This window comes from Phalacrocorax aristotelis, chromosome W (assembly GCF_949628215.1).
Source record: "Phalacrocorax aristotelis chromosome W, bGulAri2.1, whole genome shotgun sequence".
NCBI lineage: Eukaryota > Metazoa > Chordata > Aves > Suliformes > Phalacrocoracidae > Phalacrocorax > Phalacrocorax aristotelis.
The window spans coordinates 24,858,928-24,931,016 of record NC_134310.1 but is presented as its reverse complement, the minus strand read 5'-3'; the positions used below and the strand labels follow the sequence as shown (position 1 = coordinate 24,931,016).

At 40.4% G+C, this 72,089-nt stretch overlaps 1 protein-coding gene and 1 non-coding gene across 5 annotated transcripts; both read left to right on the top strand.

Annotated features, from left to right (window-relative positions):
• The first annotated feature begins 21,486 nt into the window (after nucleotides 1-21,486).
• LOC142049338 (zinc finger RNA-binding protein-like) lies at nucleotides 21,487-71,346 on the top strand. Of its 4 annotated transcripts, none has more exons than XM_075076971.1 (20): nucleotides 21,487-21,621; nucleotides 21,891-21,975; nucleotides 39,926-40,208; nucleotides 43,294-43,438; nucleotides 44,231-44,449; nucleotides 45,761-46,011; nucleotides 47,581-47,772; nucleotides 50,019-50,307; nucleotides 51,211-51,404; nucleotides 53,265-53,384; nucleotides 54,353-54,498; nucleotides 54,891-55,053; nucleotides 56,687-56,892; nucleotides 57,136-57,286; nucleotides 58,793-58,934; nucleotides 63,891-63,988; nucleotides 64,786-64,881; nucleotides 67,887-67,998; nucleotides 68,109-68,206; nucleotides 68,994-71,346. In XM_075076971.1, exons 1-20 carry the CDS (start codon nucleotides 21,585-21,587, stop codon nucleotides 69,171-69,173), a joined length of 3,207 nt encoding a protein of 1,068 aa, XP_074933072.1. In that variant the 5' UTR covers nucleotides 21,487-21,584; the 3' UTR covers nucleotides 69,174-71,346. The 4 variants fall into 4 exon arrangements, with proteins under 4 accessions (XP_074933072.1, XP_074933074.1, XP_074933071.1 ...); XM_075076973.1 differs by having other exon boundaries at nucleotides 21,502-21,621; nucleotides 68,109-68,216; XM_075076970.1 differs by having other exon boundaries at nucleotides 21,502-21,621; nucleotides 50,019-50,319.
• LOC142049918 (small nucleolar RNA SNORA66) lies at nucleotides 37,245-37,372 on the top strand. Its single transcript, XR_012657859.1, has one exon. It is a non-coding gene; the product is annotated as a small nucleolar RNA SNORA66 (small nucleolar RNA).
• Nucleotides 71,347-72,089: the final 743 nt, after the last annotated feature.

The window sequence follows — 72,089 nt, the reverse complement described above, 5'->3', positions numbered from 1 at the left end:
TTAAGCTCAGAAATAAAATCAGCACATCTGCTCCTCTGTCTGGAGACCTGCTCACTGGAAACTGGAACGGCAGTTTTCCTGGAAGAACCCCCGAGTGATTATTTTTCTTTGCAGCTCACGTACCCGTGCCTCTAGGGTTGAGGTAGGTTTTCCATCCCACTTCTTCATGTCCTCTCCATGGTCACGCAGGTAGAACCATAGGGTGCCCTGTTGTGTGTATCCTCTCTTTTGAGCAAAGGGACGCTTATTCATAACAGCTGAGATACTGGTCCGTACTGGTGGGGAGTAGGACATATCTTCTTTGAGTTGCTGGACCTCCCGGGACAGTTTCTCCACAGCTGAGACGAGCGAGGAAGAGATATTTGCTTCATGCTCCCGGAGTTTATCAATCAACTCTTCCACCGTTGGTGTCTCGTCATCTTTCCAGGACATTATTGCGAATGAGTTTGTATACAAGGATGGTGCGCTCCGTACAAACTTCCGCCACATGGGTCGTGTGCACTCGGCTTCATCTGGATCTTTGGATGACTGTTGATCATCCAGGTCACTATAAATCACCTCAAGCACGGCTAGTTCCCTGAGGTACTGGAAACCTTTCTCCATGGTCATCCATTTTCCTAGGTGATTGTCGTGGTTTAGCTGGCAACTCAGCCCCACACAGTCGCTTGCTCACTCCCGCACTGGTGGAATGGGGGAGAGAATCAGAAGTGTAACACTCATAGGTTGAAATAAGAACAGTTTAATAATTTAAATAATAAAAAAAAAAACCAACAAAAATGGAAAGGAAAACAATGAGAGGTCCAAAACCTGGGGGGGGGAAGGGGGCAGGGAGGAAGGAGGATGAACCACTGAAACAAACCGCACGTGACACAGCCGCTCACCACCCGCCGACCCAACGCCACGCCTCCCCGAGCTGCAACTGCCCCCCTTAATATACTGGTCATGGTGTCACATAGTATGGAATGAACGTCCCATTTGCCAGTCGGGGTCAGCTGCCCCAGCTGTGGCCCAGCCTCCCGCCGACGGGGCAGAGTGCAGGAAGCTGGAAAGGTACCCGACAACCACAGTGAAGAGAATTAACCCCTTCTCAGCCAAAACCAGTACAGCAATATACAATATCTTCCTTGAAGGGCTATCTTTCTCTCACACCTGACAGGAGTCGCCTCCAGAGGCTGAGGGCTTGTGTCCCTTTTCCAATTGCTTTGTCAATGCCCCCTTCCCTAGAGAGGGATCCCAGTTGTTTGGCGTCCTTCCCCTCTAATTCCAGACTACTGGCCCCATTATCCCAGCATCGGAGCAGCCAGGTGACAATGTGCTCACCTGTACGACAGCTGAAATCTTTTTGCATATCTCACAGCTCACTCAAGGATAGGGATCGGGTGGTTTTCTGTCTCATTTTTGAGTTATTCCTCTTCCTCCTCCTCTCTTCATGATGGCCCTGCTCTTCCATTATTTCTTTCTAAATGAGTTGACTTTCTCTTCCAAGATTTCTTCTTGTGTATAGGGGCTATTGATACTGGCACAGGTTTATTCTCTTTTCAGCTGCAGTGCCTGTTCTGGGGGTTGGAGTGGCCGCAGCGCCTGTTGCTGCAGTTGGAGTGTCTGCAGTGCTTCTCGCCAGGGTTGCAGTAGCATCAGTGCCTGTTGCTTTCTTTTTCCTTGTCTTCTTAGACCCAGAGACCTTCTCTTCCCCTTGGGGGTACTGAATACTCTTAAACAGGGCTTGATAGGCATGGGCCAGGCCCCAGCACATTGCAGTTATTTGTGTCCCTCTGGAATTGTCTGCGTGACAACATACTTCCTCCAAATATTCTACTAATTTTTCAGTATTCTGTACTTGTTCAGGGGTGAAGTCCCAAGACACAGGGGGTGCCCACCGTCTTAGGCATTTGCCCATACTCTCCCACATACCCTGCCACGCATAGCTATCGAGCCTTGGTGCAGATCTCTGGATGATAGTCTTAAATTGCTTATTAAACTTAGACAGAACTGACACCGTCTCCCAAATTGTGCTGGTTTTGGCTGAGGAGGGGTTAATTCTCTTCACTGTAGTGCCTGTAGTAGTCAGGGACCTTTCCAGCTTCCCATGCTCTGCCATGTGGGCAAGAGGCTGGGAGGGGTGGGGCCACGGCTGGGGCAGCTGACCCCAACTGGCCAATGGGATGTTCATTCCATACCATGTGACACCATGACCAGTATATTAATGGGGATGGTTGGACCTTCATGGGGCATTTGTGGTTCAGGGACTGGCAGTGTTGGGTCAGTGGGCAGTGAAGGGCTGCGTTGCCTGCGGTTTGTTTTGGTGGTTCATTCCCCTTCCCTCCCTCCCCCGCCCCTGGGTTTCGTGCTTCTCAGTGTTTTCCTTTCCATTGCGTTTTTGTTGTTGTTGTTTTATTTTAATTATTAAACTGTTCTTATCTCAACTCCTGAGCTTTACCCTTCTGATTCTCTTCCCCGTCCCACCGGTGGGGGAGTGAGTGAGTGGCTGTGTGGGGGTGAGTTGCTGGCTAAACCACAACACAAAGCAATGCTAACAGATATATCTTAATTACCAAACGATGTTCAAGATACTTAAAAGTTGTTTTAATGAGGGAGGAGGCATTATAGAAGAAGGTAGCTAAGGTGCAATTCTGTATTTTCTCCATAAAAAAAACCTCTCAGAGGAGGAGTATAATTGCTAATTGTCTCCATGAGGTGGTACCTGAAGTACAGTAATGGCTTCAATATAAACCTCGAATACCAAATAAAGCTCAAGGCCAGTGTTTTAAAAACAACTTTCCCAGGCAAAGCATCACTAATCCCCGCAGAGCACAGGAGACTGCAAAAACCAACACCAATCTTTAACAGGCACCGCAAAAGCAAGAGCATGGTGCAGATTGGGTAAACTAATACTGAGAACAGAGTCTATACTGTGACCAGAATCTGTTATTATCTCAACCTTTTGTGCCCCACGTTGGGTGCCAAAAAGGACTGTCGTGGCTCAGCCCCAGTTGGGAATTAAACGCCATGCAGCCGCTCGCTCACTTCCCCCACCCCAGTGGGATGGGGGAGAGAATTGGAAGAGGAAAAGGAAAAACACTTGTGGGTGTACTTAAGAACAGTTTAATAATTAAAATAGTGATAGTAATAATGGTAATGATAATAATAATAATGAAAATATAATAAAAACAAAAATAATGAAAAAGAGAAATGAAACCCAGAAAAAATAAAGGAAAAAAAAAGCAGAAGTGATGCAACCAGTCACCACCCGCTGACCTACACTGCCGGTTCCCGAGCCACGATCGGTGCTTTGCCCAGTTAATATACTGGGCATGATGTCATATGATATGGACTATCCCTTTGGCCAGTTTGAATCCACTCTCTTAGCTATGCCCCCTCCCCTCCCGGCTTCTTGTGCACCTGGCAGAGCATGGGAAGCTAGAAAAGTCCTAGACTAGTACCAGCACTACCCAGCAACAACTAAAACATCTGTGTGTTATCAACATTGTTTTCATACTAAGTCCAAAGCACAGCACTAGGCCAGCTGCAGTGAAGAAAATGAACTCTATCCCAGCTAAAACCATGACAGTAACACTTTTTTGCTTTAATCACTTAAAACCTTGGTGAAAACTTCCTGTCTTCACTGCTTAAAAAAACATAACTTCACTTTAAAAAAGAAGGTTGATAATCTGATGAATGTTTTGTCTCTGTGTAGCTATGTGAAATAATTTCCAGGTGAGAAGATAGCATTGGACTCCTTATACTGATTTTTAAAACTCCTCCTATCTAGGGCTTTTACAAAGAGAGCACTAAGTATGAAATTACCTTTTCAGGAAATAAAAGTGCAGCTTTTGTTAATATGTTCCATACTTCGTAGGAAAGCTTTAATCTTCTGCTGCATCTGCCCTACCATCTGGTGGTCGCACAAAGGCCATCTGAGAGTCTGGTTTTTAAATAAACTGGAAGGCTGCCCCCAAGAAATCTTAGCCACATCTGCTACAAAAAAAACCCCCAGTCTGCTCAGTTTTAGTGGATTACAGAGAAGATACAAAAGATTGAGTTTTCTTCTTGTTTCAACTAGTCTTGCAGTCCTGTGGTAGCAGCTAAGATGTGTCTTGGACATTAAACTAGTAGGACTGATGACACTGCATGTTACTTAGTGCTTCTTCTCACCATATTTTGGAGATCTCCTTTCATACAGATGAAATGAAGGTCAAAGATTTGTTTTTCTGAATGCTAGCTTGCCACTTTTGTCTGTGATAATTTTTAGATGCATTGATCTTTGGATGAATAGAGTAGCTGTACTATTTAATCCCAAATTAAAGTTTTTTTGGAAAAAAAACCAACCAAAACATTCCTTAATAGGAACAAAAATATAAAAGTTTTTTTCCTATTTAAAAAAAAAATCTTTTGAACGTTGCACTAAAGCTTTCCTGCCTTTCTCTCTCTGCCACATGATTTGCATTTTATCACTCCATTTATTTTCCTTCCAGTTATGGGTACAGAAATAGGTAAAGTTCAAAATACCCTAAAGGATCTAATCTGAATTTATTATGGTTTCATTTTGAAGCAAATCTGATACACATCTTGGAGATGCAGTCTTGTTTTATAACCCACTGCGGTTTTTTAAGTATAGACTATGAATCTCATCCTGTGAGCTAGTAGTAACATAAATAGATGTTATGTAATGGTTCACAAAGTCACCAGGAAGCATCAGGTTCTTATTAGGAAAGTGCTGAGGGAAAGTCTTGCATAATACCACTGGGAGATTTTTTTCCAAGAAAATGGGTAACCTTACTTTTTTTGTCACGCTTAGTAAGTGTGACTTCTCATAAAGTATATTGTAATCTTTTTAAAGTGATATATGCACTGAAGATTCAATATGCAAAATTCAACTGGAAAAGTAACCTGAAATTTCTGTTGAAATTGCAGCTGAATCAGGCTGTCAAACAGGAGCTTATGTACAGTCATATGCAGGGCTGAAATCACAAGATATAGAGTGGAATATTTTAATTAGAATGTCTAGAAATTACTTGGGCAAAAGAAGTTATGAAACATAAGACAGACATCTGTACTGTTGAAAAAGAAAGCTTCCCTTCACCCCCACCCCCCCCCAGCTTTTGGAGCAAAAGATTGAAAAGAGGGTAAACATTCCAAATTCACCTCATCAGTCCAGAAGAAATAGGCAATTGCAGGCCTACTCACTTGCAGGATAACTTTGGTACAGTGCTAAAAGGTGTGTGAACATCTGTGTGTGTGTATAGATGCTTATATTTTTAATTAAATGTGTACTGAATATGTATATTTATCAGTATATTGGAAGGTTTATAACTGAAAAAACTTGAAAGTGGAACAAAGAAAACTTCCATTTTCTTTTTGTCCAAGTACTATGAACCAGTGGTCCAATTATGAACAATTCTTCATAAAAACAAGAAGAGGAGACTATAGATACCTCTCATTTATGTATCCCAAATCCACTAAGGCTCTTATGGCAGAGGTCATGCCCTGTAAGTTCTTCTATAGAAGATTTGTGTAGAGCCCTCTCCTGAAGTACTCTTGTAGATAGCTTCACAATTAGGGTTTTTGTTTTTCTAAGTAATAGCAATTAAATGTCATCACCCTACTACTACTTTCTTCACAGAAAAGCACTTTGACTGAAAGTGCACTACAGAGTTTGGAAACTTATTAATTTTCCCATGCAGGATCCTTTTCCTATTGTGCTTGATTAGGATAAGAAAGAACAAGAGGTACAGTACTATTTAGTTCCTATGCAAGCCTAATAATAATGACCAGTAAATTATGCTCAGTGAGTTGGCAAGGATGTTTGGCATCTTAAGTTGCTATACTTCATATGCAGCTGTGTGGTGGGTTGACCTTGGCTGGCGACCAGGTGCCCACCAAAAGCCACTCTATCACTCTCCCTCCTCATCTGGACAGGGAGAGAAAGTATAACAAAAGGCTTGTGGGTCAAGATAAGGACAGGGAGATCACTCACCAATTACCATCACAGTCAAAACAGAGTTGATTCAGGGAAATTAATTTAATTTATTGCCAATTAACAACAGACTAGGATAATGAGAAATAAGAACAAATCTAGAAACACCTTCCCACCCACCACCACCCCTCCCTTCTTCCCAGGCTTAAATTCACTCCTGATTTCTCTACCTCCTCCTCCCCAAGCAGCACAGGGGGATGGGGAATGGGAGCTGTGGTCAGTTCATCACACAGTCTCTGCTGCTCCTTCCTCCTCATGTTCTTCCCCTGCTCCAGTGTGGGGTCCCACCCACAGGCTGCAGTTCTTCATGATCTGCTCCAGCACAGGCTCTCCACAGGGTCACAACCTCCTTTGGGTGCATCCACCTGCTCTGGTGTGGGGTCCTCCACAGGCTGCAGGTGGATATCTGCTCCACCATGGACCTCCATGGGCTGCAGGGGAACAGCCTGCCTCACCATGGTCTTCACCAGGAGCTGTAGGGGAATCTCTGCTCCGGTGCCTGGAGCACCTCCCCCCCCTCCTCCTTCACTGACCTTGGTGTCTGCAGGGTTGTTTCACATATTCTCACTTGTCTCTCTCCCAGCTAAATATGTTATCACAGGCATTACCAACGTTGCTGATTGGCTCAGCCTTGCCTAGTGGCTGGTCTGTCTTGGAGCTGGTTGTGTTATCCTGAAAAGCAGGTTCCTTCGCCTGGTGTGTAAAATGCCAAACTACACACAGAGCGGAGGCATTTGATTTAATGCATTTTTGCACAAAGATGGGCACTAGGTGGTAACTCCACAAAGGTAGCACACCACACCGAGACACTACAAGGCATTTATACAGTGAAATGTGTCAGTCACAGCTAATATTCACATGTCTCAGCTAATAATTGGTTAGCTTCTTTCACTTCACCTTAAAGGTACGGCTCCCTTTTAAATTTACCACGCATGCTCAGAGAGTAAGGGGCTTATTTGAGTAGGGGGTTTTCAGACCTACGGGCATGACTCTTAGTATTATAATGAGGATAGTTCACCTAAAGGACACTTAGTTTTAGTTCTTATCAACATGCATAAGCATCCCAATTAGTTGTCCTCCTTGACTACACTGTCACCCAGCTTTCAGTGTCTTCTGAGGTGGGATGTTCCCTTTTATCAGTCTCTCAGTTCTTCTTCAAGGATAGAGTCGTAAAACAAGTGTTTCCCTGTCTCTCAGCTCCCTTCTCTGGCTGCCAAATTCTGTTTTGCAAGGCTCACATGGTCCATTGTTATTACTTAGTGGAAAATTCCATTTTCTTTGGGATATCAGTTGAAACTGGCTCTGTCAGACATGGGGGAAGCTTCTGGCATCTTCTCGCAGAAGCCACCTCTGCAGGCCCCCTGACTAAAAACCTTGCCATGTAAACCCAATACAAGCTGCAATAATGTAAGCTTTAGACGATAAATTACTTTCCTCTTCTCATTTGTTTTATGAACAAAAATATCTTTGTTGAAGTCTTACTACCGAAGATGATTGCTGGTACTCTGGGATAAGGGAAAGCTGCGCTTTTGTGAGGACTGTGGGAGATCCCAAGCAGGTATGTTTTGAATACGTGTGGCTTATGGAAAACAAATACTTCTAAAATGATCGCTTTTGAATTAATTCAGATGCGAGTGTTTTATGAGTCTTGATTAGTTTAGATGATTGGAAAAGTGCACATCATAGCGAGGAGAAAGTACACAAATGAGGTGCAAGTATTCAAGGATTTAAGTTTTGCAATGTTCAGAGCTTTGAGAGGCATTTACTTCTCAGAGGGAAAGTGGAACAGGGACACAGGGAACAGATGCAAATTCAGTCACTTTGAATGGGAGGTTACTGCACCAACAGTAATATGCTGCCTGACAGTTTTTAGGAGTGATCTGATGGATTGTTGGTTCCTAGAAACTTCAGATAAATGGGCCCTGTATAGGTGAGGCTTTACCTCACATGTACAATAAGCACATAGGAACTACTGCAAAATTAATTTGTGGATGTGTGTCAGCTGTGGTGTCTTGGGGGCAGGTCAGACAATATGCACATGGCTTTAGCTGGATGACAGCTACACTGCTTTTCATATGTGTGATTGTGGTGGTGCACCTCAGGGCACAGGTGAATCTAAAACTTGTTATAAGGTTAGACAAGACCTAGGTCTTGCTGTGAACTCTGCTGTCCTGGTATTGGCTGGGATAGAGTTAATTCTCTTCACTGTAGCTGGAATAGTGTGGTTTAGATTTACTATGAGAATAATGTTGATAACACACTGATGTCTTAGTTGTTCCTAAGTATTTTGGTAAGTAGGTGCTAAGTATTGCTAAGTACACTAGTCAAGCACTTTTCCAGTTTCCCATGCTCTTCCAGGACCACAAGAAGCCAGGAAGGGAAGGGGGCACAGCCAAGGCAGCTTATCCAAATTGGCCAAAGGGCTATTCCATATCATATGACATCATGCCCAGTATATTAACTGGGAGGAGTTCGCCAGGGAAAGCACCAATCACGGTTCCGGGACTGGTGCGATTGGTCGGTGGGTGGTGAGTAGTTGCATGGCTTGTTGTTTGATTGGTTCTTTATCCCCACCACCCCCCCAGGTTTTACCATTCTCTCTTGTTATTTTCCTTTTCACTGTATTATTATTATTACTACTGTTACTGTTTTATTTTAATTACTAAACTGTTCTTATCTCAACCCACGAGTTTTCTTACTTTGGCCCTTCCTATTCTCTCCCCCATCCCACAGGGGTAGGGGGAGTTAGTGAGCAGCTGTGTGGAGCTCAGTTGCTGACCGGGGCTAAACCACCGCCAGTCCCTTTTGCAGCCCAAGGTGGGGCACAAAAGTTTTCAAAAAAATAACAGTTGCTGGTCAGAGCACTGACTCAGCTGTTCTCAGTATTACTTTATCTGATCTGCACAATGCTCTGGTTGTGGCTGTATATGGTAAATACTGGTGCTGGCTTGTGTAGTCTGCTCTGCTCTGCTCTGCAGTGATTAGAGATATTTTGCCTGGTAGATTTGTTATTCAAACACTGTCCTTGAGCTTTACTGGTTATTTGGGTCTTGTATGGAAGCCATTACTGTACTTTGGGTACCACCTCATGGAGACAATTAGCAATTATACCTCCTCCTCTGAGAGGTTTTTTATGGAGGAAATGTAGAATGGCATCTTCGCTACCTTTCACAATGTCTCCTCCTTCATTACAACAACTTTTCAGTGTCTTGAACATCCTTGGGTAGTTAAGATGTTTCACATTCATGGATAACCTGTGCAATAATATCCATGGTCAAGTCCACCCCTCGATCACGAGCCCATCTGAGGTGTCATGGGCCCACTCAGCTATAAATAATTTACCCTTATGTTGCCAGTCCAGATCTACCTCAGCCACTTCAATCTTAGCAGCCTGATCTACCTGCTGGTTGTTTCGATGTTCTTCAGCAGCCCAACTCGGGGACGTGAGCATCCACATGACGTACTTTCACAACCAGGTTCTCTACCTGGGCAGCAATATCTTGCCACAGTGCAGCAGCCCAGATGGGTTTGCCTCTGCGCTGCCAGTTGTACTGCTTCCACTGATGTAGCCAGCCCCACAGAGCATTTGCCACCATCCAGGAGTCAGTATAGAGTACTGACTGGCCAGAACACTGGCCATTTTTCCCGTTCAGCAATGTCTAAAGCCATTTGGATGGCCTTCACTTCTGCAAACTGACTCAATTCACCTTCTCCTTCAGCAGTTTCTGCGACTTGTCGTGTAGAACTCCATACAGCAGCCTTCCATCTCTGGTGCTTCCCCATAAGGCGACAGGACCCATCAGTGAACAGGGCATATTGCTTCTCATCTTCTGGTGGTTCATTATACATTGGGGCTTCTTCAGCATGTGTCACCTCCTCCTCTGGTGATATTCCAAAATCTTTGCCTTCTGGTCAGTCCATAATCATTTCCAAGATTCCTGGGCAACTGGGGTTTCCTACTTGAGCCCGCTGGGTGATCAGTGCAACCCATTTACTCCACGTAGCATCAGTTGCATGGTGTGTAGAGGGGACGTTTCCTTTGAACATCCAGCCCAGCACTGGCAGTCGGGGTGCCAGGAGCAGCTGTGCCTCAGTACCAACCACTTCTGAAGCAGCTTGAACCCCTTCATATGCTGCCAATACCTCTTTTTCAGTTGGAATATAGCGGGCTTTGGAACTTCTCTATCCCCGACTCCAAAATCCTAGGGGTCGACCTCGAGTCTCCCCATGTGCTTTCTGCCAGGGGCTCCATGTAGGGCCATTCTTCCCAGCTGCAGTGTAGAGCACATTTTGTACACATTGTCCTGTCCGGAGTGGCCCAAGGGCTACTGCCTATTGGAGGCAGGGCTCCTCTACTCCTGATCATTCACTACTCCTTGTAAATGCAAATCAGAAGTCCCTCTATTACTATCAGAAAGAAAATTAGCTCTTCTGCTCTCTGTCTGGGGACCTGCTCACTGGAAACTGGATCAGCAGCTTTCCTTGAAGAACCCCCCTGAGTAATTGTTTTCCCTTGCAAATTGTGTGCTCATGCCTCTAGGCTCTTAGTAGGTTTTCTAGGGCACTTCCGCATGTCCTCTCCATGATCACACATGTAAACCATAGGGTAGCCCGTAGTCTGTATTTTTTTCTTGAGTGCAGGGACGCTTACTCCAGATGGCTGAGATAGTGGTCCATACAGGTGGGGAGTAGGATATATCCTCTTTGAGTTTCTGGACTTCTTGGGACAGTTTCTTGACAGCAGAGACGAGGGAGGAAAAAATATTTGCTTCTCTGCTGGTTTTTGCTGAGAAAGACTTAATTCTCTTCACTGTAATACCTGTAGCAGTCAGGGACCTTTCCAGCTTCCTATGCTCTGCCACACAGGCAAGAGGCTAGGAGGGGCTGGACCACAGCCAAGACAACTGACCCCAACTAGCCAATGGGCTATTCATTCCATACCATGTGACATCATGACCAGTATATGAGCCAGGGCAGTTGGTGTGTGGGGGTGTGGTTTTGGCTCAGAGACTGGTCGCATCAGGTTGGTGTGTAGTGAGTAGCTGCATCACATGCTGTTTGTTTTAGTTTTGGTTGTTCATTCACCTTTGTTTTCATTTCTATTGCATTATTGTTCCTGCTGTTATTGTTTTATTTTAATTATTATATGTTCTTATCTCAACCCATGAGCTTTACCCTTCTGATTCTCTTTCTTATCCTGCCAGTGGGGGAAGGAGCAAGCAGCTGTGGGGCTGAGTTGCTGGCTAAACCACAACAGTTTCTTTTGGCACCCAACATAGTGCTCAGATGGTTTGAGAAAATAACAGCTGCTGGTAGCAGCACTATGTTCTCATTTTTGCAGTTTGTTTCAAAGATTGGTGTTGGTTTGTTTAGTCTGCTGTGTTCTGCTGTGATTAGTGATGTTCTGCCTAAAAGATTTGTTATGCAAACAGTGGTTTTCAGCTTTATCTGGTATCTGGGGTTTTTGCTGGAACTCTTTCTGTACTTTGGATACCACCTTGTTGAGGCAATTAGCAATTATACCTCCTCCTCTGAGAGATTTTATATGGAGGAAATACGGAATGGCATCTTTGCTACTTTCTTCTATGATGTCTCCATCTTTATTGCAACAACCTTTTCATACCTTGAACATCCTTGGTGTCATGGTTTTAGCTGGGATAGAGTTAGTTTTCTTCACTCTAGCTGGCATAGTGCTGTGCTTTGAGCTTAGCATGAAAACAATGTTGAGATAACACACAGATGTTTTGGCAGTTGCTGGGTAGTGCTTGTACTACTCAAGGACATTTCTAGCTTCCCATGCTCTGCTGGGTGCACAAGAAGCTGGGAGGGGAGGGGGCACAGCTAAGAGTGGATTCAAACTGACCAAAGGGATATTCCATATCATGTAATGTCATGCTCAGTATGTTACCTGGGAGGGGCTGGCTGGGGCAGGCAGGTAGCAATCGTGGCTCAGGGATGGGCAGCATCGGTCAGCGGGTGGTGAGTGGCTGTATCGTTTGTGTTTCTGGGTTTTTTTTCCTTTTCCTTTTTATTATATTAGCATTATTGTCATTATTATAATAATCATTATTATAATAATTATTTTATTGTAATTATTAAACTGTTCTTAACTCAACCCACAAGTTTTTTTCCTTTTCCGATTCTCTTCCCCATCCCACAGGGGTGGGGGGAGTGAGCGAGCGGCTGCGTGGTGTTTAGTTTCCAACTGTGGCTGAACCACGACACTTGGGTAGTTCAGATATACTTCATGTTAGTTTGTGGGCATGTTGTTTTGGTTTTGGCTAAGGTTAGAAAGCAACTTAAGAATGTCACCCAGAAATCTGCCGCAAGGCTTGATAGCTATGAGTGGCAGTGCATGTGGAATAGTATGGGCAAATACCTAGGGTAGTAGGCACCCCCAGTGTTTTGGAGCTTTACACCTGAACAAGTTCAGAAACCTGAAAAATCAGTAGAATATTTGGAGAAAGTATGTTGTTACGCTGGGAACTCCAGAGAGACACAGATAACTGCAACGTGCTGGGGCCTGGCCCACACATACCGAGCCCTGTTGAAAAGTATTCATTGCTCCCAAGGGGAAGAGAAGGTCTCTGGATTGAAAGACCAAGAGATGGGCACTGTGGTCAGTCCAACCCTGACAATAGGCACTGCATCCACTCAAACCCCCAGGTCAAGCACTGTGGCTACTCAGAGCACTATGACAGGCACTGGAGCTGAATCAGAAAATCAGCCCATGCCACTATCAGTTGCACCCATACACAAGAAGAAATCTTGGAAACAGAAGTCAACTCATCTAGAAAGGGATGATGAAGAAGTAAGGCCATCACAAGGAGAAGAGGAGGACAAAGTCATAAATGAAACAGAAACTACCCAGTCCCTGTCCTTGAGTGAGTTGTGGGATATACAAAAAGATTTCAGCTGTTGTCTAGGGGAGCAAACTGCAACCTGGCTGCTCTGATGCTGGGATAATGGGGCCAGTAGCCTGGAATTAGACAGAAAAGAAGCCAAACAACTGGGATCCCTTTCTAGGGAAGGGGGCATTGACAAAGCAATTAGAAAAAGAACACAAGCCCTCAGCCTCTGGAGGCGACTCCTGTCTGGAGTGAAGGAAAGGTATCCCTTCAAAGAAGATGTTACATATTGCCCAGGAAAATGGACAACCATGGAGAAAGGCATCCAGTACCTAAGGTAATTAGCCGTGCTTGAGGTGATTTTTGGTGACCTGGATGATCAACAGTCATCCAAAGATCCAGATGAAGCCGAGTGCACACGACCCATGTGGCGGAAGTTTGTACGGAGCGCACCATCTTCGCATGCAAACTCATTGGCAGTAATGTCCTGGAAAGATGACAAGACACCAACAGTGGCAGAGGTGATTGATAGACTCCGGGATTACGAAGCAAATATCTCTTCCTCGCTTGTCTCAGCTGTGGAGAAACTGTCCCGGGAGGTCCAGCAACTCAAAGAAGATATGTCCTACTCCCCACTTCTATGGAGTAGTGTTTCAGCTGTTAGGAAGAAGTGTCCTTTGGCTCAAAGGAGAGGATATACACCATGGGCCACCCTACGGTTCTACCTGCATGACCACGGAGAGGACATGATGAGGTGGGATGGAAAACCTACCTCGACCCTAGAGGCACGGGTATGTGACCTGCAAGGGAAAGCAATCACTCAGGGGGGTTCCTCCAGGAAAGCTGCTGCTCCAGTTTCCAGTAAGCAATTCCCCAGACAGAGGAGCAGAAGCGCTGATTTTCTTTTTGATCTTAACAGAAACACTCATGGTTCGTATTTACAAGAAGGGAGTGACGAATACTATGATCAGGAATAGAGGGGCCCTGTCTCCAGCCAGGTGGAGGAAAGGGATAACGGGGTTTACTGGACTGTGTGGATCCAATGACCTGGCACATCCGACCCACAGGAGTATAAAGCTTTAGTGGACACTGGTGCACAGCGCACCTTAATGCCATCAAACTATATAGGGGCAGAACCCATCAGCATTGCTGGAGTGACAGGGGAATCCCAAGAGCTAACTGTATTGGAGGCCAAAGTTAGCCTAACTGGGAATGAGTGGCAAAAGCACCCCATCATGACTGGCCCCGAGGCTCCGTGCATCCTTGGCATAGACTACCTCAGGAGAGGGTATTTCAAGGACCCAAAAGGTTACAAGTTGGCTTTTGGTGTAGCTGCCTTGGAGACGGAGGAAAGTAAACAGCTGTCTACCTTGCCTGGCCTCTCGAAGGACCCTTCTGTTGTGGGGTTGTCAAGGGTCAAAGAACAACAGGTGCTGATCGCCACCACAACAGTGCACCGGCAGCAATATCTCACCAACTGAGACATCTGATTCCCATCCATGAGCTCATTCGTCAACTGGAGAGCCAAGGAGTGATCAGTAAGGCCCGCTCACCCTTTAACAGTCCCATAGGGCCAGTGCGGAAGTCCAACAGAGAGTGGAGGCTAACAGGAGACTATCGTGGCCTGAATGAAGTCACTCCACCGTTGAGTGCTGCTGTGCCAGACATGATAGAACTTCAGTACGAACTGCAGTCAAAGGCAGCCAAGTGGTATGCCACAATTGATATTGCTAATGCATTCTTCTCAATCCCTCTGGCAGCAGAGTTCAAGCCACAGATTGCTTTCACTTGGAGGGGTATCCAGTACACGTGGAATCGACTGCCCCAGGGGTGGAAACACAGTCCTACCATTTGCCATGGACTGACTCAGACTGTACTGGAACAGGGAGAAGCTCCAGAACACCTTCAATACTTTGATGACATCATCGTGTGGGGCAACACAGCAGAAGAAGTTTTTGAGAAAGGCGAGAAAATAGTTCAAAACCTTCTGAAAGCTGGTTTTGCCATAAAACAAAGTAAGGTGAAGGGACCCGCACAAGAGATCCAAGTTCTTAGGAATCAAATGGCAAGATGGACATCGTCAGATTCCAGTGGATGTGATCAACAAAATAACAGCCCTTTCTCCACCAACTAGCAAAAAGGAACCACAAGCGTTTTTGGGCATTGTGGGTTCTTGGAGAATGCATATTCCAAATTACAGTCTGATCGTAAGCCCTCTCTATCAGGTGACCCGGAAGAAGAATGATTTCAAATTGGGCCATAAGGAACGACAAGCCTTTGAACAGATTAAACAGGAGATAGTTCATGCAGTAGCCCTTGGGCCAGTCCGGGCAGGACAAGATGTAAAAAATGTGCTCTACACCGCAGGCGGGGAGAATGGCCCTACCTGGAGCCTCTGGCAGAAAGCACCAGGGGAGACCAGAGGTCGACCCCTCGGGTTTTGGAGTTGTGGATAGAGAAGTTCCAAAGCCTGCTATACTCCAACTGAAAAAGAGGTATTGGCAGCATATGAAGGGGTCTGAGCTGCTTCAGAAGTGGTTGGTACTGAAGCACGGCTGCTCCTGGCACCCCGACTGCCAGTGCTGCGCTGGATGTTCAAAGTATGTGTCCCCGCTACACACCATGCAACTGATGCTACATGGAGTAAATGGGTTGCACTGATCACCCAGCAGGCTCGAGTACACGTGACACGTGCTGAAGAAGCCCCACTGTATAACAAACTGCCAGAAGATGAGAAGCAATATGCCCTGTTCACTGATGGGTCCTGTCACCTTGTGGGGAAGCACCAGAGATGGAAGGCTGCTGTATGGAGTCCTATACGACAAGTAGCAGAAACTGCTGAAGGAGAAGGTGAATTGAGCCAGTTTGCAGAGGTAAAGGCCATCCAGCTGGCCTTAGACATTGCTGAACGGGAAAAGTGGCCAGTGCTCTATCTTTATACTGACTCCTGGATGGTGGCAAATGCTCTGTGGGGCTGGTTACAGCAAGGGAAGCAAAACAACTGGCAGCACAGAGGCAAACCCATTTGGGTTGCCACACTGTGGCAAGATATTGGTGCCCGGGTACAGAACCTGGTTGTGAAGGCATGTCATGTGGATGCTCACGTCCCCAAGAGTCGTGGCACTGAAGAACATCGGAACAACCAGCAGGTGGATCAGGCTGCCAAGATTGAAGTGGCTGAGGTGGATCTGGACTGGCAGCATAAGGGTGAACTATTTCTAGCTCGATGGGCCCATGACACCTCAGGCCATCAAGGGAGAGATGCAACATACAGGTGGGCTCGTGATCGAGGGGTGGACTTGACTATGGACTCTATTGCACAGGTTATCCATGAATGTGAAACGTGCGCTGCAATCAAGCGAAGCAGGTAAAGCCTCTGTGGTATGGGGGACGATGGCTGAAATATAAATATGGACAGGCTTCGCAGATTGACTATATCACACTCCCACAAACCTGTCAAGGCAAGCGCCATGTGCTTACAATGTTGGAAACAATGACTGGCTGGCTGGAAACCTATCCTGTGCCCCATGCCAGTGCCCGGAACACTATCCTGGGTCTTGAAAAACAAGTCCTGTGGCGACATGGCACCCCAGAGAGAATTGAGTCAGACAATGGGACTCAATTCCGAAACAGCCTGACAGACAGCTGGGCCAAAGAGCATGGCACTGAGTGGGTGTATCACATCCCCTATCATGCACCAGCCTCTGGAAACATTGAACAGTACAATGGACTGTTAAAATCTACACTGAGAGCAATGGGGGTGGAACATTTAAACACTGTGGTACACATTTAGCAAAAGCCACCTGGTTAGTCAACACGAGGGGATCTGCTAATCATGCTGGCCCTGCCCAGTCAGAAATGTTATGTACTGTGGAGGGGGATAGAGTCTTTGTAATGCATGTAAAAAGTATGCTGGGGAAGACAGTTTTTGTTCTTCCTGCCTCAGGGAAAGGCAAACCCACTCGTGGGATTGCGTTTGCTCGAGGACCTGGATGCACTTGGTGGGTGATGCGGGAGGACGAAGGAGTCCTGTGTGTGCCTCAAGGGGATTTGATTTTGGGTGAAAACAGCCAATGAACTGAATGGCATAATGCAAACTGCTGTATAATATTTTATGTCATCTCTATGTTGTATCAGTGATATCATAGTACAAACCTCCCAATTCATAGATGATTAACTCTGATGAAACAAGCAAAGTGCAGCAGTGATGGAATGATGACTGACTTGGTATGCAGCAACCCAACACCACACACACCATCTTTCCCGCCCTGAAAGGCGGATATGACAGCTGGATCCTGGAGTCATGGACTGGGTGAACTCAATGGACGTATTTATGGATATTTTACAGGGAAGGCCCATAATACACAGACATAATTCCCTTGGTTTATGTCAAAGGATGGGAAGGGGAGGGGTGGTGGTTGGTAAGGTTGTATTGGATGGTATGGGACCTGAGCATGTCTCATGGTTTTAGCTGGGATAGAGTTCATTTTCTTCACTGTAGGTGGCATAGTGCTGTGCTTCGGGCTTAGTATGAAAACAATGTTGATAACATGCAGATGTTTTAGTTTTTGCTAGGTAGTGCTTGTACTAGTCAAGGACATTTCTAGCTTCCCATGCTCTGCCGGGTGCACAAGAAGCCGGGAGGAGAGGGGGTACAGCTAAGAGAGTGGATTCAAACTGGCCAAAGGGATATTCCATATCATGTAACGTCGTGCCCAGTATGCTAACTGGGAGGAGTTCACTGTGGGAGGGAAGCAGTGATCGTGGCTCGGGGACCAGCAGCATCGGTCGGTGGGTGGTGAGCAGTTGTATTGTTTGTGTTTCTGGTTTTTTCCCTTTTCCTTTTTATTATCTTATCATTATTGTTGTTATTATAATAATTATCATTAATTTTTATTGTAATCATTAAACTGTTCCTATCTCAACCCACAAGTTGTTGGGTTTTTTTTTGCTATTCTGATTCTCTCCCCCATCCCAGAGGGGTTGGGGGAGTGAGTGAGCGACTGCGTGGTGTTCAGTTGTCCGACTGGAGCTGAACCATGACATCATGGCGTAAATGCTATGGAATAAGGGGTGGAGAATGTGCTGGTTTTGGCTGAGAAAGGGTTAATTCTCTTCACTGTAGTGCCTGTAGTAGTCAGGGACCTTTCCAGCTTCCCATGCTCTGCCATGTGGGCAAGAGGCCTGGAGGGGCGGGGCCACAGGCAATACAGCTGTCACTAACTGGCCAATGGGATGTTCCTTCCATACCATGTATTGCCATGACTAGTATATTAACCAGGGCAATTGGTGGGGGGGGGGGGGGGGGGGGGGCAGTTGTGGCTGGGGGATTGGTGGTGTTGGGTCGGCGGGCAGTGAGCAGCTGCAGCAGGTACTGTTCGTTTTGGTTGTTCATTTCCCCCTTCCCCCTGGCTCGGGTTTCCCGCCTCTCTCATTGTTTTCCTTTCCGTTGCATTATTGCTGCTGTTGTTATTGTTTCATTTTAATTATTAAACTGTTCTTCTCTCAACACATGAGCTTTACCCTTCTGATTCTCTCCCCCATTCCTCCGGTGGGGGAGTGAGCGAGCGACTGTGTGGGGCTGAGTTGCTGACTAAACCACAACAGCTTCATAACCCCTGAGTCTGTCAATCACATACCCCACTGTTGGTGCCTCTTCATCTTTCCAGGCCAGTACTGCCAATGAGATTACATGGAGTATGATGCACTCCATACAAGCTTCTGCCACATGGGTTGCCTCCAGAGGCTGCGGACTTGTGCCCCTTCTCCAATTGCTTTGTCAATGTCCGCTTCCCTAGAAAGGGATCCCACTTGTTTGGCTTCCTTCCTTTCTAATTCCATGCTACTGGCCCTGTTATCCCAGTATTGGAGCAGCCAGGTGATAATGAGCTCCCATAGATGACTGCTGAAATCTTTCGCATATCTTGCAGCTCACTCAAGGACAGGGATTGGGTGGTTTCCGTCTCATTTATGAGTTCTTCCTCCTATTCCTCCTCTCCTCATGATGGCCCTGCTCTTCCATCATCTCTTTCTAAATGAGTTGACTTTCTCTTCCAGGTTGAACTTACCTTCCAAGATTTCTTCTTGTGTATAGGGGCGATTGATACTAGCACAGGTTCATTCTCTGATTCAGCTGCAGTGCCTGTCATGGGGGTTTCCATAGCCACAGGGCTTGTTGCTTTCCTTGTCTTTGTCTTAGATCCAGTGACCATGTGTTCCCCTTGAGGGTACTGAGTACTGTTGAACATGGCTCTATAGGCATGGGCCAGGCCCCAGCACACTTGCAGTGATTTGTATCTTTCTGGAATTGTCTGGTTGACAACATACTTCCTCAAATATTCTAATTTTTCAGGATTCTGCACTTGTTCAGGGGTGAAGTCCCAAGACACTGGGGGTGCCCACTGTTTTAGGCATTTGCCCGTACTGTCCCACACACCCTGCCACGCATAGCTATCGAGCCTTGGGGCAGATCTCTGGATGATATTCTTAAATTGCTTATTAACCTTAGACAAAACTGAAACAATCTGCCAAAGAAATATCAACAGATGTATCTTGATTACCCAAGGATGTTCAAGACACTGAAAAGTTGTTGTAATGAAGGAGGAGACATTGTGAAAGGTAGCGAAGATGCCATTCTACATTTCCTCCATAAAAAACCTCTCAGAGGAGGAGGTATAATTGCTAATTGTCTCCATGAGGTGGTACCCAAAGTACAGTAATGGCTTCCATACAAGACCCAAATAACCAGTAAAGCTCAAGGACAGTGTTTGAATAACAAATCTCCCAGGCAAAATATCTCTAATCACTGCAGAGCAGAGCAGAGCAGACTACACAAGCCAGCACCAGTATTTACCATATACAGCCACAACCAGAGCATTGTGCAGATCAGATAAAGTAATACTGAGAACAGCTGAGTCAGTGCTCTGACCAGCAACTGTTATTTTTTTGAAAACTTTTGTGCCCCACCTTGGGCTGCAAAAGGGACTGGCGGTGGTTTAGCCCCGGTCAGCAACTGAGCTCCACACAGCTGCTCACTAACTCCCCCTACCCCTGTGGGATGGGGGAGAGAATAGGAAGGGCCAAAGTAAGAAAACTCGTGGGTTGAGATAAGAACAGTTTAGTAATTAAAATAAAACAGTAACAGTAGTAATAATATAGTGAAAAGGAAAATAACAAGAGAGAATGGTAAAACCTGGATGCACTTTGTGGGTGATGCAGGAAGATGGAGAAGTCCGATATGTACCTCAATGGGATTTGATTTTGGGTGAAAGCAGCCAATGAACTGAATGGTATGATGTTAGTTCATATATAATATTGTATGTCATCTCTTCTGAGGTTGCTATAAGCCATATCAGTGGTATCACAATAGGAATCTCCCAAATGTATGAATAATGAACTTTGATTGAACCAAGGAAAGTGCAACAGTGATGGAACAAGGACTGATTTCAGCATGCAACAATCCAACACCACACACACCATCTCTCCTGCCCTGAAAGACAGTTATGACATATCAAGCCCAAAGTAATGGACTAAATGAACTCAGTGGATATTTTGTGGAAATTTGTGGATATTTTACAGATATTTTACAGGGGTAGTCCATAGACCAAGGGAATGATAAATGATATCTGTGTATCATATCAAACGATGGGAAGGGGTGGTGGTGGTTATTGAGGTTGTATTGGATAGTATGGGACCCGAGCATGACGTAAATAGTATGGAGTAAGGGGTGGATACTGTCATGGTTTTGGCTGGGATAGAGTTAATTTTCTTCCTTGTAGGTGGTATAGTGCTGTGTTTTGGATTTAGGATGAGAATAATTTTGATAACACACTGGTGTTTTAGTTGTTGCTAGGTAGGTGCTAAGTTTTGTTTAAGTAGTGCTTATACTAGTCAAGGACTTTTCCAGTTTCACACAGGTTTTCTTACTCTTGCCCTTCCGATTCTGTCCCCCATCCCACTGGGGTGGAGGCAGTGAGGGAGTGGCTGTGTGGTGCACAGTTGCTGACTGGGGTAAACCACAACATCTGCATATGTGCACTAGGTGCAGGTGCGGCCTTGTAGCTCTGTGGCCTTGCAGGAGTGATAACTAGGTACCTGCTGTGTATGTCAGTCTTCAGCTGACAATGTGCTTGTTTGGGATAGCTGGTAAATATTAACATGTGCAGTACGGCGCATGGGGAGAAATACCAGTATGTGGCAAGGGCGGTGGTGACCCATTTTACCTACATTTGTTAGTTGAGCTACCTACTGTGGTGTGTTGTGCCTTTGCAGGCAAGAATGAGAAACCGACCCTATCTTTGCAATGAGTCCACGGGTACAGGTGCGGTGTGACCGTAGGTGCAGAACACAAGATAATGGAGGGAGGAAGCGGGCAGGCGGGCCGTACGTGTCGTGTTACTCTGAGAGCAGCTCTCCCTCGCGACGGGGACGGGGACGGGGACGGGGACGGGGACGGGGACGGGGACGGGGACGGGGACTACAGCTCCCAAGAGCCCTTGCACATCCCGCGCATGTGCACATGAGGATTCGCGCCTTAAGTGTGGTGGCGGCTCCCGCAGCCTAAGTACCCTCTTCTGGGGGCTGGGTGGAGGGGGTGCAGTCATGGGTCAGACTACAACTCCCAGCAGCCCCTCACACGTCTCGCGCGTGCGCAACGTCCTGGCCGCACTCCGCCGTTGTCACTCTAGGTGTGTAGGGGGAAGGGAGCAAGCGCGGCGGAGAGTAGAGGGTGAGAGTTGAGTTGTTGTTTCGAGCTTGGACTCATGATTCCTATATGCCCGGTAGTTTCGTTCACCTATGGTAAGTAACGGTGCTCGGCCTTTATTTGTGCCTGCGCGTGGGGTGGGTGGCCGTGAGGGGAAGGGGATGCGGCCCGCGCGCGGGGCGGGGGAACGGGGAGGGCGTTCTTGAGACGGCGTGTCTGACCTGGCGCTCGCGCGCTCTTTCTGTTTGTCTGTCCTCTTATCTTCCTAATCCTTCGTCTCTTTCTCCCCCCTTCTCTTGCCGGGCCTCCTGTTATGGCCCCGACCACCACCGCCGCTGTCGCTTCTTGGTTATCGTCGCCACAGTGCCCAGCCGGCTGGGAGAAGATGCCAAAATGGCCACCGGCAACTACTTTGGTTTCACCCATAGCGGGGCTGCTGCCCAGTATAGGTAACCCCCACGATCCCTCCTTGCTCCGCCCCTTCCTCTGTCTGGCCCCGGAGCCACCTCTTCCCTCTCCGACTCCGGTCCCGTATCCGTGACCGGGATATCCCCGCCCCTTTGGGGTTGAGTGCCTGTGACTGCTCCCGTCCCCCGCCCCGTGTTGGGGGCTTTTTCTGCACCCCGCTCCTCCGGGATGGTTGTGCTTGGGACGCTTCTGCTTGTCTGCCTCGCCCGCGCGTGTGTTTTCTTGTCCTCCTGGTAAGGTCCTCCCTGTGTCCCCAGTGGTGTGAGGGTGGGGAGGTGGAGCCGGGCACCACGGAGGAGGAGGAGAATTAGCGGCAGCATCAGGTCCCAAGGCCCTTAAATTAAAATGGCCACTTGCAGTCAACAACACCAGCGAGTTATCATCTGCTGCTGCTGGACCCTTCTTCATCTTCAGGGAAGGTGGGATTTGCTCCCCAATTCTTTGCCTCCCCCTATGTCAGCGTGGGAGGATGGAATCCTTTTTATCATAGGTTAAAATTATGCCAACCCAACCCATGGGAGCCTGGACAGATAAAGGAAGAGCTGAAGCACCAGAAAGTACAGGGGACTGTCTCATTCCACTGAAGCAATGTTATAATTAATGTATCAGAAACTAGAGAAGGTACTTTGAGGGCCAGGCACCCTTTAAAAAGATTTTCTACTTGGATATCTTAAGGCCAGGAGCAGGTCCTGTAAATCTTGTATAGACATACTACCTTAAATCTTTGTATCTTTATATTCTTTGTGCATTTAAATTGCATATCAGAGTGTTAAAAAAGTAGTTGGTAGTATTTGTTGTCTTTTTCTGAAATCAAATTACTTAATTTGGCAACAACCAGATACAATCAGGAATATCTTCATATTTTTGCCTTGTATTGGGGTAGCACCTTGAAGTCCACATTTGAATCTATGTTATTTGTTTCATAGATCTGTAATAAAGACCTTCCTTGACTCCTAAGTCTTGGTTAATGGGGAAAAACAGAAGAATAAAGCAAATATATGAGGGGTTATTAACAAATGAATGCAGGTGTGTGCTACTGTTAACTAGCTAATCAAAATTACATGTCTGACAGTTTCAGGAATGTAGAGTTTTATGGGGGTCTTGGAATGACTCCCAATCTAGTCTTTCTTTCCTGGAAATTGGCATAAAGTACATGAATTTTCATTTACTCCAATGTATAATAGTTAAAGGAGAGGATTAAACTTAGCTCGCCTTCTAGTTCTTTTAAGATTAGGTGCTCACAGTATGTCTGTTTTACTTGGCAGTTATAGTGAAATTTGAAACTGGGTGATCATGGGATATGAAGGAGTTTCTAAATAGCATAGAGGGTTTTTTATAAGTAAATAAACTGAGATCCATATATCTGCAGTTTAAAATTATTCCTTTTATTATAGAGCTGAGGTGGTCTATAGACTTAATAACCTGAACAACTCGCTAATTTGAAATTTCCTTTTGAATTGCAGTATAAAAACATATATAATGGGAATAAAGTTCAAGTTCAAAATTCTGTTCATAGTTAATCCTAAATGCGTTCCTGAGAAAATGGAAAAACTGATTGAAAGAAGCTTTTCCCTTTGCTATCGCAAGTGCAAGACACTATTCCATTTGCATCTCAGTAAAAGACTCTGCATGTATATTCCGCTCCAGTATATTTGAAAAAGAGATGGTGATGGCAGGGGAAGATAATAAAAGATTTAATATTGTAAAAAGTTCTCTAAGATTGTTACCAGTATTCAAAGTAGTAGTTTATAGAAAAACAAAATTCCTGTGTCATTAGAAACTAGGATAACAGAGAATACAAATGGATGTTTATCTGCATAGTTAATACATAGGTGAGTCTCATAAATCCCCATATTCCCCCCCCCCCCCCCAAAAAAAAACCCAAACAAAAAAAACCCCAAAATCTGGTCACAGGAGTAATCCCCAGATTTTTAAGAAGTTGCTCAAAATAGCAAGTTGCTTTAGGAGGGCAAATCAGACACTTGAAACTGAAGACCTTAGTTTTTTGATACATGCCATTTAGAAGTCCTAGTGCTGTGGTTTTTATAGCAAGTAACAGAAACTTTCATAGTGAACATGTTATTAGTCACATTTTTTTTTTTTGTTCCCTCTTGAAAAAATGGCTGTCAGAAGTTCTGAGGCACTGGGAGAACTTTTGGCTGCAACTTTAAAGGAATCTCAGTCAGTGCTCCCTAACAATAATATATAGAATCCTGTTGATTTCAGTACTTATTTCAGCTAAGTGCAAAAAATCTGTGTAATTCTTTTTAGGATTCAAGCCTTTTGTGGAATAACTTAAAGTGTGAAACTGTTAAATCTTCAGCTGGAGACATGCAGAAGAAAAAAAACCAAAGCAACTTTGCATCAGAAAGAAGAGTTTAAATATAGTTTCTGATAAATAATTTCAAAGGAGAAAAATCTGCTATACTAACTAAATGATATTTGAAAGGTGCTTGTAGTAAAGATTTTCTGTATTTAATTCTAGACTTCTTGTAGACCAGTATAAACCCTGTTGGAATTCCAGTTTCTCAAAATGGCAGTATTCTAATTTGCATTAATAGTAGTGAAGGGACAATGTATTCAAATTATTGGGTTCAAGGAAATAGCTTCTTAAAATCAACAGTTGAAAAGATGATGAAGCTACTATTGGCATAGAAATCACTTTGCCTGTGATTCTAGTTTATGTGCAGCCATGGTGGCTATTTAAATACTCCCTCATCCTTCACATGAAGGATAAATTAAAATTTGTCCAAGGAATCTAGTATTAACATTAAATACTGATATTTGAAGCAGTTATAAAAGCCAGATTGGTAGCCGCTCAGATGTTAGATCTTGGATTTGGTAAGTTCATGAATACTGTGTGTAGGAGTTGATAACGTATTTACTGCTGTAACAGTGTAAGCAGTATAGTTCCCTGACTTGACTAGAAGAAAGGGAATAGATGTCTGTTTTTATTAGTTTATAAATACAAGTTTTCATAAAGTACATTTGAAATCTTAAATTGTTTCATATTTAATGAAAGGCAGCAAAAGAGCTAACTGCCCTTTAAACCTGTAAATAATGGATTAGAAGCATTCTTGTTCCTTTCAGTGTTGTCACTGCATAAAATTTTCTTCTGCCCTGCTCATTCAAAATTATTTGTGTGCACTACCTGGTGATAACATTGTGACTTAATGAGAGAATCATTAGATTATGTAAATACCGATACAGGAAATTTCTCTGAATTGAAATACATTTGTACTTTCTGCTAGTGGTGGTATTGGTGCCTAAGGTTATAAATCTGTGTGCAATGCAAAACTCATCTGTTACTTATTTAAGTAACTGTATTAATCCCTCTCTTTAGGAGCCTGAAATCAATGTGGAATTTGGTGATACTAGTCCTCTTTACTTTGTGTGTGTGTGTGTGTGCGCGCGTGCGTTCTGTAGGCCACCTGAACCACTGTGTCTATTCAGTTTGAAATGAGCAACCTAATATTGGCTTGTCTTTTATGTGTAAAAAATATTAGCATTCCTGATTCAGTGCTGGAGAAGATAGTTATGCTTTTATTTTAAAGTTGGCTGACTGAAATGTAAGGATGCTGATGGAGAGGTAGGGACATTGAAAAATGTTTGGATAGAGAAGTGTGCAAATATGGTGGTCTCAATTAACCTTGTGTTAAGATTTTGGTTTATGTTAAGAAGATAAAAATCTTTGAGTGTCTGAGTTTCATCTTAGTGATGTTCATACTGTGTCCTTGCTCTAATGAGACAGGTCACAGATGGGAGGTTCTTGGGTAGTTAGGAGTGATCTGTTAACTTTGAACTGCTATCAAGTAGTATGAATATTACTAAGTGTGGTGAGCCTTCACAGATAAAGGCAATTGTAGCAGTTAGGGTCCAGAGCCAATCACAGTGCCTGCGAATTTAGGTTAAGATGCAGCCATATGGAAGTGAACTCTTGCAATTATAGCTAGTTTGGCATTCAAGTGCAGCACGCAATGTTACAGGATATTCAAGACTGGTGCAGAACAACAAAGGTAGGTGAAATGCTGTGGATGGATAAGTTGGCTACTGAGAATTGTTTGGGGGTGGAGTTTTTTTTTCACATTTGCTAGTACTTCTAACTTCTGTCTTCAGTGTCTGCCTTGGTTACCTCTTCAACTAGATACTGGTTTCAAAAGTATTCAGTCTTTCAGAGATGTTAGGGCTGTAATCCACACAGGCCTACTAGCCCAAGCTTAAAGTATCACTAAGCATAATTCAGACTTGTACTGGTGGACAACAGGAAGATAGGGACGATGTTGAGTAGGACTTAAGGCTTATTCTGAAGTGAAAATGTACCAAAATGTTAGTCTTAAGTGCTATCTTAAACATGCTGTTCTAGCACAAGAAGCCTTCAGTAAGTTACTGCTGTTTATAAAAAGATTTTGATATACTTATTTTCAAAATCAGTGAGGTCCCACTCTCAAAGGAGATATGTCAACATTAGGCACTAAGGGGCTCTGGGTTTCTTAACATGGGCTGCATGCTGTTATTGCAGTTGTCTAATGATGGGGAGACAGAGGAGGTAGTGGTAATTGGGGAGGAAAGGTGCCTCACTAATCAGAGGAGCCTTTGTCACTTTTAGGAGGGAAGTCCGCCAACTAGTTTAAATTTCCATCAGACTCATTTCTTTAGGAACCAAGCAGTTAGAGAAGCTTTTCTGTTAATGGTATAGTTATATCCTTCATAGTTGTAACCTCAAAATGGATTGATGGTTATAGGCTTAAATCTGGGGTGTTAAATTAGGTATAAAATTTTGTCTGCTACTTAAATTCAACAATGGTAGGTTAAAGTGTAGTTGCATTATTGGTACCTAGAAAAGTAAAATAGTAGCTTAAGGCAGGAAATATAGAATGTTTTAAAAATTGAATACAATTTTCTGTACTAGTAAAGTGTCTTTCCTTTTATAGAGAACTTGCCAATTTTAGTATTTTCCTGTTTAACATCTTCATTAATCATCTGGGTGATGGGGCAGAGTGTACTCTCAGCAAATTTGCTGATGACACAAAACTGGGAGCAGCGGCTGATGTGCCAGAGGGTTGTGCTGCCATCCAGAGAGATCTCAACGGGCTGGAGAGATGGGCTGATAGGAACATCAAAGTTCAACAGGTGGAAGTGCAAAGTCCAGCACCTGGGGAGGAATGACTCCATGTACCACTATATGCTGGGGGCCACCCAGCTGGAAAGCAGCTTGGCAGAAAAGGACCTGGGGGGTCCTGGTGAACACCAAGCTGAACTTGAGCCAATAATGTGCCCTTGCAGCAAAGAAGGCAAATGGCATCCTGGGCTGCGTTAGACAAAGTATTGCCAGCAGGTTGAGGGAGCTGATCCTTCCTCTCTAACCCAGCACCGGTGAGGCCATGCCTGGAGTCCTGTGTCCAGTTCTGGGCTCCCCAGTGTGAGACATGGACATACTGGAGAGAGTTCAATGAAAGGCCACAAAGATGATGAAGGGACTGGAGCCTCCCTCCTATGAGGAAAGGCCGAGAGAGGTGGGACTGTTTAGCCTAGAGATGAGAAGGCTCAGGGGGATCTTATTAATGTATATAAATACCTGAAGGAAGGGTGCGAAGAGGACAGAACCAGGCTCTTTTCAGTGGTGCCTAATGCCAGGACCAGAGGCAGTAAGCACAAACTGAAACACAGGAGGTTCCCTCTGAACATCAGGAAAGTGGTTTTTGTGTTGTGGTGGTGTTTTTTTTGTGGTGGTTTTTTTTTTTTTTTTTTTACTGTGAGGGTGACTGAGCCCAGGGAACTTGTGGAGATTCAAAAGCTGCCTGGACATGGTCCTGGGCAACTGGCTCTAGGTGGCCCTGCTTGAGTGGGATTGGACCCCCAGATGACCTTCAGAGGTCCCTTCCAACCTCTGCCGTTCTTGCAGTTATGTTGTGATGTACAGTGAGGAAAACATCACAGAATTTGATTGGATTTCAATGAGGTAGTGAGTCTAAATGTGAAGATGAATAAACAGCAAGGGTGTATTGAAAACATAAGGATATTCATTATTGATGGTATATGGTTTAGCTATCCATTAGCAATCAGCATTTTTTTTGTAGTGGAATGATGGCAAGGATGTTTTAGAAACAAGGAAGAGGAAGGGAAACTTAAAATTACTACAGAGAACTGTCTTTTTTAGGCCATGTGTAGTTAAACCATAGACTATGTTACCAGGAACTGCTAAAATATAACAGAATTTGAGAGGATTGCACATGTACATGCCTTCAGGCCTAGTGAATTGTATTACAATCAATGTTCTGTTCACAAAGCTGTAATAATAGGAAATAATAATTTTCATTAAAATTCTAAAAAGATAAAATCAGTCTTTAAAATTTTATGCCTGTAGTGAGTGACGGGCTCTAGTAAAACAGAAGTCTTCTAAAATACAACTTACTGTAGTGTAATGTTTCATTTCACCATTTAATGTTGTTAATTGTCAAGTATGATTAGGGGAAAAAGCTCATTTGATTTTTTTAAAAATTATTATTACTACTTTGGTTTTTTACTTTACTCTGCCCAGGTTCCATTAACACACCTGAAACTTCATCTGACCGGTTACTCAGTAGTGCTTCTTTATAGGTTAGAAACTGAAGCAGCAGCAGATTGTACTGCTGCTTTCAGGTTTTGGAGAGTTAAGTCATACTTGTTTCAGTCTTCATATCCCTGAAAGAAAAACTGCAAAATTGGGGTTTTTTTTGCTATTCTGATACTAATAGTCTATGAAACATTGAGAAAACTGGCAGTTAGGTCTCAACGAATATAGTTCCCTTAATGCTAAACTGTTCAAATATTCCTAAAAATTAGAATTTGAGAAATAAGGCTCAATTAGTGTGGGATGGATTTTGTTGTTGTTGTTGTTTTGGGGTTTTGGTGGGTTTCTTGGTTGGTTGGTTTTGGGTTGTGTTTTGTTTTAGTTTAAGATATTTGTATAGCCTGAAAATTACTTCTGCATTTCCATGAAAAAAAACCTCAGAAATTACAACTAAAACGTATTCCTTGCGGGAAGCTGGTAGTTCAGGTAGAGACAAAATTGGCAACTGAACACGCAGCTGCTCGCTCACATCCCTGTGGAATGGGGAAGAGAATTGGACGAACAAAAGAACTTGGGTTGAGATAAGCACAGTTAAATGATTACAATAAAACAATAATAATAATGTTTATGAGAATAATGACAATAATGTTAATATAATAAAATGGAAAAGGAAGGGAAAGGGGAAAAAAAAGGAAAAAACCACAGAAACACAAACGATACAGCCGCTCACCACCCACCGACCGACGCTACCTGTCCCCGAGCCGCGATTGCTTCCTCCCTTCACCGGCCCGCTCCTCCCAGTTAACATACTGGGCATGACGTTACATGATATGGAATATCCCTTTGGTCAGTTTGAATCCGCTCTCTTAGCTGTGCCCCCTCCCCTCCCGGCTTCTTGTGTACCCGGCAGAGCATGGGAGGCTGGACATGTCCTTGACTAGTATAAGCGCTACCCAGCAACAGCCCAAAATATCTGTGTGTTATCTCAACATTTTTTTTTCCATGCTAAGTTCAAAGCACTGCACTATACCAGCTAGAGTGAAGAAAATGAACTCTATCCCAGCTAAAACCATGACAGTATCCACCCCTTATTCCATATCATTTACATCATGCTCAGGTCCCATACTATCCAATACAATTTCAATAATCCCTACCCACCTTCTGATCCTTTAACAGGATATACAGATTTTCATTTATCATTCCCCTAGTCTATGGACCACCCCTGTAAAATGCCTGTGAAACGTCCATTGAGTTCTTTTAGTCCATGACTTCGGGTTCCATCTATTGTAAGAGTCTTTCAGAGAGGTGCTCTGTGTGGTGTTGGTTTGTTGCATGCTGAAGTCAGTCCTTGGTCCATCACTGCTGCACTAGTAGTCCTTGTTCTCTCACTGCTGCACTTTGCTTGGTTCAATTGAAAGTTCATTTGCTATTATTATTAATTGGGAGATTCCCACCATGATAACATTCCATTGATATGGCATATAGCAACCATAGTAGTGATGACGTACGACATTATATAGCAATTAGCAGCATATTATTCAGTTCATTGGCTGTTTTCGCCCAAAATCAAATCCCCTTGAGGCACACACTGGACTCCTCCATCCTCCCACATTACCCACCAAGTGCACCCAGGTCCTCGAGCAAATGCAATCCCACGAGTGGGTTTGCCTTTGCCTGAAGCAGGAATAACCCAAACTGTTTTGCCCAACATATTTTTTTTGTGCACTACAGGGACTCTATCCCCTTCCACAGTATGTAGGATTTCTGACTGGGCAGGGCCAGCTCGATTGGCAGATCCCCTCGTGTTGACTAACCACGTGGCTTTTGCTAAATGTGTATCCCAGTGTTTAAATGTTCCACCCCCATTGCTCTCAGTGTAGATTTTAACAGTCCATTGTACCGTTCAATGTTTCCAGAGGCTGGTGCATAATAGGGGATGTGATACACCCACTCAATACCATGCTCTTTGGCACAGGTGTCTATGAGGTTCTTGCGGAAATGAGTCCCATTGTCTGACTCAATACTCTCTGGGGTGCCATGTCGCCACAGGACTTGTTTTTTGAGACCCAGGATAGTGTTCTGGGCAGTGGCACGGGGCACAGGATATGTTTCCAGACAGCTGGTGGTTGCTTCCACCATTGTAAGCACATGGTGCTTGCCTTGGCGGGTCTGTGGGAGTGTGATATAGTCAATCTGCCAGGCCTCCCCATATTTATATTTCAGCCATCGTCCCCCATACCACAGAGGCTTTACCTGCTTTGCTTGCTCGATTGCAGCGCACGTTTCACATTCGTGGATAACCTGTGCAATAACATCCATGGTCAAGTCCACCCCTCGATCATGAGCCCACCTGTATGTTGCATCTCTCCCTTGATGGCCTGAGGTGTCATGGGCCCATCGAGCTAGAAATAGTTCACCCTTATGTTGCCAGTCCAGATCCACCTCAGCCACTTCAATCTTGGCAGCCTGATCTACCTGCTGGTTGTTTCGATGTTCTTCAGTGGCCCGGCTTTTGGGGATGTGAGCATCCACATGACGTACTTTCACAACCAGGTTCTCTACCCGGGCACCAATATCTTGCCACAATGTGGCAGCCCAGATGGGTTTGCCTCTGCGCTGCCAGTTGCTTTGCTTCCATTGCTGCAGCCAGCCCCACAGAGCATTTGCCACCATCCAGGAGTCAGTATAGAGATAGAGCACTGGCCACTTTTCCCGTTCCGCAATGTCTAAGGCCAGCTGGATGGCCTTTACCTCTGCAAACTGGCTCGATTCACCTTCTCCTTCAGCAGTTTCTGCTACTTGTCGTGTAGGACTCCATACAGCAGCCTTTCATCTCTGGTGATTTCCCTCAGGAAGACAGGACCCATCAGTGAACAGGGCATATTGCTTCTCCTTTTCTGGCAGTTTGTTTTACAGTGGGACTTCTTCAGCACGTGTGACCTCCTCCTCTGGTGATATTCCAAAGTCTTTGCTTTCTGGCCAGTCCATAATCACTTCCAAGATTCCTGGGCGACTGGGGTTTGAGTAGCTGCAGTGTCTGTCGTGGGGGTTTGAGTGGCCGAAGTGCTCGTTGCTTTCCTTGTCTTTGTCTTTTTAGATCCAGAGACCTTCTCTTCCCCTTGGGGGTACTGAATAGTGTTAAACATGGCTCGATAGGCATGAGCCAGGCCCCAGCACATTGCAGTGATCTGTATCTCTCTGGAATTACCAGGGTAACAACATACTTCCTCCAAATATTCTACTAATTTTTCAGTATTCTGCACTTGTTCAGGGGTGAAGTCCCACATCACGGGGGGTGCCCACCGTCTTAGGCATTTGCCCATTCTATCCCACATACCCTGCCACGCATAGCTATCGAGCCTTGGGGCAGATCTCTGGATGATATTCTTAACTTGCTTATTAACCTTAGACAGAACTGACACTGTCTGCCAGAGCAATATCAACGGATGTATCTTGATTACCCAAGGATGTTCAAGATACTGAAAAGTTGTTGTAATGAAGGAGGAGACATTCTATAAGATGGTAGCTGAAATACAGTAACGGCTTCCATGCAAGACCCAAATAACCGATAACAGTCAAGGCCAGTGTTTTAATAACAAGTCTCCTAGGCAAAATATCTCTAATCACTGCAGAGTACAGCAAACTGACAAAACCAACAGCAAGTTTTAACATGTACTTTACAATCGGCGTAGTAAAGACTGGACAAACTAATACTGAGAGCAGATGAATCAATGCGGTGACCAGCAACTGTTATTATCTCAAACCCTTCGGGCCCCACGTTGGGCACCAAAAATGGACTGTCGTGATTCAGCCTCAGCTGGCAACTGAACGCCACGCAGCCGCTCGCTCACATCCCCCCCCACCCCTGTGGGATGGGGAAGAGAATCAGACGAGCAAAAGAACTTGTGGGTTGAGATAAGCACAGTTTAATGATTACAATAAATTAATAATAATAATAGTGATTATGATAATAATGACAATAATGTTAATATAATAAAATGGAGAAGGAAGGGAAAGGAAAAAAACCACAGAAACATGAATGATACAACCGCTCACCACCCACTGACCGACGCTGCCCATCCCTGAGCCACGATTGCTTCCTCCCTCCCCCGGCCAGCTCCTGCCAGTTAACATACTGGGCATGATGTTACATGATATGGAATAGCCCTTTGGTCAGTTTGAATCCGCTCTCTTAGCTGTGCCCCCTCCCCTCCCAGCTTCTTGTGCACCCAGCAGAGCATGGGAGGCTAGACATGTCCTTGACTAGTATAAGCGCTACCCAGCAACAGCCTAAACATCTGTGTGTTACCTTAACAGGGTTTTTTTTCATGCTAATTTCAAAGCACAGCACTATACCAGCTAGAGTGAAGAAAATTAACTCTATCCCACCTAAAACCATGACATAACTCTATATCAATATAGCATTCTTCAGAAAACTAAAAAAAAATTACATGTCCTTTGCCTCTAGGAAGAGAATTTTCAGTGTTTATCACCCTAAACGGAGCTGGAATAGTAACAGCATTAATGTGCATGTTGGCTGTTAGTACAGAGATGCACTGGAGATCAGCATTTTTGTATTCCTTTGGCTTATGCGCACATGAATTACAATTAATTTTTGTTTTTAAATTAAATCAGTGTGATGAAAAGCAAGGCTTATAGGGAATATTTTATGTGCTTTCCTCTATATATACCTTTTACATGCTGTATAACTTATATGGAAATAGACTGTGTTTTTCTGGAAGTTTATTCCTCTGACAGTAATTGCTACAGATACCTTATTAAGTTTCTTAATGCATGACTTCACAGATATGCCAATGTGGAAAATAAAATATCTTACAATCTTAAGTCACCTGGCAAAATAGGTAGCATTGTATCAAAGTGTTGCATTTTTTTGATATTGTTAATGTGCAATAAATAAATGACGCTTTCTACCTTCAGTTTATTTAAAAAAACCAAACCAAAACAAAAAACCAACCTGAACACCTTTATTAGAGAAGGCCAATAGCTGGAAATGAAAAAGGACAAGAGCAGAGTGTTCTCCAGAAAATAATTTAGTATTTGTTTCTTAAATGCTCATAATTCTCTGTCATTCTTGGGCTGATAAATTACAGGAAATCCAGACCTTCTGTCAGTGTCACTATATAAAAGTAACTAACAAGTGAGGATTCTGCTATTTCAGATCTAATTATAATACAAGTTCTCATCCAAGCTTTTTTTTTGTGGAAGAATGTTGCTCATTTGCAAACCTATATTAAATAGCTATTTAAATTAGACAAACCTGTGTGGTTTTGGAACTGGAGAATGGTGTTTTGCTAAGTGGACACCAATACTTCATTAATTGCTATTGATCAGCACTTTCTGCCTCCTAGCCAGCTTCTGACTTAAAATCATTTTAGGTGCGCTGCCATCTTTTTTCACTTTGGAAGCCCATATTTCTTTTTCTATATAAAAACACTGCTACAGTTTCCTTGTTGAAGATCTTTGTGCGGTTCAGAAAATATTTTTAATTGCTTCTTGAACATTTGGGGTTTTGAAAAGGGGAATAAAAATTACTAACATATAAAATAATCTAGCTATTTTAATAACTAATATGGAATAGTGATGATTAACACCTTTTTGAGAGCTGCTTCTCAGGGTGTGGACTTTTTGTTGCTGGTGTTTTAATACAACTTAGCCAAATGTAAGTGTTTAGGCTGGACTTTTCCAAGCTGAATATCTACCTAGAATTTTTAAATTTACTTTTTTTAAAGCTATACTATAGTTTAATTGAGTTTATAAGCTATACTATAGCTTAATTTGTGGTATAGAATTGGGCAGGGAGATCTTAATGACACTGATACCTTAGTGTTTTGGAATGGGGACTTAGAATTTGCAAATGGGAAAAAGATTTTTACGTGTTATACTGTTTCAGAATCACAGTTCTGAGTGTACACAGCAATATTAAACGTTGATACCATGAAAAGTAGCTGCAGTGTTAGTCTTATGTCCAGCTTGCAAAGTATCAAAGCAAAACATGCACCAGTCTCGGGAGCACTTGATTTTACTTGGTGAAAGGAGTTTTGTACACCAGACAGCAATATGGACAAGGCTAATTTTTGCTGTGGCCTTTGCTCTGGGATGAATTCTGCAAGACTGTGAGCCAGTGTGGCCCTTCAGTCCCCAGAAAATCAGATTGATGTGAAATTGGAGATTAGTGTGGAGAAAGATACATGGTCACAGCTTACTGCAGTCATGCATGTATTTTTTTACTATAGCTCATCTGACATACTGTATTTCATTGTTGCTCTAATAACTTGATCAGGTGCCAGTGTCTTTTGGAGTCTTATTTATTGGGACTGAGTTTAAATACTTGATGTGGTGCAGTATGGAAAATTATTACTTAAGTATTAAGTAATAGTAAAGATTAGTAAAAGAATTGTAGAGAAGGAGCTGGCAGAGGTGGTTAGTAGAATTAGAAGAGTTACTGAATAGGAATAATTGCAATGGAATACCCTAGGGATTGGTCTTGAGTCTTACTTAGTATTTATATTAGTGTGGTGTGTCGTGTTATTTGATGCAAGGGAAATATTGTCAATACACAGGTAACTTCACAAGAAGTTGCTCTGAGGAAGCTAGACTGTTTGGAAAGAAAGCAGTCTGGAGCAGAGTGGGTAGCACAGCTGAAACTTCATCTGAAATGATGCATACAGTTCTTGCCATCAAGAAAGAAGAGTAGATAATACTAGGTGTGGTGGTTTAGCCCCAGTCAGCAACCAAGCACCATGCAGCTGCTTGCTCACTCCCCCCTGGTGGGACGGGGGAGAGAATCGGAAGAGTAAAAGTGAGGAAACTCATGGTTTGAGATAAAGACAGTTTAATTGGTAAAGCAAAAGCTGCACGTGGAAGCAAAGCAAAACAAGGAATTCATTCACTACTTCCCACGAGCAGGCAGGTGTTCAGCCATCTCCAGGAAAGCAGGGCTCCATCATGCATAATGGTTACTTGGGAAGACAAACGCCATCACTCCCAATGTCCCCCCTTCCTTCTTCTTCCCCCAGCTTTATATACTGAGCATGATGTCATATGGTATGGAATATCCCATTGGTCAGTTTGGGTCAGGCGTCCTGGCTGTGTCCCCTCCCAGCTTCTTGTGTACCTGGCAGAGCATGGGCAGCTGAAAAAGTCCTTGACCAGTGTAACTGCTACTTAGCAACAACTAAAACATCTCCACATTATCACCACTGTTTCCAGCAAAACTCCAAAACATAGCCCCATACTAGCTACTATGAAGAAATTTAACTCTATCCCAGCTGAAACCGGGACAGTATCCACCCCTTATTCCATACCAGTTACATCGTGCTCAGGTTCCACACTATCCAATACAACCTCATTAACTTCCCCCCCGTCTTCCCATCCTTTGATAAAATACACAGATATCATTTAGTCCATGGCTTTGGGCTCCATCTGTTCTTGTGGTCACTCAGAACAGGAGAGGTGGTGTGTTGTGTGGACTTACTGGGCACCAAAGCCAGCTCAGGTCGGGTCACTGCTGCACTTGCACTGCTTCTTGAAAGGCTTGTCCCCCATTGGTTCGGGTGGTTCCTGCTGTAGTAATTCCTATAACATGCAACTCAAATCACAGGTTACAACAATTTAAAGGTATAGCCATTACAATCTCCACCCTCTGGCCCCTTTGGGCCAGGTTATAGTTTTTAACATTGCAATGAACTCCTCCCCTTGCTCCCAGCCTGGCTAGCAACCAGGGGTTTCTGCTATATATAGTAATTTCCATAATATGTAACTCAAATCCCGGGTTAGAACAATTTAAAGGTATTTCCATTACAGTCTCCACCCCTGGTCCATTTGGAGCAGACCATCAGGTTTAACATTGTAATGAACTCCTCCCCTTGCCCCTGCTCTGGTTTGGACTTATCCACAGACTGTAGTCCTTTAGGGTTGTACCTGCTCCAAGTGGAGCCTTACCCAGGAGCCACAGTCTCTCCAGGGGCACACCTGCTGCAGCATAGACTTATCCAGAGCCACGGTCGCTTTAAGGTGTGCCTGTTCCAGTGTGGCCTTCTGCATGGGCCTTAATGCTTTCAGAGCTATACCTGCTCCAACATGGCTTTGCCCCATTGGCTTCAGTCCCTCCAGAAGTAAGCCTGCTCTGTTGTGGGCTTATCCATGGCCACACATTTTGAGGTGCTCCGGCATGGCCTCATGCGTAGCCACTGATGCTTCAAGGTGTACCTGCTGCAGCATGGACTTATCTACAGCCACAGACACTTTGAGGTGTACCTTCTCCAAGATGGATTTATCCTTGGGCCACAGTTGCCTCGGAGGTATACCTGCTGTGGCACAGACATAACTGGGGCACTAGGATAGGTGCAAAGAACAACTGCAAGAAATATCAGTGGAATAGGGAGTCTGGCAAAATAGTCTGGGAGGAGGTAAGTTCATCTTAGCGAACGTGATGAGGCACTAATCACCAAACAAGGATTAAAAACTCTTGTAAATTAAATGAAGTTGGCACAAAAATCTTTTTATATAAATGAATTACGTGAACATGTCTGGTCATCTTAATGTTAAAAGGTTCTCAGTAAGACCATGAGGGGAAAAAAACATACATCATAAATTTAGAAAAGATGTTGCCCTGAATTTCTGTAACATAACTTTTAAAAAGGAAGAAGCAGTCAGTTCTAGAATATTTTACTTGTAGTCTTGCAAACTTGATCACTAGCTCTTCGTGATGTTGCAGAAGCAAGGGGAACATGTTTCCTAAAGTAAACATGGTCATAGAACTATGTTAGCCTTAGAAATCAAATTATTTGGTCTGTTAAACTTCCTTACCATGGTATAGAATCGATACAAAAATGGTACAGAAGAAATGAAACTGTAGTAGAATCTTGTCAGTAGTCCTGCTCATAATGATCACAATCTCTTCACAATATTAAATACTGAAAACTGTCAGGCAGCTTTAATAACATATATTCTGAGAACAAAAGCATTCTCTTTGATAAACTGACTGATACTATTACCTTATAGTATGTTGTGAACACTATTGTATTTCATAATAGTAACTTAAGCATGGTTTCATGAAACTTGAAGAGCCGAATTAATGCTTCCTGGACAGGTCCCTGTTCTTTCTCCCCCTCCTGTTTTTTCCCCCTGCTTCCATACATATAACTTACGTGGGTTCTGGCACTCAGCAGATTGTTTTGAGAGTTCCAATGTTTCTAACATTTCTACCATGTTAGAAAATAAGCTCAGAAAAAAATCATAGTTTTCTGCTAGATTAATGAGTTAAATCAGTGCATTGAATAGCTTGACAAGTAGCAGAACTAGCACTAGGGTTGGAATAGGATGGTATAGCCAGGTTTAGTATATGGGAGGAAGGAAGAATAAGAGTGGGGATAGGATGGAGCAAGACTTTTCCTCATTGGCAGTATTAGACTGTTGATGTGTTCAAGTACAGTCTGAGTCAAATAGCCTGCTACCTGTTTTCTCAGTTTAATGTATTTTTAGTGGATACATATGATAATGTGAATTACCTCAGAACTTTTTAATATTTTACACTTCTGTTAGATATATAGATAATGCAGCCTAATTTTATAGATTGTCATTCACTTTTACCATCATAAAATAGTCTTCCTGAATTTTCTGGTGGAGTCTGATTTCTCACCTTAAACTGACAAAACAGAGAAACTGCCTATATGCATCAAGTAGGAGGAATTGTTTCAAGCAGTAGTGGGAGCTATACCACAGTGGTTCAGGTCTTTTCCTTCCACTGTTATGCTAAGAAGCTGAAAATAAAACAAAACATAATTGTGAGTACATCTCACAACTGAATTAAATTTGGATGGAATGCAAGTGTTTTTTTAAGCAATCAAGGGCCTATGGGAAGAAGGTGGAGCCCAGGCATGTAATCCAATAATAATAAAATTTTCTCTCTGTTTCTGCTGTAAGAATGTGGGGTTTTGTATATTGAAGTTAATTTTAATTACAGCAGAACCCATTACAAAATCAGTTTTTCTTAAAAAAAAATTCTAAACACAAGGGAGTTATGGAAATGTCTTTTGCAAAAATAGTAGTATCTATAGCTAAAAGGTGCTTTGTTTCTGGTAGTTATGTCAGAGAGAATATTGCAGTCTTTAGGAAAAAAATACTGTAACTTTTGGTTTTTGAGCATAACCATACTGCAATTACACTTTGCCACTGAGTATGCTTGCTTCAAGTGAAATTTCATTTTTCTGTTTTCTTCTAAAAAGTAAGGGATACTACCTCCTTGATAGGCATGGAATTGGTTTTGAATTGTCTTTTAATAGTGCTATGGAGATGTGAAACCCTATAGAAATTCTTAAGCAGTATAGGAAGTGTACTAAAAATTTCAGAATAATCACTCAATCCCCATTTCATATCATTGTTTCAGATAGTGATATTTTGCCCAGTTCACTTTTTGTTCAAAAAGAAAAATAACTATTCTAGGCTTTTAATCATAATGCATAGTGTTAGATCAATATAGGATAATGATATTACTTTCAGCTCAAATAGTTAAGACTTTGAAGCCATAATTTTTTATTTCCACTGTTAATATTTAGTCATTCTTAGTAAATAGCCACATATTGATGTCCTACCTGCAAATTTAAGAGAAGCAGATTAGTCTCAGCATGTGCCTGGAAGATTGCCAGAGCTCTGGTAGCAGTTGTCTTGCTCAATCTGACTGGTTTTTTGATGCTTCGTGTTGTGAGGCAGTGGACTTCTGTACAAGTGAGTGGGGCCAGCTTTTAAAATTCTAAACTTTTGTGGGAAAAGTCCCTTATCGGAGGTGTGTATTTAAAATGCCTCTGTCTTAAATTTAAGAATTCTGAGCTAATTTTCACAGAACTCTTAAATCTCATTACTTTAATGTGGTTTACTGAAAAACATCATGCAAGTGCAGGTCAGTAATGAGCTCTCACAGAAAAGTGATTTTCTTTTTTCTTAATTTGACAGGTATGTCAGTTTTATTGAAGAACTACTAAAACACTTAAAAACTTATTGGTCATGAAAAGCTAACAGTGTAAGACTTCTGTATTATTTTGAATGAAAGACTTGGGTTCTTTTCAAGCAGTGGAACACAACAACAACCACCACCACCACCACCCCCCACCCCCTTGCCAAGAAGAAAGTCATCACCTGCATGATATATCTGCATTCAAAGAAACTTCAAAATGATACAGCCTTTTTAATGGGGGTGGAAGAGAGATATTAAAAGCAATTAAAGTGTATGCATAGATAGATAGCTGCTTCAGGTCTGTTTGTAGAACAGACAAGTATTAAATCTGGGATTTTGAAATATTTAGACATTAGCTTAGTATGTTGAATTAATCTAATTATTTACTTACTGTCTTTTTCCAATATAGCCAGCAGCCAGCTTCGGGTGTAGCGTATTCCCATCCAACTACAGTTGCTAGCTACACTGTCCACCAGGCACCAGTTGCTGCGCACACTGTTACTGCGGCCTATGCTCCAGCAGCAGCTACAGTTGCAGTAGCTAGGCCTGCTCCAGTAGCTGTTGCAGCTGCTGCAACAGCTGCTGCGTATGGAGGCTATCCTACAGCACACACAGCTACAGATTATGGTTATACACAGAGGCAACAAGAAGCTCCACCACCACCACCTCCTGTCACTACGCAGAATTACCAGGTGTGTTAAAAAAAAAATTTTACTTGTGTGTGTGCTTTTTTTTTAAAATGATGTGTTAAATGGAAGAGGCCTGTTTGGTTACAGAATGTGATGATTTTTTTTTCTTCCATGAATCACAGTTCGAATGCAACTCAAATTACTTAGTAGCTAAAACTGATAGAATCTGAAGTGACTGCAGTCTCATATGGCGCATATAGAGGATTATCAGCAGTAATACTGCAGGAGCTAAGATTTAGACATTCACACAATAAGCAATGAATTGACATTTATCTTCAAATTACTTTTGTGAACTACAGCTGAAATACTTGTCTCTGCTAGCCTAAATGTTCAAGTGGCATGCGGTAAACTGGGTCATGGAACTGATTTAGATAAAAAAACTGTTCCAATAAAAATTTTCAGTGGGAGATAGAAATAATTCCCTTGTCAGATTCCTGGGTGCCGCAGGAGCTGTAGTACCAAATGTAAGAGGATAGAAGATTACCCTAGGAGAGAAATTTTGGGTAGGTTTTGGGTACCCTTTGTGAGACCACTGCCTAACCTTGTGTAGCTACAGGCTTCTACAAAAGGGTACTGTTGTCTGTTTTCATCTTGCACTGACCTTTGCTGACACTTTCTTGCATTGAATTTAGCAGTTGTCAGCATTTGTGTGGGTCAGTTCAGGATAAGGATCCCACAGAAAACTAACCAACCAAAAAAGGAGTAACAGCTTTCCATGGGATTGACAGGCTTCTGCAGAATTTCCTTGGTTCTGCACAGTTGTGATGCCAATGCAAGAGATGGAGGTGGGATCTTGTAGGGCTGTGAGGAGAGATGTGATGGTACCTCAGACAACCTCCCATTCTTATGCTGGCTTAAATGTATGAAACAACATCCTGTCAGTACCTTGTATTCCTCTTCAGGAATAAAGAAACTTAGCAGTACAAACCAGAGTGCTACATCAGTTTTGCAGTTGGAAGATTTCAGTCTGTAGAGGTTATCTTGGGACTTAATTAACATAATTGTTTACTCCAGTTTTTAAGAAAGAGTGAGAAGTTGCAGTTTTTCCTGTCTGTCTAGATTCACACAATCCAAGCGTATATGCACATCAGCAACTCTAGCCCATTGGTTTCAATCAGACAGATGCAGAAAGATGAGGGGTTTTACACAGCCAGGTAGTTTCCCATTGGAAATGTGAGCTTTATTTGTATTTTTATCAGCTTTTTTCCTACATTAGCATTTGTTAGTCTTCAGTGGATATTTCTAGGCTGGTGTGTTTATGCACAAGAGTTATCAAACTCTTATGGCCGTAGCTCATAATTAAAATGTGTATTTACTATGAGACAAAGGACATAGAAATAGTATGTCCCTTGTAATAATTCTTTAACTTTTTAGTCCTAAACTTATCAAGGCGTTATCTAGATTCTATTTAGTGTTTTTGTTTGTTTAAAAGGACTGTGCTGTTACCATATGTTATAAATTTCTTTGTATGGCTTTTATAATTTGCTACATATGGTAATGAATTTAAATGTAGGAGTCTTTCCAGTAGCATGTTTAATGACCTCGTAATTATGAGTAAACTAGTTAATTATTAGATGCATTCAGACAGAAGAGAGTCCTCTAAAGAAAAATAATTCTACTTTACATAGGTTGGTTGAAAAAGAAATTTTATTTTAATATTTCACAGAATCACAGAATGGTAGGGGTTGGAAGGGACCTCTGGAGATCATATCATCCAACCCCCGTGCTCGAGCGGGTGCACAGGACTGTGTCCAGGCAGGTTTTGAATGTCTCCAGGGAAGGAGACTCCACAACCTCTCTGGGCAGCCTGTTCCACTGCTCTGTCACCCTCACAGTAGTTTTTTCTCATGTTTAGCCGGAACTTCCTGTGTTCCAACTTGTGCCCATTGCCCCTTGTCCTGTCATTGGGCACTATTGAAAAGAGCCTAGTCCCATCATCCTGACACCCACCCTTTAGATATTTATAGGTATTTATGAAATCCCCCCTCAGTCTTCTCTTCTCCAGGCTGAACAAACCCAAGTCTCTCAGCCGTTCCTCATAAGAGAGATGCTCCAGCCTCCTGATCATCTTGGTAGCTCTCCGCTGGGGGCCCAAAACTGGACACAATACTCCAAATGTTGGCTCACTAGAGCAGAGTAGAGGGGGAGGATAACCTCTCGATCTGCTGGCCACGCTCCTTATAATGCAACCCAGGATACCGTTGGCCTTCTTGGCCACAAGGGCACATTGCTGGCTCATGTTCAGCTTGCTGTCCACCAGCACTCCAAGGTCCTTCTCAACAGAGCCGCTTTCCAGTAGGTCAGCCCCCAACCTGTACTAGTGCATTTCTTTGAAATAAAAAGAAATTTTATACATTAGTACATTTCAGCCAATGTAGTTCATGCCTTGCTATCCCTCAATTGGTCAGCTCTTTGTGCTTTACCATAAATATGGTGAGGATGGGAGAATATATGTACATGCATGTAGTGTCTTCCAAGCCCTCCCCTTCTAAGCATACTAACCATCTCCTGAGTTCTGGAGGTGTTGAACGGGCTACTTGCCTTGCCCTTATAAACTAGATATGGTTCCCCGATGGAATAGTTGATATACCAAAAAGTAAAGGCAGCTTTAGAAGTATCACTTTCATACTCTAAAAAATATAACAAAGAAAAATATTGTTGATGATAGGATTTTTAAAGCCAATAGAGTCATGTTTGTAAACTTGTGAACTTCCTGTGGCTTGTGAAGATCTGTGGTGTTTTCCTTCATGTTTTACAGGAATGTGGTCTGATACAGTCATTATGAAAAACTAGTGAGAACAGTTGCTTTTCGGTAACAAAAATAGTTTGGAAGGGAAGGTGATTTAATAGCATGAGGTTAATTCCTATATTAAATCTGAAAAAGACCATCAGGGTTGTCTTCAGGCCTGAAGTATCTGCAAACTTAATTTCTTTAAACCATGTATTAGTATATACTGTATCTGTAAATATTTTTTTAAATCTACTTTAGTAGAATAGAAGAAAATTCTTTGACTCTGCTAATGATTTTTATTACTTCAGATATATACTTAAGGAGAAATTTGCTGGGTTTTCTTTTTTGAACTTTTAGGATTCCTATTCTTATGTTCGATCTACTGCCCCAGCTGTAGCTTATGACAGCAAACAGTACTATCAACAACCAACAGCAACTGCTGCTGCTGTGGCTGCTGCTGCCCAGCCTCAACCTTCAGTAGCTGAATCGTATTACCAGACAGGTGGGTGGCATGATTCAAACTCCTGTCATTATACACAATCTGTGTACTATAATACCTTAAAAATATGTCTTTGAATATTTCACGTTATCCAGTTGGGTTTTGGTGTTGGTTGGTTTTTTTTTGTTTGTTTGGTTGTTTTTTTTGTTTTGGTGGGGTTTGTGGTTTGTTTTTTTTTTAATTTTGACATCCCTGTCAATGTATAGAAAAATTTGAACAATATTGTGACATTGCCATAAGTAACTATCTTTGAGGTTTGGATTGTTATTAAATACACTCAAAATGTAATTCTAGGCAAACGTTTTTACTGAAGTAGATTCAAAAAGTAGTCAATGGTGGTTTCAGATGATAACTTGGTTAAAGACTTTTTTTTAATTCTTTAGTTACTTATGTAGTTCCTTAATTATTGGTATCATGAATGCTACAAAGTACAAATCTTATTTATTTTTTTTACCTTAAGAATAATAGGAAAGTTTAAATGTACTTTAGTGTATGCTAGTAAAACCATTGAACAAGAAGGTTGTTTAAAAACATGGCAGCACAGTTAATGCATAAATAAATCTGAGGTTTACTAGTGTGAGCTCTGACACAAACAGTTGTGTGATATATGGTAGGCGATGCATAACTGTTATTGTAAATAAAACAAAAAAAAAGCTAAAACCAACCAAACTAAAACAAATACTTCGTTATGTGTTTATTCCCCAGCATATCATTAAGTATCACTTAATATGGTTTGCATTTCATTCAACTAAAACATATCAGTGTTTGTACACTTCTATTTTCTATCCTAATTAGCTCCAAAAGCAGGATATAGCCAAGGGGCAACTCAGTATACCCAAGCCCAGCAAACACGACAAGTGACAGCTATAAAACCTGCAACCCCAAGTCCAGCAACAACTACGTTTTCTATATATCCGGTATCCTCTACTGTGCAGCCAGTAGCAGCTGGAGCTACTGTTGTTCCATCCTATACTCAAAGTGCAACATACAGTACAACAGCAGTTACTTACTCTGGTAAGAATTTTGCATATTATGTTGCTGGGATCTTTGCAGTTGTTACAGGAGAGGATTTAAAGACTCAGAATTTTAGCAGTTTGTGTTCAATTACATCGTAGTCTACTGAAGTATCAACCAGTTAAATCATAATAATGGCAAAATATTTTGATGTGTCTTTAAGAGAGGCTTGATGTTTGTATGTGCCTATTTTGTTACATGTGAGAATATACAAAGCATTGGCATTTCTACATACATGGCGTTTTGTGATTTACTGTAAGGTTTGGAGAAAAAAAGATGGTGGATAAAAAAAAAAAATAAGGCAACACATCCACACAAATATAACCCAGGGAAATTGGGAGCATGCTGCCATCAAACAACAGTTACAGAGACAGGGAGGAGCAGTCCAATATAAATCTTGTAAGTTTGGGTTGTCTTGACCCAAAATGGGAGGAGAATGTGTGCTAAAAAAAAAGACTTACTTTCAAACATTAGAAATCCAAAAAGTAGTTAAAGATGAAAAGATATTAACTTTATGGCCAGATGGTAATCAACTGGCATATTTTAGCTACTTTGAACTTTTTGTTTTGTTTTCTGTTTAAAAAGGGATTTTAAGACTTCCTTGAAACAGAGCCTGATCAGAGGATTAAAATAGTTGAACCAGTAGATGTAGAAAGTTTATGGGAAAACTGGCTCAAAGGTATGAAAGCCTAGTTTCCTTGATTTATTCAACTTTGATACTAGAAATCAAGGAGCGTGTAGACAGGATGTGCTGCAGAGGTTTTAGTGGGCAAGCAGCTTGTCTGCACTAAAACAATTTAAATCGGTGAAATAAAATGTAATGGCACTAGGCATTCTGTCTTTTATTTTCATGGGGTTTGGGTTTGTGGTTGGTTTGGTTGGTTGGTTCCCCCCCTTCCTCTACATAGTAGCTGTCTTTTCATTTTGGAATTTGAACAGTAAATCTGGTTCTGGAAGACTGCTTACTTCAAGTGGCCTTTGATAAATCTTTTATTAAAATTCTTGTTACATCATATTCAATTTTACCAGATGTGCCAGGAAATTTCACGTATTCTTTAGGGATGTTTTGATATATCTAACATAACTGCATGTCTGCAAAGATTTGTCTAAAATCAAATATATTCCTGATATACAAGTGGTATGATATGTATTTGTGTACTGTGAAACATCAAGAAACAAGATCTCAATAAATCCTTTATATCCTGCCCTGCCCTCCCCAACTCTATTATGCAACATGCTTGGAATTAGTGTATTATGTAATTGATACATGATGTACAGTGATGTAACATTTATTTTATTTTGATCTTTGAGGTACATCTTATTCTGGCTATGAAGCCGCAGTGTATTCAGCTGCATCATCCTATTACCAGCAGCAGCAACAGCAGCAACAGAAACAGGCAGCAGCGGCAGCAGCTGCTGCTGCTGCAACAGCTGCTTGGACAGGGACCACCTTTACTAAAAAGGCACCATTCCAAAATAAGCAACTGAAACCAAAGCAACCTCCCAAACCACCCCAGATCCACTACTGTGATGTCTGTAAGATCAGCTGTGCTGGACCACAGGTACCTGTATTATGTAATATTCTGCTATACGCTTTAGTTGTAATTTTTTCAACTAAAAAAATTACCCCTTTAAGAATATTTGTTAATTTTTAAAGACCTGATTCTATACTTTTAATAAAGGAATTATTAAATGAAAATGTGTGCTATTACAGAAATAGGTCCTATGAGAAGACAAAAAAGTGCATCCCCTTAGCTTGTACAGAGACGCTTCAGCTGTGCTTTGGACTCCAGAAGTATTCTAAACTTGTAATTTAATTTGCTTTTTTAGCATACCAAACTTAGAAAATACTTTTTTAAAAAACTTTGTGAATGGTAAGCTTGAAAATTTATTCTTCATTGTGTTCCACCATCCCAGTTTAGTTTCACAGTGGGTACAAGTGCATAAAAAGATAACAATTCATACAGAGTGTTTGTGTGTTTGGCAAAAGAGTTCTTACTCTTTAGGTAAATTTCATTATTTCTCACCCTGTCTGCCCTATAGATTGCCAGTGTTGGTATAGGAACAAATAACTTATGCATTTCATTTTCAGCATAGCTTTATTTATGTGCTACCTTCTTTTGAATTTATTTTTTTTTAGTTCTCTGGATACATTTAATAACTGTGGTTGTTGTGGTTTAGCCCCAGTCAGCAACCAAGCACCACGCAGCCGCTCGCTCACTCCCCCCTGGTGGGATGGGGGAGAGAATCGGAAGAGTAAAAGTGAGGCAACTCATGGTTTGAGATAAAGACAGTTTAATAGGTAAAGCAGAAACTGTGCGCAGAAGCAAAGCAAAACAAGGAATTCTTTCACTACTTCCCATGGGCAGGCAGGCGTTCAGCCATCTCCAGGAAAGCAGGGCTCCATCACGCGTAACGGTTACTTGGGAAGACAAACGCCATCACTCCCAATGTCCCCCCTTCCTTCTCCTTCCCCAGCTTTATATACTGAGCATGATGTCATATGGTATGGAATATCCCATTGGTCAGTTTGGGTAGCCATCCCGGCTGTGTCCCTTCCCAGCTTCTTGTGCACCCGGCAGAGCACAGGGAGCTGAAAAAGTCCTTGACCAGTGTAACTGCTACTTAGCAACAACTAAAACATCTCCACATTATCACCACTGTTTCCAGCAAAACTCCAAAACACAGCCCCATACTAGCTACTATGAAGAAATTTAACTCTATCCCAGCTGAAACCAGGACAGTGGTCTTGCAGTTTGAGGAAAATTTAAAATCAAGAATAATTCAATGCAATGCAGGAAACTGCAACTGAGACACATTTTTCTGATCTTAGTAAGCTTTCAGTGGTAATATCTGTTGACCAGTACTTGATTGAAGAAGTGAGAAGGTAGAGGAGAAAAGACCATATTGTATTACATAAAAGTGCAATTCTGGTGAAAAAAACTTCTTGGTCTTAGAAGCAGCCTGCTTATGCCTTATTGCATGTCATATGGAAGAAATGTTCAGTGAAGGAAGTATTTCTCATACAAAGCATGTGTTTTATGCTGTGTTCTATATTACATGTATTCACATGAATGATGAATGAGCAGTACAAAGACAGCTTGTTGTGTGTGTATTCTTTATTTAAACAGACTTATAAAGAACACTTAGAAGGCCAGAAACACAAAAAGAAAGAAGCAGCATTAAAAGCTTCCCAGAACACCAATAACAGCAGCGCTTCTGCTCGTGGAACTCAGAATCAGTTGCGCTGTGAGCTTTGTGATGTGTCTTGTACAGGAGCAGATGCTTATGCTGCCCATATCCGTGGAGCCAAGCATCAGAAAGTAAGAACTTTCTCTTGTCATTATTATACAAGTCAGTTGTATATTTCTTCCCATCATTTTTTCTCATCTTAGAGAGGAGAAAATATGCAGAAACAATACTATTAGAATTACTTTGTTTAAATACATTTAGTTCTGCTTTTTGTTTCAAACTTATCTTTAAGCTCACTATTAGAAGGGCCTTGTTGGGAGAAAGGAGGAAAAATATTGCCATGGCATCAATGAGAAGACGATGTATTGGGGAAAGTATGTAAATTGTAGGAAGAAGGTGTAGAGTAAGATGGGGAAAAGTGTCAATGAGGACATGCAGTAGCATGCTTGTGCCCCCTAACTCTTTAAAAAACTTCTTGACATTCTTCTTATTTGTCTGGTGCTGTGAAGCTCTCAGTACACTTTGAAACACTGTAAGCTGAGTCAGTGCTAAGGGACGGGAATATTATGCATTGCTCTTTGGTATTTCTTGCAAAGAAAATTGGCATATGGGAGTAAGGAACAATGTCCTGTAGTAGACTTTATAATGAGTATGTTTGAAAGAGTTTTGGTAAGTATGCTTTCCCTACTATCCAGGTGCAGTTAGGTAGGCATTGTGGAATAAAGACTGTGGGCTGCACTGTGAACCCTTGTGACTTGTGTTTTAAATTTGGCCATAAAATAGTAACTGGAATGGCAGTGTAGAATGTGTGTTTAGCTATTACAGATTTTCCTCATAACTCTGGTAAGATTAATGTCAGTAACAGATATAGTATTAATATTCAGCTTTTATAGCTCTTTGTATCTCAGAACACTGTACAAAGTGGCATCAGTAACATCATTCCTATTAAAATAAATAAATCTCAGCAAATTTAAAACAATTTTCCCAATATTATTTCTTGTTAGTACAAGAACAAAAATTATAATTTAAATAGACTTGCCTAGTGTTATTTCATTAATAAGTCGAGCCATTAAATTTTTGGGTTGTGCACAGTAACTCCATAGGTATAGGGAGTATGGTATATATTATCTTTATATATTTGGATGTTGCTTTCTCTTCCTTATAGATAGTTGCTAACTAATGCTAATTTAGGTTGTCATCAGTGTAAAAATGAAATCTCAAAGGACTCTTTCTTTGGTACACTGAAGAATCTTGTGCATTCTACTAGAAAGTAATTTTGAAGAGTTGCTTGAACTTAAATTTATAGTATTATGTGACATCAATATGTCCGTATTCTGATGGGGAATGTGCTTAAAAAAAAGAACAAAAAACTAAGAAGTGTATGTATACAGTTATGTGCATATCATGATTGTGTATATGTGTTTGCATTAAAGGCATATTTAGCAGATTTGTGTGTTTTGGTTTGTGGGTTTGTGTTTGGTTTTGGGGTTTGTTTGTTTTTGGTTTTGTGGGTTTTTTTTCCTCTGCTACTTTCAAACCCAGTCCTTAGTTTTGATTTTGCATATTTTATTCTTACAGACTACATGCATTGCTTTTTCAGGTGATGATCAGCTGTCACCAAAAAGTATTATTCTATCTCAAGCATTTTGTGAAAAGGCCTCTGCTTATTACTTCTAAGAATAAGCATGTACCTTTTCCTATGAGATGCTAAAGAGCTCTTAAATATGCCTCATGCGTCCTCCTTAACTGTCTCTGCAGAGGTGCTTTAAAAAAAACCAAAAAACAAAACCCAAACAAACAAAAAACCCGTTTGTCTAAGGAATATCTTCAGTTTTGCTAGGTAACCTGGAAAGCCCTTCAATATAAATACTCTTAAAATGTAGCGATCAAAAGAAACAGTGTTGTTGAATCTGAATTAAATAACTCTTATTTAGTAATATTATTTGGAACCAAAATAGTTCAGTGTACTACAATTTTTGGAGGGAGAATAAAAAGCAACCAGGCAACAAAACAGTCACATTGAAACAGTTTGAGCAAAACGTTACCTTGAGTTTTACTGTCTTGTGAGTTTATTGGCTTTCTGTTCTCATCTACACAGCTTTCGGAGTAAATGTCTGAATTTCTAATGGAAATAAGCAATCTGAGATAAGTGTTAACTATTTCCTTGTTACATATGACAAGAACTTTTATCCCCCCATCACTTTTTGTAAAGAAGCAATAATGTTAATGATAATGTTAATCATTAACATTAATCATGATAATGATAATGTTTAATGATATTGATGTTTCTGTTAAAGCTTCCATAATTTATAACAAGTTCTTTTTTTTTTAGTTATTCCAAGGAGATCATATTATGAATTCCTCTTTATTCTTATAGGTAGTAAAGTTGCACACAAAACTTGGCAAACCCATTCCTTCAACTGAACCAAATGTGGTTACCCAAGCTACTTCCTCAACATCCACATCTGCTTCCAAACCAACTGCCTCTGCTTCAAATATAGCAACTAGCAGCAGTACTGTGAACTCCTCTGCTGCATCCTCTGCAGTGAAAATTCTTACTCCCACAACAAATGCACCACTTAACATGGCATCCAACAACAAAACATCTTCAACCGTTGCTAATACAGCTGTAAAGAAAATATCTACACCGAAAATAAACTTTGTTGGCAAGTACAGAAGTCAGTCTTTATTTTGAAACGTAACCTATTATATATTTTTTAAAGATCTTAGTGCAACAAATACAAATGTATTTAGCTAACTTTATGCATGAGTAACTCTTGTGTTTAAGAGAATTACTGATAGGTGAAAATAAGAATGTATATAAAAGTTTTGCTTCACAATTTATGCTGTTTTCTGCCCTGTTGTCTCCACCTGACCTTTCTTGGAGGCTTCTCCCACCTTCATAAGAAGCCTCCCACCTTTGGTTTCTTATGTAGTAGCTGTTGGAGTATTGCAGTTTATAGTCCAGTTAGTCCTAATTTCCGTTTACAGCCTGGGCTGTTAGGGCAACCTGCAGTAAGTTGGCAGTTGATAACTGGGCAACTAAAGCATCCTTGTAACAGTGGAAACTTTTGAAATAAGCATGACAGACATTTAGAGATAGGAAGTAGCTGTTCAACAACAAGCTATCCTGCTCTCGAAGGAAAGACCTATGCAGTTTCAACACTGAGAGTATAATACCTTTGTTAGTACAAACATTATAAGGTTTAGAAGTACTTTTTTGGATCCATTTACAAAAAAAAAAATCTGGTGACAAAAAAAATTATTAAAATATATTTGCTGAGTTGTTCCCATTCAGTCCTATTTCTTTTGAAAAAGCATGAAAATTAATTATGAGAATTGCAACTTGCTAAAATAAAAAACCCTGTTTATATAACTTGTTTAACTTTTTTTTTAAAAAAACCAAACTTTAATTGTGTTTAAAATATGTTTAAGTTTTAACTGATTTAAAAGAATGAGAATGCTTTGGCCAGAACATTGATACTTGCGAATAGTCTTCAGTTTGCACACCATGTGTAATTGTATTTTCATTTTATGAAAGTTAATGATTTAACTTTTTTGATTTGTAGGTGGTAACAAGCTTCAGACAACAGGAAGTAAACTGGAAGAAATGAAATCAGCTGAAAGTGTTAAAACAACAACTGCTGCTACAGTACAAACACAGGAAGTAAAACCAGACACAGCAGCAGAACCAGTGACTCCTACGACTCTTGCTGCCTTGCAAAGTGAAGTCCAGCCAGTGGGCCATGACTATGTGGAGGAGGTACTGATATAAAAATTTGGATTATTTTTAAACTATTTTAGTGAAAACTTATTCAACATGAAGCATTCACAGAATGGCAGAGGTTGGAAGGGACCTCTGAAGGTCATCTGGGGGTCCAATCCCACTCAAGCAGGGCCACCTAGAGCCAGTTGCCCAGGACCATGTCCAGGCAGCTTTTGAATCTCCACAAGTTCCCTGGGCTCAGTCACCCTCACAGTAAAAAAAAAAAAAAAACCACCACAAAAAAAAAACACCACCACAACACAAAAACCACTTTCCTGATGTTCAGAGGGAACCTCCTGTGTTTCAGTTTGTGCTTACTGCCTCTGGTCCTGGCATTAGGCACCACTGAAAAGAGCCTGGTTCTGTCCTCTTCGCACCCTTCCTTCAGGTATTTATATACATTAATAAGATCCCCCTGAGCCTTCTCATCTCTAGGCTAAACAGTCCCACCTCTCTCGGCCTTTCCTCATAGGAGGGAGGCTCCAGTCCCTTCATCATCTTTGTGGCCTTTCATTGAACTCTCTCCAGTATGTCCATGTCTCACACTGGGGAGCCCAGAACTGGACACAGGACTCCAGGCATGGCCTCACCGGTGCTGGGTTAGAGAGGAAGGATCAGCTCCCTCAACCTGCTGGCAATACTTTGTCTAACGCAGCCCAGGATGCCATTTGCCTTCTTTGCTGCAAGGGCACATTATTGGCTCAAGTTCAGCTTGGTGTTCACCAGGACCCCCCAGGTCCTTTTCTGCCAAGCTGCTTTCCAGCTGGGTGGCCCCCAGCATATAGTGGTACATGGAGTCATTCCTCCCCAGGTGCTGGACTTTGCACTTCCACCTGTTGAACTTTGATGTTCCTATCAGCCCATCTCTCCAGCCCGTTGAGATCTCTCTGGATGGCAGCACAACCCTCTGGCACATCAGCCGCTGCTCCCAGTTTTGTGTCATCAGCAAATTTGCTGAGAGTACACTCTGCCCCATCACCCAGATGATTAATGAAGATGTTAAACAGGATTGGACCCAGTATTGACCCCTGGGGTACACTGCTAGTTACTAGCCTCCAACTAGGTTTCGTTCTACTGATCACCACCCTCTGGGCCTGGCCATTCAGCCAGATTTTAATCCACCTTACTGTATGCTTATCGCGCTCATACATCAACAGCTTGTCTATGAGGATATGTGAGACTGTGTCAGAGGCCTTACTGAAGTCCAGGTAGACAATACCATCTGCTCTCCCCTAATCTACCAGGCCGGTCATTTCATCACAGGAGTTTATCAAGTTGATCAAGCATGACTTCCCCTTGGTGAAACCATGCTGACTACTGATGATGATTTTCTTGTTCTTAATGTGCCTGGAAATGGGTTCCAGGATTATCTGCTCCATCACTTTCCCGGGGGTCAAGGTGAGGCTGACTGGCCTGTAATTCCCTGGGTCCTCGTTGAAGATAAGGGACATGGCATTGAACCTCCAAGGCTTGTGCATATGTTTACATTTTTGTATTGTGCATGTTTCTTTTATACTCAGTGGGGCATTCTTTATGTGGGTGGCATGAGATGTGTGGATGAAGTCTGATGTGAATTTTTCATTATTTGCAGGTTTGTAATTATTCAACTCTATGTTCAGGCTCGAGTTTAAAGCTGTGTACTCTTTGGAATGGAAGAACTTTGTTCATTACCAAACACAATGGTGTGTCTGTCAGAACTGAAAGTTCTATTTTGTCTTCTTTCAGTTATTGTGTGAACTTTTTAGCACATTTTGAGATGGGTAGACATTATCCAGTGTCACTGAATTAGATTAATTTTTATATCAGCTTTGTTAAAATAAAAAAAAAAGCCAAATGTGTTATAACTTTATTTTCCAGGTAAGAAATGATGAAGGAAAGGTGATCCGCTTTCACTGTAAACTTTGTGAATGTAGTTTTAATGATCCTAATGCCAAGGAGATGCACTTAAAAGGGAGGCGGCACAGACTTCAGTATAAGGTTAGTAGAAATGCTAATGCTTCTATCTGAAAATCCACCAGCTGTCAGCTGACTGATTACACAGTCTTACATTTAAAGACTAGTCAAAAGTAGGTACTCTATAAACAACATATAAAAAACCTAGAGAAATATATTTCTTAGGGACTATGGTTTTTAAAGTAGTAATGCAGACTGTGAAATTGCATTTTGGATTGGGTTTTTTGGGTTTTTTTTAAACATTTTGAATATTGCTTTCAGGCAACCTTTGCAACATTAAGCTATTGTACAACATATAAAGTACCTACTGTTGCTTGCGTGTCATTTACCATGAATTTCTAATAGTGTAAAATAGTAGTGGCTCAACGTTTTTGGCAGGATAAGCCACATAAACCCTTTGTTGGAGGCATTTGAGAAAAGTGTTGCTGACTGTCATGAATGGAGAGACACCTATACTGACATGTGGTGTGCATTTTGATTATTATAGGAGGAATCTGCTGTGGTCACAGGAGATACAGTGGCCTGCACAATCATGAAAGGGATGAAAGAAGATAAAAAAATGCCAGAAAAATGTATTCAGTAACTCATAATTATGCCCCTGTATGAGGGACCCTTCAGGAACAGGGCATCAGGAAGCACACTGTAGTTAAGATGAAATGTTTTTTTCAGACTATAGAGTAGTCATCCTGCTACAGAATGAACAGCAAATCACTCAGTATTTCATGTAACACTAATATTAAATTGGTTTGTTCTCATATAATTGAAGAGGGAATTCAAGTTATTTGTAATATGTTGCTATTTCTTTCCTTTAAAGTACTGGACACATGTTTATTTTTCTTCAACTATTCATTCAGTGTAGTTCTAAAACTGCATTTTGCTCCCCTTGATTTTATTGTAGACTGGTAGTGTGTTATAAACATGTCAGAAGAGCTACGTAACCTTGAGATGACAAGAGGCAAACCAAAATTTCATTCATTATTTTTCTGAACTAGAAAAAAGTAAACCCAGACTTACAAGTAGAAGTAAAGCCCAGTATTCGAGCAAGAAAAATTCAAGAAGAGAAGATGAGGAAACAGATGCAGAAAGAAGAATACTGGAGAAGGCGAGAAGAGGAAGAACGCTGGAGGATGGAAATGAGGTAATGCATTATGTTTTATCGATGAATGAGACAAAGCTACAGTCAGATTATCTAAAACTAACTCTGCTTCTTTGTAGTTACTTATTTTGAATACTTGTTTTGGGAACCCTGTACCGTGTTGTTTTAAATTAAGTTGTCATTATCCCTCTGGGGATTTTTTATTTGTTTTTGTTAGTGTTCAGTCTCTGAGGAATGTAGACTTACTAGAATTATTTGCTATAAATTCAGGCCCGCTTTCAAAATAACCATTCATTTTAGTTACCCTCTGGAGTTCACTGGTATTTGATCATGACTACTAGAAATGAGTTAGTGAGGTCAGCTGAGAATTTATTTAGAATGGTTGGAAATATTAAATGCTATGTAAAGAGAACACTCTGATTGATGCACTTCAGGCGATATGAAGAGGACATGTACTGGAGGAGAATGGAGGAAGAGCAGCATCACTGGGATGACCGTCGCAGAATACCAGATGGAGGATATCCTCATGGTCCTCCGGGACCTCTAGGCCTGCTGGGAGTTAGACCGGGAATGCCTCCTCAACCCCAAGGACCAGCTGTGAGTTTCTTAACTTGGGGGGGAGAAATTATACAGGAGGCACAGTTAAGAACTGTAAATTATTCAGTGCTACTTCAGTTGTCTCCAGTCTTTCTTAGTAAAGGATTTGGAAAGGTGAAGAAAAAAATATATACTAATGAAACTGTGTAGACAGACCTGTCTTCCAAAATAAGTCCACTTATATGATGAAAGGATGTCTGGAAGACAAATATTGTTTCTTCTGAAGTACAAGTCACACTGGATTTGTGTACTACTTTTTATTTAATTGTATTATACTTTATTCATAGAATTATGGACAAATGTATGGATAAGAAGTGGTTGGATTGTCAGTCCCAGAGGATAATGGTTAGTGGTAGGTTGTACTCTACCTGGAGGTCATTAACAAGTGCAGTACCACATGGGTTTATCCTGGGGTTTGTTTCATTAGCACCTTATCAATGATCTGAAAGGTGATGGAGTGAGTGCACACTCATCAGGTTTGCAGCTGATGCAAAACTGAATGCATTCAGGGTGGTGGAAACAGTTGATACCTTTGAGGGAAGGGGTGCCATTCAGAGGGACCTAGGCAGACTGGAGGATTGGACCAACAGGAACTTTATGGAATTGTGCAAGGACAAATGCCTAATGCTGTATTTGGGAAGGTGTAACCCCTTGCACTGAGGGGCTGGGGAGTGACAGGCTGGGTAGCAGTCCTGCTGAAAGGGACCTGGGGTTCTTGGCAGATTGCAAGCTGAACGTGAGCCAACTGTGTGCCCTGGCAACAAGGAAGGCCAACAGTATCCTGGGTGATATTCACAGGAGCATAATCAGTAGATAAAGGGAAATGGTCAGCTTTCATTAGACCCAAACTGCAATACTGCATTCAGTTTTGGGCTTTCCAGTACAAGATAGATACTCATAAACCATAGCAGGTTCAGTGTGGGGCTACCGGGGGATGGTCAGGGGTCTGGAGTGTGTGCCCTGTGAGAATCTGGGCTTGTTCAGCCTGGAGAAGAGAGAGCTTCAGTGGGATATAATAGCCTTCTAATACCTGTGCATTATGAAGGCAGTGGAGCCGGGCTCTTTATAGTCGTGATGGGGTGAGATACAACCAGCTTAAGCTGAGACGATATTTTGTTCAGACTGAATACAGGAAATTTTTTTTTCCCCACACATGTTGTGCAGCTTCCCATCTTTGGCGGTTTTCAAGAACCAACTGGATAAAGCCCTGAGCAACATGATATGGTCTTATAGCTGACCATGGTTTGCACAGGAGGTTGGACTAGAGGACCTCCTGAGGTCCCTTCCTGTTTGAATTCTGTGATTCTATGAAAGCAATCATGGACACTTTATTTTGCAGCAGTATGCAAGTATTTCCCAGTTAACAGAAAGACAATAGATATTTATGTTGGGGAGGTACTTTTGATCCTGGGATTTCATAATTTGTTTATTTTTAATACATTTCATGTATCTTCAGACATGATTGATTGTGACCAGTGTAAGTTGTTAAGGATACTTCATGTTTTGTTACATTTTAATGATTTAAGGTTTGACTATTCTGTTGTTTAGCCACATGTTTGGTTTTTGATCACATATCATATGTGAACTTGGAAGTGTACCTAAATTTCAGAAATATGCTTTTTCATCTGTTTAGCCTCTACGCCGCCCTGACTCCTCTGATGACCGCTATGTGATGACCAAACATGCAGCTATATATCCAACAGAAGAGGAACTTCAAGCAGTCCAAAAAATTGTTTCTATTACTGAGCGTGCTTTGAAACTTGTTTCTGACAATATGACTGACCATGAAAAAAGTAAGAGCAAAGAGGGAGATGACAAAAAAGATAGCAGTAAAGACAGGTAATTTTTAATTAATATTTTTTAAGAATTTCATCACTTTTTTCTGAAGTAATTTTATGTTTTTCCTTCCACTGTTATCAGTGCTTCCAGGGATTCTGTTCTCTTTGGGTTTTGATATGGCAAATGTCACTATGGCTTCAAGAGTATATGGAATACTCCTATTTTATTTCACTTTTCTATCTTCAGGATTAGTTTTATGGTTTTTATATTATTTTAAATGCAACTTTTAACTATAATTCACAGAGCTTTGAAAGGAGTTTTACGGGTAGGCGTTTTGGCAAAAGGTTTGCTACTCCGTGGAGACCGAAACGTCAATCTTGTTTTGTTATGTGCTGAGAAGCCTTCAAAGATGTTACTCGGTCGTATTGCTGAAATTCTTCCCAAACAACTTGCAGTAAGTAGAATTTAGATTTTTGAATTTTGGTTTTTGTAAAGATACTGTAAAAATTTGTCCTCAAATCAAATGTCTGCAGGGCTGACTGTGCTGCATTTCATAGCTCAGGTTCAGTTTCAATTTTTCTCAGCATTTCTGTCTGCATGTCTGTAAGCATGTTTTTGTTTTCTGTATATTGTGTCCATACAAGTGTAGGTCCTTATGCTACTGGTGTAGTACCAATCATCATTTAATAGATTTCATTTAACTGGGAAATAGAAATGAGCAGAAGCAAGACTATTATCCAGTTACCAGCAGTGATAGAGGTAATTTGTGCAGTGTTACAGAAGTTTGTGCTGCCTGAAGGTCAAAGTTCTCCATTAATGCCAATCTGTTTGTACCTGTCTTATTTCCAATTTGTATATGTCAGTGCTTTGTAGTCCCACAATTAGTTAACTAAGTCAGTCTTGTGGGGGTTTCTTTGTTGTTGTTTTTTGTTTGTTGTTTTTGGTGGTTTTTTTAAATTTGGTACTAAAAAAAACCCAAACACCAATCCAAAAGTACATGCAGTCTTAGACCATTCAGCAGAATTCTTATAAACCCTTTGCTGTATTTCTACAAGAAATGAAAGTACAGAATAAAGTCTTTAGCTCCAGTGCGCTCTACTGAACAAAGCCTGTCCGCCATCATTACAGAATGCTTGTCACAGCATTAGTATTTCCGTGCAGTCTGGTGAAATGCTCAGCAGAATCAGTGTCATGGTAGAGGAGCATTAGCAGGATCAGATTAATTAGAAAATAATCTTGGGTTTGCTCTTGTTTGAAATAACAGAACAGAAGAAAATTTTAAAACTGCACATCTTGGTCTGGCTTTGTGGAAAAGTCACTTGTCCCTCTAGTTTGTGGAAGAAGGTGATAGAGGTGCCTACAGCTTCCTTTTGGGGGTATTTAGAGTTGTTATATCTAGTTGCAAGAAGCAATTCTGAATAACCACCTTGTTACTCTTACCTTTTTTTTTTCCCATGGTGTTTATCTTGCCCTTTGCTCTCATCAGAGGATGTTGTGACAGCCAAGTATAGAATGTGCCTAGCAGTACCCATCCTTTAACTGTGAGCTTGAAGAACCACCACTGCATCTTTGTGCTTTTTAAAGGCTCCTATGTTCCAATGAGAAACATATTCAGCTGGCATTTTAAGTGGCACCAAGGCTTTTCTTTATTTCAAACACTGTCAGGATTCTTGTTATGTAATTTACTTAGTATATGGATTTTCTTTATGGGTAGTTTTTTTCTTTTGCATGCTTGGTGACTGCTGTGTATTTTCATTAATGATTTGGAAACAGTAGGCAAGTCCACATATATATATATTAATTGTATATACTGTTGTCTATTTGAATACAGAGGTATCTGCTTCATATAATTATATTGTGTTTCTGTCTTTCTATTAAAAAGACTATGTTGAAATCCATTTTCTTCCCCATACTTTTCTTGACCACATGCTAATAGAAATTTCTGTTTCTTGATATTTAGGTAATAAGTCCTGAGAAATACGATATCAAGTGTGCAGTCCCAGAAGCAGCAATAATTTTAAATTCATATGTGGAACCCAAAATGCAAGTTACTATCACACTGACATCTCCGGTCATTCGGGAGGAGAACATGAGGGATGGAGGTTGGAAAGTTGTTAAAGATGTTACTACTTTCTCAACTATTTTTATATGTTTATCCATTCTGCTTAAGGTGGTATTAAGGTCCTAGAAGGCAATGTGCTGGCACAACTAATGTATTTGATTGAAACCTTAGTTTTCAACAACCAATCTCAGTAGAGAACAGTTGGTTAAAATAAATGCTTATATGATGCATTTATTTAATTTTTTAAAAATTCTAACTTTATGTCCAACCTCAGCTTTCTGGAAAAGGTACAAACTTGACTCTTCCCCCTTGTTATAAAATTATGTGGAAAACTAAGTATTTTATAGCAAATGCCTATAAACTGGCTTTCTAGAGCAGTCTTCCCCTAAGAGAAAGATTGTTGGTTTTAGAAAAATCACAGGGTTTTGGGTTTAAACTGGATCAGTATTACTATCACTTACACATTCCAAATAGCAGCACCACTTAAAATGCACTTTTATAATACTTTTGATGGTAACAGTACTTCTAACTTTAAAAGACAATGTGATTTTTATTTCCACCACACACACCCCCAGCTCTCTGAGGTTGCTTTTTGGTCTGGAGTGCTTTTTGAGTATATTTAGGCTCCCGATATTACAGTCAGTCTTCTGTCCAACTGGCAAACCCAAGCTAGTACAATAAGAAATGGCTTTGTCATTGAGCTGAAGCAGAAGGTGGAGCTTCTAAATCAAATTACGTTTCTGAAGTTCAGTTTCTCTGGTGCCAGCAGTGTTGCTTTAGGGTCTGTTCTGTAACACTTTCAAAGCTCCAAAAGCTTTTAAGCCAACAAGCATGATTAATGTCTGCAGTACATTGGTTCTTTTTGTTTATGGGTCAGATAAAATTAACTTCTGTTTCCTTTTAATCCTGTATTTTCATAGTTGAAAGAGATCATGGCAAACAGGGTTCTGGTGTTTGACAGTGAGACTACAGATAGGAAATCTGAGGCTATCTTAACACATCTCATATGCAGGTTGAAAAAATTGTATGTGTGCATGTATACATGTGCTTGTGTATATATGTATTTATATAAGCTACAGAGGCTTTTTTATTTCATCATAACATGTCCTCTAACATACTTGAGGATTTTATACTGCATTAGTAAATGTTCTGTAGCTATGACTAGTGCATTGTAAGCAAGCTATGTTAACAAAGTCATCCTACATAATCAGAAAGAAAAATTTCAAGATTACGTTCTCTAGATTGAATGACTACTGAAGAGCCTTTGAGTGCTTTGTACATGATTCTTAAGATGTGCATATTATACCTAGCTATAAAGGCTTTGTACATGTACTGTCACACCCAACCAATTCTACTTGTTTTTTGACAATATAAGTGTAACATGACTTGGTTTGTCTTTGCTGAATCAGACTTCACATATTATTTAAGTTCATAAAGACTAGTTAAAAGATTTTATTATTAAATTACGTTAACCATTAAATTAAGTTAACCTTAAACACCATGTTTATTTTTTTTAATGTACTGTGCAAAAGTGCAATATTGATTCCTGCCACAATACTCAATTTCCATTTTCTGGCCTAAAATTCTATGATGTAGACTAAAAAGAAAATAAATTTCAAATTACTATGATGAATCCCTTAATTTATGCCACTTAAAGGAAACAAATACCTATTTTTGTCTGACCCACACTTCAGTTAAAATTATCATTGTGAGCTTATTCACTGCTGAATGCAGTACTGCCTCTAGGCAAGCAAAATTTCAAGATTTCAAGACACTGAGCAATATAAAATGGATGTGCAGAAAAGTTCACTTTTGAAACTAGAGCAAATAGACTGAATTGCAAATTATTGCAGCAAAGAAGGCCTTATGAAGACTGCTGCTTATTTGCTGCAGAGTAATAGTATGTGTTTGTGGTTTTTCTTACTGCAGCTTCTCATGCTCTGTGTCTTACAATGGTTTAAAGTTTTCATTAATTTTTTTTTTAGCCTGTTTGGGGAGCTAGTTCAGGTGATAAGGAAGGCTTTACGGAAGAACCAGTTTGAATAAAGATGAGACTGAGACTTGCACGTGGAGTAGAATCATGTTTGATGTGTAATAATCCCATTACAGGAGAAAAGGCTAAAAAAAATAGTGTGAAAAAAAATTGTTAACCGCATAGCTACTGTTCCTTATGGTATTGTGCGTTTGACAGTTCACTGAATCTGATATATTCAAAGTACTCTAACCCCTGCTGTGGAATCTTTCCTTCAGCAAACAAAGTGTACATATTTATAAACATATATATATATATGTGTGTGTGTGTCTTTTTTATTTTTCTTTTTTCTTTTCTTCTTTTAAATCCTTAGCTAACAGCCCCAGTCCAAAGCTTTCTAGCAGAGGGACTTGGTTCCTGTCAGGGGTTGCTGCCAAAGACATCGGAAGGATTTTTGACCAAGGTTTTCTAAAGCTCAGTGTCACACCTGCCATGCTTTACAAAGGAGGGGGTTTGGATGCGTAGTCCTAGCATCTACTGTTACTTTGTGTGGTTTTTTTTTTCTTTTTGTCTTTGTTTCTCTCCTAGAATTAAGCCATGTTCACACTAGTCTTGAAATAGTTGACTGGGTAAAATGGATTTAATGTAATAAAACTTACCAAAATTTATATACTTGTTAACTTTTAATTAAAAGGTAGTGTGGACACAGCACGTCGAACTGAAGATTAGCCCCTTATATTTAGGCTAGTAATAATTTAAGTTATATAGGGTAAAAATTTGTGCTTGTTTTGTAAATTAATTCAGTTTTTTGTCTTAGCTTAACAGGGTAGTCTGCTAGACATCTGAATTTAATTATATAGTCTTTAAGGGGTTAATCCTGAAATGTGAAACAGATGCAAAAATCCACAGATTAAGTATTACAAGAGTTTCCTTGATACAATTTTTTTTTCAGTCAGTGTATTCTCAGTGTAATAGGTGCCTTGAAACTTCTGACTTAGTCTTTTGAAGTTTCAAGGGTATTCATATGATGTCAATCTAAAATGTGCTACTAATAGATATTTCCAGCACTGATTAAGATTATCTTCTGTGGACTTAAACTGTAATTCTTTTTAGTAAAATTATTTTCCAAGTTGAAGTTTTTCAGAGCTAAAAGTAATTGGAGTTTCAAATTATGTAGTAAATTATCATGATAAAAGTTTGCAATGTCACCTATTTGCATATTAGTTTTGAAGAATGTAGATAATTGATTAGGCTACTAGACCAAACAGACCCATATTTTTATTTTTAATTTCTCAACCTTTTTTTCCTGCTCTGGTTTTTTTCTAAATGTACTCCTTGTCTTTTATATCAAAGTTGTACTTGTTTCATCAGTTATCTTACCTGGCACCTCTCGTATAGGTTTGGGGTTTTTGTTTTGTTTTGTTTTAAATTATGTACCACTTTGAATGTCTTAATTTGCTCTGTAAATGCCTTGTTAGTGAAATTTTTCTTCTTTCCACTTTAACATATAGTCCATAAGTTTGAATATCTGTGTGAGAAGATACCTATGTTCTTCTCAGCTTTGTTCTTATTTTGAAATCCTCCCCCTTTTAACCCTGTGCAGAGCAATGGGACTATCCTATTAAAAAAAAAGGCCAAATCTGAATGTAGTATTTAATATGAAATTTAATTATTATATTGCAAAGTTGCAGAACCATGTTCATTCATGGCTTTTTAGTTCTCTGTATCGTACAGTATACTAATATTTATTTTACATTTGTGTATAAATAGGTGGCTTCAGAGTTGTCTCTGCAGCATCCCTAGAAGCTTTTCCCTGCTTGAGTCATGAGACTCAAAAAAAAAAAATTATTCTGACTTCCCTAAATTTATATCTTGCTGGAGTAAACTATATTGTTCTATACAGCCAGCTCCTGTGAAATGAGTGCCACTGAGTGAGGGCTTTTTTTTTTCCATATCTGGTGTATCACCAGTTATGCTACCAATATACTTTGTCACTAGTCACAATAGCCATTTTCATAATTAGTAAACCAGAGAACTTTTAAAGCTGATCATTGCATTATGTCCCTACAATTTTTAAGTAACCTGAAGATACCATTTCCTGTTGTTCAGTGGTTCCAGTTTCAATGATTAAATGAGTTCCAAAAGGGCCTTTTGGTCTTTTCCTTTTTGGTAACAAAGCAGTCAGCTTAGTAATTTAATTAATCCTTTTCTGAACATTTAAATATTACAAGATCTACTGTATTTTCTTTATCTTTCAGACATTCTGCTTTGTTTTTTAAACTATTCCTTGCTTTTATTTTTCCTGCTGAATATTAAGTAAATCAGTCCCTTTTCAGATCCTTCCTTGCATCCTAAATTATATTGGAGCACATATATCATGGGCTGAGGAATTTATTTATGAGTGAGAGAGGGTACTGGAAAGTAATGGAACTCTGTAATACTGAAGAGCATTTCACATTAATTTAGTCAGGTTTTTTAAAGCAAAATAATTACCATTTTAAGTTTAAGGTATGATAAAAATAACATTAGTAAACATCTAGTGTTTTTAAGATGATTTTCTTTTTAAACTTAGTTTTTCTTTTAAGGAGTAGGTCCCAAATAACACTACAGTTACAGGAAACTAAGTTTGAATGTTTCTACTTGGTTAAAGTGAATTTTTGTGTTCCTTCTGTCTTGTGTTCTCTGTGCTGGTGCACTGTGTCCAACCATCCTTCCTTCAGTATTTAATTTTAGGGGGTATGTGTTTTTCCAGTGTTAGCTTAAATAAAGAAGTACTACACATTACATAATCTGCAATGCATTCAAAAATAACCTGAGAGCTAAAGTATAATATGCTCTTGATAGTCCTACTGGGTTTATGCCCTAATCCTAATTGAATGGCTTTTATTGAACATTTAGATTTGTTATTCAAGTGTTTAAACTTCAAATGGCATGTGTGACACTGAAGCTACTTCAAGGAAGTGTCTTGCTCACCTGGTCAAACACCCATTCCTTACTGCATTTTGCCAATTCAATCCATTTTAGATGTAACCTCGGGTATGGTGAAAGACCCACCGGACGTCTTGGACAGGCAAAAATGCCTTGACGCTCTGGCTGCTCTACGCCACGCTAAGTGGTTCCAGGTTCGGAACATCATTTTACTTTCTTCTTGTAGCCTTATGAGAGATTAGTTCAGTTGCAATATAAATGTTTAACTGTGTGAAAACACTCAGTGTTTTACTTAATATTTTTCTGGTCCTTAACCTTAAATGTAGAAAGTTGAGTATGGAGGAACTGCTTTATGCAGTTATTGCTCATTTGACGTGATTTTTTTTCCCCCCCCGGTCATTGAGAAGGCGACTGAAAGCTTGACTTGCTTGGGGTGATCATATGTTGTATATTTGTTATTTATTCCATAAGGCTGCAGAGTAACTTTGCTTTAAATAATGAAATATGTGTTTAAAGCTTTGTGTTTAGATTTAAGACTTTTTTCCTATTTCTTTAAGTGTATTCAGTGTAGGGAATGAAAGGCAAGAAGCAACTGTTTAGTTTAGTGGCTTTGTGTTCTGGCAAAGGCACAAAAAAGAAACCAAACAGATTCCCTTGACCTTTCAGTCTCTATACCTATTTCTTAGACCTTTACTTTATCCTTTTTATTTCTGATATAGAAAGATACTGTCTTTATTGTTACAAGTGAACACAGGTCAAGTGTACAGGGGATCAAGAAATATTATTCTTGTATAACCTGTGCACTTTGACCTACTTAAATTACTAACCCTGTATAAAATACTGCTGTAAATGGCAGCTCATGGAATAAAGTTGTAGAATGATTTGTTTCAATCTGAGCTTCCATTGAACAGTGGTGTTTTAGTCTTTCAACAAGTTCTATTTGCTGTAGGTGCTGGGATTAATTAATTTGATTTTTGTATTGCTCTCAAAGGCTAGAGCTAACGGTCTGCAGTCCTGTGTGGTTGTCATACGTATTCTTCGTGACCTCTGTCAACGGGTACCAACTTGGTCTGATTTTCCAAGCTGGGTGAGTAATGTTCTTTTGAATGAGTCTTTTTAATGCACATGGTACTGCAAGCAAAGCATAGGGAAGTGTTACTACAGTTTTTAAATGTAGAATTTTTTCAAGGAGTAATGTAGAGCTTTGTTTGGGGTTTTTTTGGGGTTCCCCCCTCCAGTGGTCCAGATTCCCTCTAAAAATTTAATTTTCTGAGGTTTTATCATTTGGAGCTGGAATATTTTTTCAAAATTAATTTTCTTGTTCTTTTGAATTCTTTGTGGGTATCATTTTTATTCTAGATTTTAGCATTTTTTTTCCTTTACTCTATATAAAAGAATCTGGTGGGGGGTTTTTTCTAACCACTTACTCTGAACTGTTTGGGCTTTACTGAAACTGAAAATCATGTCAGCTGTGCCCAGATAGCTCTGTGATAACAGAAAGGCTACTTGAAAGAATAAATCACAGTAATTCCTGGGATCATTAATATAGCCTTTCTTCAAGATGAAATACCACAGTACTAGTCTGTGGGAGAGTCACCATTAGCATTTTAATCAGTGTAACTTAAACAGATCTCTAGGTTGTACCCAGTTACCTCTCTCACTTCTTGTAGCCAAGTGTTCTTGGAGCATTCCTTTTACATTGACTATCTTAAATTATGCTCTCCAGGAGTGCAACTTGTGCTTCAAATATTAACAGATGTTCAATCTGTGGACTGAACAAAGTTAGTCTGAAACGTGTATATGTGGAGATAAACTCAGCTCTGACTGTTTTGTTTCATAGACCAAATCCTGTTGCACTGTGCTGCTTCCTAATGTAGACTTTTCAGTTTTGGCAGGAAGAACACTAACATTGTCAAGACAGTTACAGTAGTTAGCATTATTTCAATAAGAAATGTTTTACAACTGTACTAAGCTTGCAGAAAATTTTATTAAATTGCTTCTGATAATATTTATTGTTTCTGGAAAAAATGTGGAGCAGTTATTTCTGTTTTTTAAATATTTAAAGTTAAAAAAAAGTTCCAGTTTCTGTGCTACACTTAATGAAAGATATTCTGTACAAATATATCTTAAAAGAATCTAAGAAGTATGTAAGGGCCCTCATTATCACTATGATACTGAGTTGCCAAAGAATAAACCCTGACGTACTTGTAGAAAAGCATCCTTAGAACTATTGCAACATACAGCAGGCACATAGATGAAGAACAAGGACTGTTTTTTATTATTTCTCATAATATCCCTTCTAAGGCACAGCCAGAAGGGAGGAGAGGTATGAAGCGCAGTGTGTCAGACCTAGCTGTGTCTCAGTTCTCTCCAAAAGTGCTTCCTGGCTTGCTCCTGGTACCTTTTGCATTGCCAGTGACATGAATCAACATTGAAGTCTGTGTAGTCAGTTGTTCTTTTGGCCTGTTGGCAAAGTCTTGCTGACAGTTACAGATGAAGCTTTGTACATTGAAGAAATATATTTTTCTGGATACAGAACTTCTCCTGATCTGTATGCTAGAAGCCTCTTAAAGCCAAAGAGATGCCAGAGTTTTTCAAAGAGTCTAAGTAGTTGTAATAATAGAAAATATTAGGAAGTCTAAACACAGATATTGGTATCAGCCTCTTTATATACCTAAAAATCAAAACTAAATTAGAAGAATTTTGCCAAGTTCCTACAAGTTAGAAGGAACTAATATTCAAGGTTGATTTTTAAAAAATTTTTTTCCAACTTGAAATCCAGCCTTTTGTGCACATAAACACCAGGACATCATAATTCACATTTTCATAGGATTAAGTTGTGGGCTTTAGTGTATTGTAATGAGGATCCAAAAGAACTAGACTTGAATAAATGCAATAACATGATCTGGGTTTTTTCTTTCCTGCTGTATGTTGCTTCATACTTGAAAACAACTAAATTACTGTTGCTAAAGGTCAAACGCTTGATCCTGAGTGATACAGTAGGAGTATGGAAATACCATGCTCAAGAATTGAAATTTGTCAGTTAAATTGAGCTAAAATAGAAAAGAATGGGCACCCTTAGTGAAGGATTGTAATCAACACTCCCTATAGTTACTTGCATGCATTAGAATAGGCATTTATTCTTGGAAAATAAAAATAAAAGGGAACATTTGAACAACTGTAAACTCGGGAGAGGAACCAAAAAAAAAAAAAAACAACAACAAAACCTCCCAAAAAACCCAAGACACACACGTTGTTTGAAAATGAAACTTGCCAAAGAGGTGGTATTGAAACATCCATTTAATGCTGAAAGAGATAAGGAAAGCTATTCCTTCTGCAAATATCTTTTATAGGTTTTCCTGGAAAAAAAAAAAAGAGTCTAACTAGAGTCTAAACAATGGAAATGTTCACAGAAAAAAGCTATTTAAACTACAGCTAATAATTTAAACCATTTTAACTAATATAATGTGTAAATTTTAGAAAACCTGTTTATCATCAAGGTTTTTTTTACACTCGTTTAACATCTGAGTTAGTGTTAGCCTATTTCAGGAAAAAACTTGCTGTGAACTTCAGTTTTGCTAAACTGAAGAATTAGTAACCACTTAAACATGAAAAAGTTATTAAATTTTTGATGCTTTAAGTTTCTGTATTCTTGTAGAAAAAAATAATTTCTCTGTAGCATCCTGTTAATTTCATTAGATGAATCAAATTCATCATGTCATACTGTGTGCTGTTTATTCATGTGGCTGACAGATTCTGGTGACCCACCATGTTTCATGCTCTCTCAAAAAATGGCTGGACAAATTGTCTACCTGCATATATAGGCTACTACTGTATAAATTTCTACAAAACTTTTGGACAACTTGTGATGAGAAGAAGCGTATCAGTACTCAATGTTAATCTTGCATCAGTTTTCTTTTTATTCATCTTTAAAATATCTGATTTTTTCCATTTTAACTGAAAGCATTCTGTGATGTGTAATGTTCTTCAAAATTCCAGTATCAAAAGTTCTGTATTGAACAACAGTAGTGTAGCTTTTCTCTGTTTTAATCGGTCTTCTAAATTGGCTGGACTTTCTTATTGTTGGTCTAGGCTATGGAGTTGCTTGTGGAAAAAGCAATTAGCAGTGCTACTGGACCACAGAGTCCTGGGGATGCACTGAGAAGAGTTTTTGAGTGTATATCTTCAGGAATCATCCTTAAAGGCAAGTTGCATTTGATCAGTGTCTGTGTACTTATGCTTAACTAATGTAAAATCTGTAGTCTTGGTTGAAATAAGGTAGAAATGTGCTACTAATTAGCCTAACCATTGTAGGTGGTCCTGGCCTTCTGGACCCTTGTGAGAAAGATCCTTTTGATACACTTGCTGTAATGACAGATCAGCAACGAGAGGATATTACTTCAAGTGCACAGGTAAGGAAAAGTAAGTGTGAAGTAACTAAATTTGATGGCTTTGGGGGGTGGGGTGGTGGTTGGTTTTGGTTGTTGATTTTGGGGTGTTTTGTTTGTTTCAGGTTGGTTTTTTTTGTTTTGGTTTTTTTTAAATGGAGCTATATGGTGGACATGAATTTTCATTTCTTAGAATATAGTCTGGTCTTTCAAATGATCAGTCTTTTAAGGTAGGCAATGAAAATGTCACAACAGAGGATGTATGATAGTGTTCATTTTTGAACTAGAATTAACGTATTTTCCTGAAAAGTTTGAAGCACTCCCATCTATATATATATATCTCTCCATACAGATGCTCACTCTACAGAGGTATGTTATTAGATTTAAAATTACATTGGCATTTAATATTTTATAAATAATTCTATGTAAGTTTAATTTTAAATATTTAATGTATCCACTTACAGTATTGACCATTCACGCTTGCATCTTAAGAAATTACTGCCCCTGCCTGATCCTTTTGCTAAAGATAACTAATGCGTAATGGGACATGTGACAAGCCTTGGCTGATTCAGTGCAAGTCCAGCAGCTAAAACACATGTATATTATTTTTAAGCTAAGATGATGTACTTTGTACAGAAGCAGCAAATGTGACATACACATTTTATTGTGTTGACTTTGTTGGGGGAAGGAAGAGGGGATAATAAGAGCTAAGGATAATATACACCACTAATGTTCTTCATTAATTATTTGAAAATGTACTCGAAATTGACATTTGTTTCTAACAAATATCTTCTTTCTACCCTTTTTCTAGTTTGCACTGAGACTCCTTGCATTCCGTCAAATACACAAAGTTTTAGGAATGGATCCGTTACCACAGATGAATCAACGCTTCAACATCCATAATAATCGTAAAAGGAGAAGAGACAGTGATGGGGTTGATGGATTTGAAGCAGAGGGAAAAAAAGACAAAAAAGATTATGATAACTTGTAAAAATGTTTGTCATCAGTGCTAAGATCGAAGGTGACAAAAAGTCAACTTGTTGCCTTGCTTTTAAATGGACATAATGTCTGTTTAAAACATCCATAACCAATTTGGTAATTAGATTTGGAAGAAAACAACCTAGCCCTTCTGTGAGATTCTAAATATTTTAATGGATGTACTTTATCAGACAAATTATGGATGGAAAGACTGCAAATGGAAACTGTTGTCATTGGAAAAAAAAAAGCTTGAGTTTTTTTCCTCGTTGCATTTCCTTTAAATGTGTTGCTAACTTTAGTAACTTTTCTTTTTTTTTTTTTGTCTCTTATTAACAATTGCGTTGTCATCTTATCTTGGCTGTATTTAATGCGGCATTTGTGCTTCTGTTGCTATGTGTATTTTGACTTTTTATTTAGGGTTTTTTGTTTGCCTTTGACACTAGTTGTATAAGTTACTTTGTGTTAGATAGTATAAACTGTTCCCCTCCCAATTAATATTTTACAGAACTTTATTTTGTAAAGTGAGACTGCAGGATTATGTTGGGTTGGGTTGGGATTTTTTTTCTAAATGTGAAGGGGTTGCAACACATAATTATCCTGCCATTTGAGTGCTCAGAATGAAATGTTTTTGCCTATCTTGTGGCATTTGTCTCCTTAGTGTGATATAACGGTGTAATTAAGACAAATTTGTGTTAATTAATCAATTTGCTGTTAGCTGTGCATTAGTAGTATCAAAGCTAATATATACACTATGGTCCAGCAACAGTTTTAAAGCAGCTGCATAATTGATCAAAGTTTTGCATGATTTTTTTGTTTTTAATAGAAGGGCTTTTAAAACTATCATTTTAGGTTAAATGCATAGGTCTTTGTATGATTGACTTTGTGACATAGCAAGGCCGAAAAAAAACTTTCTGAATTTCTTTTCTCAACGTACAAGCAGAAGTGGACATTTCCCATTTAGACAAAGTTAGCCATTCTTTTCAGTCAACTTTGTCGATATGATATTAATGCGCCTCAGCCCTTAAAATAAATGTTTGTCATATCAGTGCCTGTGAGGTTATTCCTTATAGATATTCCTCTATAAATTTTCTGTGATTTTTTTTTAATAATTCAAATTTTAAAAATTAAAGTATTACTGAAAAAGTGAAGGTTATTGAATGGGGTGCGGGAACCAAAACAGAAAATTATTTTATGTGGCCATAGTGTATGCTTATGTCTCTTTCAAAAAGCTAAATATATAGCAGTGGTGTAGTAAAATTACATCATACTGTTGATGTATGCCCTGGTACATGGGTGTGATTTTGTTGTCACAGCACTACAGTGGAAATTCATTATACACTGGAAACTGAAGTTTCAGTCATTCTGTTCAATGTGTATTATGCTTTGTTGCAAACCCATAAAATGCACAGATTAACATAGACTAACATTCTGGTAACTACTTTATTGATGGCTGCAGGAGAGTATCACACATTACAAAGATAATTTATTTCTGGTACAATTTATTAAAAAACCCTTTTGTTCCATTTTGAGGTTGACTATATCTTTGATCTTCTTAATAAATAGCTCTTGGAGTAGGGGGTTGGTTTTGTTTGCAACACCTACTGCTAACAGCATGGGCCTCTGGAATAAAAATACAATATTTTAGAAAAATAGAGGGAGTCTAAAAAAATGTCAGTGGTGTTCTTTAAGCATCAGTGCAATTTTTAAAGGAGTAGTTATTAGTGGTTAGCAAATAAAATGAAAGCTCATTGTAAGAAAGATTTCTTACCAACTTCAACATCAGAAATACAATAATTAATGTGTTTTAAAATTACTTTTAAAAAATATTACACTAATTTCTGTTGCCCAGCCTTGATGCGTGGCTCCAAGCATGTGCTTGTTCAGTCTTTTTTTAAGAGGATATCTTGCTGTCATGGTGTCTAGTTAGCCATTACTATTTATTTTGAAAGCTACAGGTGCTATTCTTGTGGCTAGTTCAACTACATACCAAAGTTTCTTTCCTCATAAAGTAAACTTGTCTATTCAGGCATGTGACCCTAAAATTTAGGATTAAAAAGGTCAAAGATGTATTCTGGATTTCCTGAATTTTAGTTCTACTGGCTTTTAACTCTTAACCAGCTTCTGGATCTTTTGAACCATTGTATACTTAAAGTGATTTCACATTAAATATGAAGCTGTGACCATGATTTTTATGCTGTGTGATGAAGAGTAAATTTGCAGTTTGTTTCTGGTTTTCCTGCCTGTTTTAATGGGCTATTTTAACTAAATAACTTCTGACTCTTGTTAAGCTAAGAAGGATGGAAAAACAAGGTTTTAAAAAGTACAGAGCTAGCTTTGATTTTAAATATTACATTGTGTGCTTAGGAAGACAAAACTAAGATGAACTAATCAATTTACAAACAAGTAATCATTTTAATATCCTATGTTTTGATAATGCTAGCAGTTTACTAATAAGCAGTGTTTGTCCAATGCTGTGTGTTAAATCTCAGTGCCAGACACTATAATCATAATACACAGAACAGAAATGTACACAGCAAGAATTTTCCCCTCAGTGTTCACTTTAGAGGAACAATTTGGTAAAATGAGCTGTTCTGTTTTGAAGCTTTTTCAAGCTTTGACTTGTCTGCTTAGTTTTTAAGTATGTCCTGTCTGTGAGCAGTGTGGTTTCCTGTATTAGAGGCATTGGTAGAGATACAACTTCTTGCCCTATTATAAAATTCTATATGAACTGTTAATCTTATAGAGCTATTGAATGTGATGGGTTCATTTGCTGCTTCTATTTTTAGATCTATTTCACTACTCATGTTGGGTGCCAAAAAAGACTGTGGTGAATTGACCTTGGCTGGCTGCCAAGTGTCCACTAAGCTGCTCTATCACTCTCCTCCTCGGCAGGACAGGGCAGGGGGAGAAAATGAGATGGAAAACCCCC

Coding starts and splice junctions, on each gene's coding strand:
- LOC142049338 (XM_075076970.1), top strand. CDS start 21,585: ATGATTCCTATATGCCCGGTAGTTTCGTTCACCTATG. Junction 57,287..58,792: donor TTCTTCCCAAACAACTTGCA/GTAAGTAGAATT, acceptor CTTGATATTTAG/GTAATAAGTCCTGAGAAATA. Junction 63,989..64,785: donor GCCACGCTAAGTGGTTCCAG/GTTCGGAACATC, acceptor TTGCTCTCAAAG/GCTAGAGCTAACGGTCTGCA.